This window comes from Sorghum bicolor, chromosome 10 (assembly GCF_000003195.3).
Source record: "Sorghum bicolor cultivar BTx623 chromosome 10, Sorghum_bicolor_NCBIv3, whole genome shotgun sequence".
NCBI classification, from domain to species: domain Eukaryota; kingdom Viridiplantae; phylum Streptophyta; class Magnoliopsida; order Poales; family Poaceae; genus Sorghum; species Sorghum bicolor.
The window spans coordinates 1,384,802-1,445,749 of NC_012879.2; the positions used below are offsets into that span (position 1 = coordinate 1,384,802).

A 60,948-nucleotide genomic window follows, 5' to 3' on the forward strand; every position below is an offset into this window, starting at 1 on the left:
AAACTCTCCCACCAATCCAATCTTTTTTTTTCAACACACCCAGGCAACGATGGCTCCGTTCATCTACTGTACGGCGCCGCTGCCCTCACGCTCCAGTAGCAAGTTTCGTCAATCACAGCGGGCACAGTGCCATGCACATCTCGGGATGCAAGCGGGCCTGTCTGCAGACGGCCTGCACGACGCCGTGTCACCTGCCTCAAAAATCTGCTTGCTCTGCAGGACCCGCCAGCTCCTGCTTTGCTAATCGCCAGATCCTGTTAAGCTTTGCAGTAATAAACAAGGAGACCTGCAGGAGCCCGCATGCCAGCCCGCAACGCGAGTATACACAAGCATTCCTAGACTATTTCTCCAAGCAACCTAGCTAGCGCATCTTTAGAATGCGGTTGGGGCAGGAAGAATCCAACATCGGCAAGGGGGCAGACATGGTTTTCAAAGAAGAGATCGGAATGATTAGTAGATTGGAAGAAAAAAACGGAGAAGAGAGGAAGAGACAGATGGATGGTTGTCACCGGAGGAATGCCAGGGTCGCTGTCCTCGCTCTGAAGACCGGTGCTTCCCTAGTGCTAGTACGCCATGGCGGCAGATACGGCACTCGAGCTACTTAAGCGGATGCGGCGCTAGCACCACGGAGTCCCCGCTCGTGCGGTGGATGCGGTGCCAGTGCTTCGCACACGTACGTAGGTTCTGCAGGTCAAAGCAGGCCGATGCAGGAGCCTTGTTCTAAGGTCTTGTTTAGTTCCCAAAAAATTTTGCAAAATTTTTCAGATTTCCCGTCACATCGAATCTTTAGACGCATGCATGGAGTATTAAATATAGACGAAAATAAAAACTAATTGTATAGTTTGGTCGAAATTGATGAGATGAATCTTTTAAGCCTAGTTAGTCCATGATTGGACAATATTTGTCACAAACAAACGAAAGTGCTACAGTTTCTGTTTTGTAAAATTTTTTGGAACTAAACAAGGCCTAACCCATTAGGCATTGCAGGCTTCACTGCTTAAGCCCGCATCAACTCAAGCAGGCGCCCGCAGTGTCCACAAGATCAGTTTTTGCAGGCGGGCCAGGCAGGCGGGCAGGTCGGCCTGCACCTGCTTGCATCCCGATGCACATCAGTCCCATGGAGACCACGACTTGAGGAGTTGTGACCGGAAAAAAAGAAAGTCACCAAATGTGATGGAAACCAGATGTGCTTGTGACCGGATGCCGCTGTGTAGTTGCCGTGCTAGGTCATGACCGTTGTCCGCTTGCTATGGCTGTCCGCTAGCTGTTGTGCGATGCTGCTGCATGCCTATGTGTTGAAGGTCACGACTGCATATATATGTTTGCTTGTGTTGGCAAATTAGAACTAGTTGATACATGGGACTGATGTGCATGGCACTGTGCCGGCTGTGATTGACGAAACTTGCTGCTGGGGCGTGAGGGTGGCGGCGCCGTATAGGAGGTGAACAGAGTGATCGCTGCCTGGGTGAGTTAAAAAAAGATTGAATTGGTGGGAGGGTTTAAGGGGTTAATTGTCCCACCTCCACCAGAAGCTATCGGATTAGAATCGTGTGTGCTTAATTAGAATCTGTATAATTTACATAACTAGTTGGTTTTCATAACATACGCTCCCTCCTTCTCTAGTCTAACTTATAATGAACTAAATAGACTAGAGAAAAACAGCAAATACCCAGTTGAAGCACCATCGCCCATCCTTACAAATGACCTTGAAATCCAATGTTCCATACTTCCATTCCATACAAAGCCTTAACCTAGCAAGATCAATTCTTTGAGTTTGTTTCCTTTTTGTTGAGGGATGTGCAACATTTGAGGCCCAGCAGCGAAGGCCCGAATTCCGCGAGGCATCAGCAGTACCAATCGTGGCCCGTTGGCGTGATCCACCCACCTCCCTCCCTCGTCGTCGCAAAAGCAGTGGCAGTGGCACGCGATTCCTTCTCGGCTGCTTCTGCTTGCTCCCCCAACACGTCATTCCCCCTCCGTCCGCCGCGGCTCCCACCACCTCCACTCCACCGCGCCCCGCTCCCGCTCCCGGACGGATCTCGAGCCTCCCGGGGACTGAGCGCCAGCCGCGACCGCGATGGCCGACGCGTACTGGAGGTACGCTGCCGCCGACCCGCGCCAGCAGCAGCAGCAGCAGCCGCAGCCGCCCTCCGCCGGCGGGGGCATCGGGCACCCCGGCATGGGCGGCGGCGCACCGCAGATGGCCCCCGCCGTGGGGCAGCAGCAGCAGCAGCAGCCCATGAAGCGACCCCGCCCCGCCGACTTCTCAGGTCCGTCCGCCCGCCCTCGATTCGATCTGATGATGATCCGCGCGCTGCTGGCCTGCCTCCCCTCCCCGCTCGATCTGCCCGTTCCCGCCGAGCGCTTAGGGTTTTAGCGGCTCGCAAGCCGCGCCCGCGCCTCACCGAGTCACGGCAATGGCGCCGGTTCCGTTTAATTGTTTGTCCCCGCCCCCCCGCCCTGTACTACTACTGGAGACCTTGATGCGGTCTCGTTGTTTTCGCTCCCCCTGCACCTGCCTCTGTCAACGATGCGTCGAGGTGATGCCGTCTGTGTTGACTCTCTGCCGGAAGTAGGGGCTAGGGAAACGTCAGCCTTGTCTTGAAATTCGTTGCCACGGAGCTGCGGGAGCGGATCCAAAATGGTTACTTGCAGGATCTGTCGCGATCGCTTCCTGGGGTTTTGTCAGATTTAGGATGCACCTAAAACCCACTCGTAGATTTAGGATGCACCTAAACCCACTCGCAGATTCACATGTGCAGTTTGCAAGTTTCGTGAGCAAACTATGTGGACACTTACAGCTTGTTTGGTTTGCACACCAAACCATTCCATGCCCATATATATGTGCTGTTGTTTGCTTTATGGTGCGGAATCATTTGTCCTTTGAGGAGTTGTTCCACGTAGAGACTCCCCTTGGCTATTCCCAAGGAAGAGACACATTCCTCAAAAAAAGTCAGATGAGTCCATGCCTCACTGACCCACAAGTGGTTGGGGATGGGTATCCAAACCAAACAGGCTGTTAGATTAGATTGTAAATTTATGCTTAAGTAGGTCAAATCATACTCCAACATGAAGGCATGTACAGACCAAAACAGCAGTACCGTGGGACAAAAATTCTTTCTGTCACACTGGCTTTACTACCTCTGGAGTCTGGAGCTAATGTAGTCTCCTAAGACTCTGACTCACCTTGTAACTGAGAAAAAGCATGAGCTAATGTCTGAGACTGTGAGACAACTTGTAATCGAGGAAAGTGATTGCAACATGAACAACTCTAGACCGTACTACCGTTAACAACTTAGCTGTATATAGGCGTTCCACAAAATCTGGACAGCATTTTGGCTTGAACTCTATATTTACTGCTATGTTTTCTTTTTTTCCGTTGCATAGATGTACCCGGTGCACCTGACATGACTGGCTATTATCCACGTGATGAAGAAAGGGCAGGATATCGTCCTGCTAGAGATACTGAGGCTCTTAACGCGTCCTACGAACGTTTTCTGCGTACTGGGGTATCAACTGTTGGATTGTTGCATAATTGTCTTTCAAACATAGTCTGCTAATACTTATGTTGAACTTCAGCAAATTCAATCCTTTGGTGGTGGACCTGCTGGAGAACCTATTAGGCCTGCTGTTGGTGGCAATGCTGGCTACCCAGTTGATGACCGTTCGATGATGGCTGCTAGGGGTATGGATAGCAGAAATATTGGTTTCGGTGGTGGAATGCCAGAGCCACCCCTTCCACCTGATGCCTCAAACACCTTATATATTGAAGGCATTCCAACTGGCTGTACACGTCGAGAAGTTTCACGTATCCTTAGATATATATATCTTTTCCGTCACTCTCTTTTTCTAAACATCTATTTGCATAAACTGCGATCAAGCATAGCTAGTCCTTCACTCCCCCCCCAGACATCTTCCGACCATTTGTTGGCTTTCGTGAGGTTAGGCTTGTAAACAAAGAACCGAAACATGTAAGCGAACTACTTTTTTTTTGTAGCCTTTGTCTTTTTATTTTATTTTATTGTCATTCATTCTTCTGACTACTTCGCTATTGGCAGCCTGGTGGTGACCCTATTGTCCTGTGTTTTGTTGATTTCGCGGAACCTACACAATCTGCTATTGCCATGGAGGCTTTGCAAGGTGAAACTGATGAACTTGACATGCATAGATCTTTCTGAACTATGTTAAGTTGACATTAAGCCATTGATTAAATTTATTTACTAAAGTTTGGTTGCATTAAGTCATACTCCAATTGCCCTTTTTCTTCTATGTTGAAACCATGAATACAATGTTCAGGTATTGGTCTAATCAGGATCCTTTTTCCATGAATGCGTCAAGTTTTGTCATGCATAATTTCAAGCTGAAACCTACCTTCTCTGTCTTCCTAGAAAGCATGTAGTGAACCTTGAAAACCTTGAACACCACTGTACATACAAATATTTATAGTTTTTACATGGAAATGATACTATTACTACATTCATCAACTCATTTTTTCATGGGATTAAATTTGATTATTTTTCCTACTGTATGATGTGAAAAACTACTGCTCAAAGGTGTGTATCGCCAATTGTCAATGTCTTAATGATTGTCCAAATGACAAGTAACATAGAATGGAGGCAATAGCTATTTCTTTCTTGATTTGTTTGTTCTATCTGTATTTTCTATCCCGAGTGCTACTTTTTTCCTTCAGGATCCACATCCACATAGACATATGTTGGGGTGGTAGTTGTGCCTTAGGCCAAGAGCTTCTTATTGGGACACAGTAATTTCAAGTAATTATCCTTTATTTTGCTATAGAAGTCATAGCCAACCAAAGCTATCTGAAAGCAAGATATGTAAATCTTGTCAGTGTAGTACTACTCTAAAGTTCAGGAAAAATTCTGCCACATGATCACTCTATCGGTTATTGATGCTTTTGCCATCTGATAAGAGTGATGTTCATTTGATAAAGCTTATTGTGCTGACCAGGGACTTGACATTTTTCTACAAGACTTTACAAGACAACAGCAGAAATAATGGGGACACCCTTTGGCGTCACTGACACTTCACTGGCACCATTGCTAGTTAAGTAGTTAGGGCAGACCCAACCATGAAACTATGGGATAGTTTCCATACCTACCAAATAATATAGACACTACCCATAGAAACTGTACTCCCAATGGATAGTTTCTACAAATAACATTTTAATCCAATCATCTATCTTATCTCTCCTATCATCTACCTATCACAGTTCTTCCTATCTTGGTTCCTGTGTAGACATGATTTCCTTATCTATCCTCCTTAACTGCAATGTCACATCAGCGTTTTGCCTACTTAGCACCTTAATCAATGCCATGTAAACCATCCATTGAGACTGCCCATATCTGTCCTTTGTCTGACCACCAGATTTTAGTATCTGGTATATTACCGTGAGGGTGGGGGTGGGGGCAGTCCATTTTGTGTTGTTTGCTAAGAGAGGTGTTTGATTGGAGCCACTTAGGCCATGTAAAAGGGACCAATGCCCAGATTTCTCCTATCATTCATTTGCATCCTTTGTAGCAAGATTGTTAATGCGGAGTTTGCCGTGCTGTTTTCCAAAAATATGTTGAATAGAGTGTTGTTCCTATCTGGTGTGTGCTGTTTGTTAATTCACTTTGCATCCATAGTCGTCTATAGGCGCAATATCGACACGATGCTAATCACAAGGCTCCATGGTTGATTTTGCAGGCTATAAGTTTGATGAGCATGATCGCAATTCACCCAATTTGCGGCTGCAATTTGCTCGATTTACGGGTCCAAGGGGGAATTCAGGACCTGGTGGCGGTCGTGGTAGGCGATAAGTTCTTGGCGTTCCTTTTGCCAGGTGATTCACGGATTTTCTCATTCAACATATTCTCTCAAAGGACTGAAGTCAGTTTTCATGTGGTGATAACATTAATCAATTGCTTGTAACTGTTTTGTAGGCCTGTTCACAGCGAACACCCATGTGGGATCTTGTTAGTTTGATCACCGTTCCAGAGATATTACTCTATACTTCCATAGGAATAGGATTGGTAGCTTGGACCTTGCGGTTCCAGCTTTGAGACCCTGGTCTCGCCAGATGTTTTCTAGGCAGAATGCACTAGCTGAACATATTAGGTCCAAACATTTGTACCATCCCGCAGGCGTAATGCCTAATATTGCTGAAGTTGTTTGTAATATGCTGATTTCTATCTTGAGGCAGTTTGGCTGTTTAATCCGTGGACTTGATGAATATGATTGAATTGGCTGCTGTTACATTTGAGAGGTTATCGCTGAAGTTGTTTGGTATTGTATGCATCTCGTGTGCGTATTTATACACGCCCAAGCGTTTATTTTCACTCGCACAGCAGTCTCAGAGCTGCTGTATATGTGCTAGTAAGTTGCAAGCTAGTTTATATTTTGGGATGGCAGTCTAAGAGTTATTTGCCCCATTTGCTTCCTGAAAGTAGTTTTGGTTGCATTAAGTCACATTCCAATTTCCGTTTTCCTTCTATGTTGAGACCATAGCTGCAGTGTTCAGGTATTGGTCTTAAATTTTCCATGGATGTCTACACCACCAGGTCAATTTTGTGCCCACCCCTACTCAATACACACAATGCGGAGTTTTTACACCACCAAGTCATTATCACACATTTTCTTTTCCAGATATGTAAGCTGCAGAATTTCTATTATCATGATATGCGTTGTGTGCTGTTGGGTAAAATAGCCCATCTTTTCCCATCGCAAGATATAATAGACCAGTGGCTTGCGTATATTATGCTGTAGTGGGGGAAAGGGGCCCATCCAGCACAAAATGCCTTTGCCGGAGCAGACACCTATGACCTACCACAGCTGCCACTGGCACCGGCAGCCATCTCTCCCTCCCAAGTATCAAACCCAAGCATGGCGTCGTCCATCCACCAACTAGAGGAGCACGGCGACGAGGAGGGAGAGGACGACGACCGCCATGGCAGCCAGATCACCTCTCCGCTGCGTATTCTCACTTCTTTGTTTCCTTGCAGTGGCAAAGTGGGGACAGCTACTGCTCCGTTCGCTTCATTTCCGTCTTGTGTCCTTGTCATGCAGTGCAACCGTCGCCGCGTCGCCGGCATGGCTCACCGGAGGAAGAGGAGCGTGAGGCGGGGGACGACGACGACGACGACGACTCCTCGCCGATCGAGCAGGTGGCGCTGACGGTGCCGGTTGGGGACGACCCGGCGACGCCGGTGCTGACGTTCCGGATGTGGATGCTGGGCACAGCGTCCTGCGCCGGACTTTCCTTCCTCAACGCTTTCTTCGGGTATCGCAAGGAGCCGCTCACCATCACCGCCGTCTCGGCGCAGATCGCCGTGCTTCCGTTGGGCCGCCTCATGGCGGCAGCACTGCCGGAGGGCGCCTTCTTCCGGGGCCGGCCGTGGGCGTTCACCCTCAATCCGGGGCCATTCAACATGAAGGAGCATGTCCTGATCACCATCTTCGCCAACGCCGGCGCTGGCGCAGTGTTCGGCATGAATCTCGTGACCTCTGTACGCGTCTTCTACGGCCAGCACATGTCCTTCTTCGTCGCCCTCCTCCTCATCCTCACCAGCCAGGTAAGCGAAGTAAACGTGATTTACTCCAAACAAGCTGGAGCTTGCATGAACTGGGTTTGTGTACCTCATCGTGCATTAGGTGCTGGGGTTTGGTTGGGCGGGAATATTCCGGCGGTATCTGGTGGAGCCGGCGGCGATGTGGTGGCCCTCCAACCTCGTGCAGGTCTCCCTCTTCAGGTATATAGCACAAATCTGCAAAAGTAAGACGCCTTTGATTAGTTATTACACACTGTATAATCATCTAAAAGCCTCTCAAGCAGTAATCATCTCAAAAGAAAAGAAAAGAAAAGAAAAGAAAAAAAAGAAAAGAAAAGGAAAATCTACACTGGACATAGTAGTATCCACGATCAATGTTATGGTAAGTTAAGAGTAGTCTTAAACAAGTAAAAAGTAAAGCGGAAGTGTGGGACATTGGCTCGACCATTTTTTAGCAAGAGATTTCCAAAGCATCAAACGTTGTGGTGCATTATAATTTAATATTAGTACTATATTGCATGGATATAGTTGCTGATATCATATCATGGTGCACCAACCACTATATTAGTATCTTATCATTATGCTGAATCATTTCAATAATCAATAGAAAGCGGCTGGCCAGTGCAAGTCGCAAACAGCCAAGTATGCATCTCAATAGACAATAGCAAGGTTTGTTTAGGGTATAATTAAAGATTGCGGACACATGATTTGTGCTTGCTTTGATGCGTAGTAAGTATATATCAATACTGACAAGACATTGTCTTGTAAAGAACTTCAGCACTGAAATATAACGTGAACAGAAAGTGCGTACCAATTCAAAGCTTCAAAGGCACAACGACTAATTCATCGTCAGATGCAGTCTCTGCAAGCAACAATGGATGATTGATAACAATTAAATTACAAGCTGCAAAAACCAACACCTGAAAGCTCGTGACAATGGCAATATCCTGACTGCCGAGTCCTGAGTACTGCTAGTCAATACACATATACCCAAGAAGAAGAAAACTGGAAAAATACTCAATCCCTTACCACTTCCATGGTTCTCTCTTAGCATCAAAACAAGGACAAGGGGACAATATATAGTCGTGGACTAAGATAAGTACACAGTGTGCAGGTGTAGCCATTTATTTCAGGGATAAAGTACTGAATTCCTGAACCAGAAACTATGCCCATCAAAACAGCAATCATATCCTATCTTATATGCATTTAAGATAACCAGTGTACAGCCTCAGAAGATGTAATAATTTGTCAACAAAAAAAGAGAAATCATGCAAGCAATCTATCTTCATAAGTCAACACTATGTGAAAACACACGTCATACGACTATAAAGCTAGTGCAGCCATGCCAATTCACACATTCATCTAGAGGGCACTTCATGAGAAGTTGAAATAACAGATTTATAAGTTGAAATAACAGATTCAGAAGTTGAAATAACGGATTTCCTGATGTATTATACTCACCAGGGCACTTCATGAGAAGGAGCGAAGGAGAAAAGGTAGAATGACACGCAACCAGTTCTTTCTGGTGGCATTCATCTGCAGTTTTGCCTACTACATCTTCCCAGGCTATCTGTTCCAGATGCTTACCTCCCTGTCCTGGATCTGTTGGGTATTTCCCATCTCCGTGATTGCCCAACAGCTTGGCTCAGGCCTCCATGGTCTTGGCATTGGTGCAATTGGACTCGACTGGTCATCCATCTCCTCCTACCTTGGAAGCCCCCTTGCTAGCCCCTGGTTTGCCACAGCCAACATTGCAGCTGGCTTCTTCATAGTCATGTACATAATCACACCGATCAACTACTGGTTTAATGTTTACAAGGCACGCAACTTCCCCATCTACTCAGATGGTCTCTACACAGAGTCTGGACAAAAGTACAACGTCTCCAGCATTATGGACTCCCAATTCTATTTTGATACAGATGCCTATGAGAAGAATGGACCATTATACATCAGCACATTCTTCGCTTCCAGCTATGGCCTTGGTTTTGCATGCCTTACCGCAACGGTTTCCCACGTTCTCCTTTTCCATGGAAGGTAGGTTTTGTTACCAATTGGCCCTCTTGGTCCGCTCTGCAAAAGTACATATGAAGCTAAAATTGCAGGTTTTTTTCACAGTGAAATCTGTCAGTTAAGCAAATCAGCTTTCGAGGATAAGAAGATGGATATACATACAAAGCTTATGAGGAGATACAGGCAGGTCCCTGAGTGGTGGTTCATATGCATCCTTGTGGCCAGTGTTGCAGTCACCATGCTTACCTGTGAGTACTACATTGAGCAACTGCAGTTACCTTGGTGGGGAGTACTGCTTGCATGTGCCCTTGCCATTTTCTACACCCTTCCGATTGGAATTATCAAAGCAACAACTAACCAGGTATGGAATCCAAACATGAATGCAGATGCATGATACATATTACAACATATACGGCCCAGGAGCAGAAACACAGCTAACTATACAAATGTAACAGGCTCCAGGCTTGAATATCATCACAGAGTACATCATGGGGTACCTATATCCTGGACGACCCATTGCCAACATGTGCTTCAAAGTATATGGCTACGTTGGCCCACGTCAAGCACTAGAATTTTTGCAAGACTTTAAGTTGGGACACTACATGAAGATTCCCCCAAGGACCATGTTCATGGCTCAGGTCAGTTCAACTAGCCACAAGAATAATAGGTGTTACATTAAAAAAAGATCGATGACCACATGCTCCAGCTATATCTAAAATGACCATTGAAAAATAACAGGTCGTGGGCACTTTGATTGCGGGTTCTGTATACCTTGGAACGACATGGTGGCTCATGGACACAATACCTAATGTGTGCAACAGGGAGTTTCTCCCAGCAGACAGCCCTTGGACATGCCCTTATGATCATTTGTTTTATGATGCATCAGTATTATGGGGCCTTATTGGCCCACGCAGAATATTTGGTGATTTAGGCACTTACTCTGCTGTGAACTGGTTCTTCCTAGGCGGCGCCATTGCTCCCTTCCTTGTCTGGTGTACACAGAAAGCATTCCCGGCTCAGAAATGGATCCGACATGTCAATGTGCCTGTATTGATTGGTGCAACCAGCTTGATGCCGCCTGGCACTGCAGTCAACTATACCACATGGATACTCATTGCATTTTTGTCAGGTTACGTGGTCTATAGGTACCGACGTAATTGGTGGGAGCGACACAATTACCTGCTCTCAGGTGCCCTTGACGCTGGTTTGGCATTCATGGCTGTATTGCTATATCTATGCCTGGGACTGGAGAACAAAAGTTTGAACTGGTGGGGCAATGATTTGGATGGATGCCCTCTTGCTTCATGCCCCACTGCAAAGGGCATAACTGTGGATGGATGCCCAGCACATAATTGAGAGAAGCCATCATTCAGTATCTAGGGGTAAAATTACATTTTATCCCTAAAGGGGCATGTACCTATCAATGGACCATATAGATAATTGAGACTTGAGAGGTTCTCTTATTGCTATATCCATGCATAGGAACGGAGAACTACAAAAGTTTGAACTGGTGGGACAAAATAAAGCATGCTTGCTTCATGCCAATCTGCAAAGGGCATATAACTGCAGATCGATGTCCAGTGCACAATTGAGAGTATTCTAATCATTGCCGTGGTAGTGGAGGATAAAACTAGATTATCTCTTGAGGACCATCACAGATCAATGTAGTCTTTGTCAAATTTAAAAAGAATTTCAACATAATGATAGAGACACAATCAGAACTGTGAGTGTATTTCTGACAAGAACTAAACTGCAAGAATAGCAGTCATCAAACCACGAAGACCCTGTGAATACAACTGACTGAAGTCTGACAGGAGTAGCACCACCTGCTGGTAGAAAACACAATCAGGGTGTTCATTGCCTGTGAAAAAAAAAAATCTAAGCGTGTCCTGGTAGAATCACGAGAAGTTGAGGTCACGAGCGTGTTGTACATACCAATTGGGAATTGCCGCGCGCAGATTGACACACACACACCCCTCAGCTGATCTTTGCCGGCACACGTCGATCATCTGCTGAACACTGACGCTCCCAAGGCACTTTCATGAGTCCACCTCGTGCAAAGCACAGATGGCGCGGCCATGCCTGCGTCCCCTGGTCCCGAGCGATCACTGCTCGTGGGGCTACACTACACACCCGGGACAGTTCCCCGCGTCCAGGCATTTCGTCGAGCACGCCGGGGTCAACGGTCACGAGCACCGGCTCGAGCGAGGCGCCGCGGGGGGGCGACGTCAGGGGGGGAGGTGACGATGCGGACTTTGCAGCCCCGTGGAGCGAGCACTGGAGTGGAATGCGGCGGCGGCAAGCACGCTGCACCCCGCGTTGAGACTTGACTAGTTGAGACAGGCGGCGGCGGCAAGCACGCTGCTCACGGCCTCACGGGTGGCGAAAGGACATGCGGGGCGAGCGGGTGATTTGGCAGACGGCGGGGTGGGCCACGTGGCCGGCTGACCGGCCATGGCCACGCGACGGCGGTGTGGCCAGCGTGGAGCACTTTAGGATGCTGGGAGCCGGGACTAACCTGCACGGTGGCCCGTGTGCGTCAGGGAATGCTTCAACCTCCTGGCGCCCTACGCCGTGTCCATCAACGGCAGCAACACCAGGGCCGTCCGCAGCGGAGTCACCGTCGTGGTTGCCGAGCTCCAGGCCTTGGCCAAGAGTGCCATCGACTTCAACAAAACCAATGGCCAGGACTACGAGCTGGGTCCGTGCATCCAGGTGATCCAGGAGGCCGCCAAAGGGGGCGAGGCTGAGCTCCAGCTCAATGCCGCCGACGATCAGCATTTTTCCAAATGGTACCAGGACGCCAAGAACAAGATCCAAAAATGCGACTATGACATCGCCGATGTGCCCAGGAGCCAGGTGGTGCTCAACGCTTTTGCTGCCTTGGCCGGTATCGTTAGCGGCGGCGGCGCCGCCGGCACACCCAAATAATCCATCCATCCATCCATCGCCATTATATTATATTATATTATGTTATATTCCTCAAGAAGCACCATGCATCTCTCTGATCGATCCCATCCCATCTATATATTTTTGGACATGGAGTTTTTATTTTTGTTGGGTACACACTACTGCGACAAATCTCAAAGAAAAATTATTTGCTTAATTAGCTTTTTTCTGTAAAGTGAATAATATGCAAGAATATATAGAATGTCTTGCCAAAAACGTACGATGTAACCCATCTTCGAGCAACTGGTACTCATAAAATATCTGCACCGTATGTACGTGTAAAATTCAAAATTACATACAGAAGAAAGTTGCATATATTGAGATCCACAACAGTAAATATAGAATTTGCATGGACGTTTGTAATATGTATATATATGCGTACAATGCAATACGCATGTATCTGCAGTGATTGAGATTGCGGAATTAAAGAATGCAGAGAATTCGTTTGCTTCACGCCAATTACACAAGGGACTGAACATAAGCATGACCATGCATAACATGTCATTTTTTTTATGCAACGTCATGCCTCTCTTGTCCTCAGTCTCAACGAGGAGAGGATCGGAAGAAACAGATCATGTTTCAAACAAAATCATGTATCCATTTGCACGTTCACAATATGTCCGGCCTTCCTGCTTAGAGTATTTCTAGCAGTCCCACAATACAACTCTCCTAATAAGATAGTATTAGGCTAACCCAATATCACTTTCTAGATTTAATGGGGACGATGCTGCAGCAATACCCAAATATATATCTCCCAAAACTCATATGAAGGGTGGATCCCACAGAAGTGTAAGAGAAATTATGACTGAAAAGTAGTAGTTTGGATGCTTCTATGGTATTGGAAGAGTTGTATCTCCTCCTTTCTTTGAAAGAAGATGAAAGAAATATTGGCGGCCCCCCAAAAAAGAAAGAGGTGGTATTGGGAGACTACTAGAGGAGAAAAAGTAGCACATCTCCTATAATATGAGAGTTTTATAGGAATGAGATGTAGTATTGGGAAACTGCTGGTGATACTGACCTAGGGTTACCCGCTATAGATGCCTCCAGTGCTCTCGTTAATGAATGACATCTTGTTAATGAATGAGACGAATCTTTTGAGCCTAGTTAGTCCATGGCTGGACAATAATTGTCAAATAAAAACAAAAGTGCTACAGTGTGCAAAAACTTTCCACCTCCTCAACTAAACAAGGCCTAAGAGGAGGTTCAATTCATATATGGCTCAAATTCATGATTTCAAACATGTCCTCAACGCCCAAGGCTGCATTTTTATTGCGCCGTCTCAGTCAAAGTTGTTTCTTTTCACCAAGTTAAGTTTGAATTAATTAGCTCTGCATTCAAACTCAACTTAGTGGGGGCATTTGTTTGAGGAGATTTGATACAAACTTTCTCTAATTTTGCATATATTTTTTGTATGCGCTATATTGAGAAACTAGAAGAAATTAAAAGATAAGAAGCCACCAAAATCATATTGGAGCTCTAGACTTCCCATGGGTGTGTACTCGAGTACTGGTTCATAATTGGATTGGGTTAGCTTATTTATTTTAAAGAAAAAAGTTTATTCTTCCTCACTCATTTTTTTTTGCGAAAGTCTGTTTTTCCTTCCTAAACTCAAAAATCGGGTAAACCATCTTCCTCAACTTTTAAAACAATACGTTTTACCTCCCAGGCCCGGTTATAAGCAGATTTTAAAGGCGATTTTGTCTTTTTTTTTAATTTATTTTGGCTGAATCTTTAAAAAATTATAGTATATCATCAAATAGAAAATCTAATTTTGTTGACCTCCACATGAGTAGATCTACATAGTGAACATATAATATGGTATGCTTTAGTATAAAGTTTTTGCTATAGATTTTGATCTATTCTTTTCTGTAATTAATTGAAATAATTCATAACCACAGTTTCTATGGTCCAATTGTGGTAAATTTTTTATGGTGGCCTAATTATTATATTATTAAACTGTATTAAAATTTTCATACTCATTGGATAATGTACAACTTAGTTATAGATTTATGTAGATTTAATAAGCATAAACCCTAAATAATTCTATAACTAAGTTATACATGATCGTATGAAATTTTTTCTATAGTTCAACCACACAATAACTAGGCCAATATAGAAATTACCATAATTGGACTATAGAAACTGTAGTTATGAATTATTTTAATTAATTACAAAAAAGAATAGATTAAAATCTATAGCAAAAATATTATATTATATTATATTATATTATATTATATTATATTATATTATATTATATTATATTATATTACATTATATTATATTATATTATATTATATTATATTATATTATATTATATTATATTATATTATATTATATTATATTATATTATATTATATTATATTATATTATATTATATTATATTATATTATATTATATTATATTATATTATATTATATTATATTATATTATATTATATTATATTATATTATATTATATATTTATTGTTAGATCTACTTATGTAGAGTCCAACAAAATTAGTCTTTTTTTATTTTATGATTTTATTTATAATTTACTATGATTTTTTAAGATTCAGTCAAAATAAATAAAAAGAAAAAGACAAAACCACCTTCGAACCCGCTTATAACCGGACTAGGGAGATAAGACGCACGGTTTCAAAAGTTGAGGGAGGTGATTTCTCGGCTTTAGAGTTAAGAGAGGAAAAGCTGACTTTCGCAAAAGTTAAGGGAGAAAAGTGACGATGTTTATCCTTCATTTGTACAATTTTTCAAGAAGCATATTTGTACACAACTATTCCAAACAGGACCTATGTCACCATAGAAACCAGCATGGAGGATAATAGATAGTGGCTGATTTTGAAGGTTGGACACAGCCAGACATGAAGACGGCATAAGTGCAGGACAAGGATGAGAGATCCGGTAGCCAGGAGATTTTCTCTGCTTTTCACAATTCCTTTTTCTCTGCTAATTGATTTTCACAATTTTGTAGTAGTTGGTTAACTGCTGACTTATGGGTTTTCAATTTTTTCAAGTGGTTTGGATCTGTGTACTAATTTTTGTCACTTCTCTTCAGTGCAACGTACTGGTTCATAGTGGCGGAATTCATGACACTATTATGTCTTTAATTGTTTGAAGTTGTTTACAAATTGAAACTTTAAGTATAGGTTTGAATATGAACATTTTAGCCGATCAGGTTGATTATGTCTTTATTTGTTTGATTATGTTTTCCACTTGCAAGTTATAATGATGGACTCACCAACTTAGTGAAAGTGTTGTATTTCTTAAATATATTTCATGACACTAATGTGATTTTCACAATTCCATAGTACCTGGTTAACTACACACTTAAGGGTTTCAATTTTTCCGAGTAATTTGAATCTTTGTAGTAATATTTGTAGCTTCTCTTCAGTGCAGATGTATTGGATTATAGTGGTGGAGTTCATGGAGGACATTATCATGTCTTTATTTCCTCATGGCTATTTGCAAAATGAAAAATTTAGGTGCAAGTTTGAAGATGAACAAGTGACAAATGATGACATGAAGATGGCATTGGAGGAGCAATATGGTGAGGAGGTGCAGACATTAAGAATTATTCAATTAACTCCAGTACGTGAGCTTTCTCTGATAATTCTTTGTTGTAGCCCCCGCCTCCAAGTCTGATAATTCTTTGTTAAGCTTTGTTTATTCATGGCTTATTTTGTTTTTTATTATTATTTATTATTAGGGATAAGCATGAGCGTTGCCCTTCTTTCAATAATTGAATGCACACAACACCCAAACACATCACACCACACATCACACACAACAGCCCACACACTCCACACTCGCACCACACACGCAGACGCATAGATGCGAGCGTGTCCGTACACACGCAAAGAAGAGATTGAGAGATGTCTTTATCTCTAGTGCTTGGGGAAAACACATAGTACCACGTGTGTATGCTCTAAAATTTCTAGAAAAATTCCTGAAAAAAGATGCGATCATCAGGGTTTTAACCGTAGTGAGTAACGTACCATCTTGCAACGTAAGCGAAATACAAACTTGGTTTTTTATGAATATAGTTTGTGAGTTTAGAAGGGATTGAATTGATGTAACGTGGTTGGTGGTCAGTCGGGTCTTGTGTAATTGGCAATAAAAAAAGTGTAGTGGTTGAACTTTAGACAAGAGACATGTATACTTGTTGGTTTTAAATTTAGATCATTTCCCTCTCTCCTCTCAAAACAAAATGAATGATCAGATTAATTTGAATGAACTGTACATACAATGCTCGAGTCTCTTGTGCGCATACGAGAGCAATACACATGCATTCCACTTACATGGGCTCACCTCCGAGGCCCATCTTCAGTCTCCCGCGCTTCGTCAGAAGCAACTGAAGAGCCCAGTTACATGTTGGTTGGTTCCAATTTGCGATAACAATGTCAGTTGAAGCTAATAATGCTCGCAAAAAATAGTTGAAGCTAATAAAATCTACTTTGGTGCCGCACAGCAGTCTGGAATGCGACACCGCCGCATACAATTTTTTCCCCCTCCGGCAAAAGCTCCTACGTGTAAAGAAGGGCCTTTCAGATCGGAATCTAATTAAGTATGAGATGAGAAGCTGTTGGTAATCTACAGAAGTTATTCGAGACATCATAGTAGTTATATGGCTTTTGCATTAGTAAAGGCCACACACGAACAGTGGAACACAAGTCTGCTGTCCAGATTATATTACACACAAAGAGTATTATAAGGCACAATGATACAAATTGAAGCAGTCCTCAGGGCAGGAGACACATATATAATTGAACAGAGTGATGATTACGAAGAAGGGAGGCTCCTGCTGCTGATGATGTGCAGGAGCTTGGACTGTGCAGACGTGAAGGCAGATCAAGAGTACAAATTCTGTCCTGGATCAAAAGCGGAGCCCGGAATTATTTGCAGCACAGGGTGATTCGTGTGATTCTCCACTTCCTCTTGTAACATGCTACTTTGCTTCCCCAAATCATTGTTGTTAATACAAATCTTCTTGAATTTTGGAAGGTGTTTGATACCATTGATCCCTGCTTCCAAATGGCAATGGAAGATGCCTATTGTTTCTATGTTGGGCGAGGAGCTCTACTCAAAGGTCACCTCCTTCAGTGCCATTACATAATGATCCTTTATGATTAAGATCCTGAGCTTTGGGAATCCATGCTCGTGGAACACTAAATTCTCTGCATCGAATGCATCTTTTTTAAGACGAAGCTGTACCAGGTTGCGCAGTTCAGCCAAGGCCACCAATTCCTTGAGCTGACAATATTTTAAGTCAACCTTCACCAAGTTCTCACATTCACCAACCCAAGCAGGTATCTTCTGAAGAAGCCCCTTCAATTTGAGACGCTCAAGAGAAGGGACAGGGGATGTAAAAGAAACCACCACATCCAGCGCCTCAGCTGCCTTTTTACTCTCCATGGTACTCACATTGAGGGAACGGAGGGAGCACAGTTTTGGCGCAGCCTCACAGAATGCCTTGCAGTTTTTCTTGGAGGCTCCTCTCCCTCTCACAATTATCTTCCTCAGCTGAGTTAGTTCCCCTAGCTCCTTGATTGCTTTCCGACTTGTTCGCTTGATATCCACTTTCTCTAGTATTTGTAGCTCTTTTAATCTTCCCACTCCTTTGGGCAACTTAATGCCGGATGAATTAGACCAACAACTAGACAAGGCCATGTGCAGGTCAGCAGTTGCACCACTCTCACTCGTTAAACATTCTATGGCATCCGTGAACCACTCCGTCGCAGGTTGCGCTGGATTGAAATAAACATAATTAGGTACCTTGCTACATCGAAGGCTGCGAAGGTTATGCAGCTTAGTGATTTCTATTGGTAGGGTCGAAACACTTGATCTTTGTAGGTCTAGAGTCTGTAAGCCAAGCAGATTGCCTATAGACTTTGGAAGTGCATAAACACTACTATTTATACGCTTTGGAAAGTGCAAGTACTTCAAGTGTAGCAACAACCCTATGTATTTTATATCTTGTTGGATTGCCGTAAATCCAGCATGTTTTAAATCCAGAATCCTCAACATCTTGAACTTGGATGACCAAACTAAGGATTTTAGCTCTAGAGGCTTACTGAACGCAGTTAAAGACCGGACACAGCTTAAATCCATAGCAGTGTTCAGTTTCCTGCTAGCAACACATGATAGATGTCGGATGCCTACTCTTGTTGATATGTTGGAGGTGTGTTCTCCATGTATGAATGCATAGTTCTCCTGCCTAGAGATTGACACCGCAATATCATGCACAATGTCATGAACTCTGCATGTTTTCACGTTTCCCAGTATATCTAACTTAGATGGTTGAATCAGGCTCCGGCTGATGAGCTCATAGAAGTAATTTTCAGCAACTTCTTCAAGTGTTATTGTTGTTGTGTCATCTGCTACCAACCCTTCGGCTACCCACCTATTCACTAGGTGTTTCTTTTCAATCTCAAAATCTTCAGGAAAGATACTGAGATGCAAAAAGCAAGGCTTGAGACGCGAAGGCAAGTGGTTGTAACTAAGGCTAACCACTCGCCTTAGCGCATCAAGGCTTGGATTGTTTGCAAGATCCCAGGGGAGTTGCATGTATATATTCTCCCACTCCTCAGTGTCCTTATTGGCAAGTACGGCTCCAATTGTCAAAATGGCAAGTGGTAGTCCACCACATTTATTCAATATTTTTTCAACAATTCCTTTGGTTTTGTCACCTTTCTCCAGTTCATCAAGACTTCTGTTTGTCTTTTTCAGAAACAAGGTTCTAGCCTCTTCTTTCCCTAGGAAGTCAGGTTGGTGGATGTGTGATGGGGGACTACAGTATTTAGCTAATGTTTGATTCCTTGTAGTCACTACCACACAACTATCATCCTTACCACTATCTTGAAAAGTAACCTTAATTCGATTCCATGCATCAATGGTCCAAACATCATCCAAAACAATAAGGTACTTGTTTCCTTTAGTCGTTTGGATAGGTAGTCAGCAAGATGTACTTCCAATACCTGTTGCCCTTGATGATCTTCTAAGAGCTTATGCAATAACTCAGCTCCAAAGAGGTGCTTCACCATCTCCTTAAAAATCTCCTTTTGCTCGAATGACTGTGACACTGTGATCCAAGCACGAGTGCCAAACTTGTCACTAAGATCGTTGCTATCAAACACCTTCTTCGTGAGAGTTGTCTTGCCAATGCCACCCATCCCAACAAGGGATACCACTCTTGGACCAGTATTGGAGGATTCATGTTCCTTGGGTTCATCCAATATGCCTATTAATTCCATCAGTTTCTTCTTTGGCTCATCCAAACCAACAAGCTGGGCTTCCTCAACATTTAGAGCTGTGAAATTCCGGGTGAACTCTGTGTCACCTATCACATTAGTGGAGGTGGATGGTGTGAGCTTGATTGCATTGTACCTTGTGTTCCTTTGGCTCACCTCCTGGACTCTTAGTTTGAGAGTGCGTATCTGGACAGCAATGCGATGACGCTCACGTAAGCTGAGAAGTTGTTTCACAAGGCTCTTGTTCTTGATAAACACCATGAACTCCTCTAGGCTATCTTCAATGTCATAGGCCAAATCACGGATCAGCTCCGAATACGCCTTCAACACCCCAATGTTCTCACGTGCTCCATCAGCTGCTCTGAGGAAGGCTTGCATCATCTTTAGCTCATCGCTGATGAACCTGACAATAAAAAGGATAAATAAATAATATAGTCCAGAGCCAATACGTTTCTAGGAGTCTGAATAGTATGCTGGCAATTCCAAAAAAGTATTTTATATTTGGGCATAAAAATTTAACAACTAGCGTATAAGTACTAACCACGAGTTCACTAATATGCTGTGATTGTATACTTGTAAGGCTAAAGCTAGACTTACACTCTGGAGCACTACATCAGCAGTACTTTTCAGCGAACAAACAGTGGTTTTCCCTCACAACAAATCAGCATAAGCATCGGCATAAGCCGGTGAAATCAACAGGTCAAAAACCAGTTCCAAAGAGTGTGCAATGCAGGTGTGTGAATCTAATTAAAGTCTCCTTTTGCAGCTTCCACGTTAATCCTCACGAAATTTCCTAGAGGAAAAAGATATTATTAACAATAGTAGCCATTGAACCTTTTTAAAAAAACATTATCTATCCCTACCTTTACAAAAGTAAACATTAAATCAGCCCTTTAAATCTCCATCAAAATGACACCTTTGCCATTATATATATAATTTTGTTATCTAAAGTACTTGTCTATGTACCTATATAAAAATACCAAATAACCTATAAAATTGCATCTAAACTACTCGCCTCCTCCACAGTAGTTAAATAATAACTTGAAAAGAACCCTCTAGATTTTTATTCTAGATTACTCATCTCTACCATTATGAAAAATAACACAAAGTATACACAATTTACATAAATAAAGATGGCAATATATATTTCAATCATGAAGGACCGCTTTACTACAAGGGGGAATCATGCAATAAAAACCTACAGATTACCTATAAAAATCATCATGTAAAATGAATCTAAAACGAGTAAAAACAACGTTGTAAGTATTCCATTCATTTCAAAAAAAAAATTGAATTACTTAAATTGATGCAGCGTAATATGAAATTAATGATTTTTCTTATGTCCCATGACAGTAAAACAATACTATCCCCATCCTAAAATATAAGTGACTTTGAATTGTACTAAATATAACTATTCTAAGTTTGATCAAATTTAGAGAATAGAACAATAATATTGATAATACCAAAATGCATTTTCATAATCTACCTCTTTGATGTGGTAGGTGCTAGCATCTTTCTCTACAAAATTTGTCAAATTCATGATAGTGTGCTTAGCACAAATTGAGATGCTATGCTAGTAACAAAAAATATTTTAAATAGTCTAGTAGAACCGCTGAAGTTTTATCCTAACTTTTACAGATTATTGATCATATTTTTTTGTCAAAAGTCGTGAAGTTTGAACACAACTACAAAAAATATTTTTAGAGACGGCTAGAAACCATTTGTAGAAATTCGCTTCCACCGTTGCGTCTCTAAAACAAACAATTTCTAGAGATGTGTATCCGGCCTCTAGAGGCAGGGCAAATACTAGCAACCTTTAGACATCGGTTTTTATAGGTGAGACAAATTCTAGCCATCCCTAGAAATCGTTTTTGCAGAATTTGTGGCTTAAATGGTTTCAAATGAAATATAGAATTTATTTTCATCCTATTAATTAATTTGAAACTATGCTACAATGCTACATGTGTATTTTTAGAGATGGGCTAAATTGCCATTTAGAGGCCTCTAAAGTAAATATGCGGGCCGGCCGGCCGGCCGGCTCAGAACCTTTTAAATTGAGCCATCTCTTCTGTAAGAAAAACTTGTGTTGACGAGGCGACGACAGTAGAGGAAGGAAGTACAGTACCAGATGTGGTCGTGCACCCCAAGCAGCAGGCTCATCCTCCTCCTTTGCTGCTGATGAGGCGACGCGGAGCGCGCTGCCCACCAGTGTGGTGGCCATGCCCAGCGCCGTCTCCGCCATGGCGCCCGGTGCTTCTCTCCCTGCAGCTGCTGCTTCAGTGTCTTCACCAGTACTCTCTCCTCCTGATCAGCAGGTATACAACGAACATACGCTTATTATATGTGAGATAATCAATGGCCGAGTAGTACGGTTTTGGATCAAGCTAGAGCTGTAGGGGCAGGCAGTGGTCTAGCTGTGGCTGTGCAAAGGTGAGAGATCGAGTTCTTGCTCCCCTCTCCTTTTGCCTTTGCACGCCTCGGGAGAACACGATTGGGCGAGATCCCGCGCAGATCGGGGCGCGGACGCTCGGGACGGCCTCGAATCCCGGCCTCCAAAGAACAGATAGATAGGCTAGGAAGACACTCACCCACGTCGCTGCTGCCGCCTCCGCAGAGTCGGCGGCGGCTAAGCAGGGTCAGATCCAAGAGCGAGAGGAGGAGGAGGAGGAGGAGGAGGGGTCAACGATACTGGTCTGAGAATGGAGTAGGTCTGGACTGGGGAGAGTGGTGCTCTGAACATGTGCTCGTGCTCGTGCAGTCGTGCTCTGCAACTTGTGCGTGCAACATGGGCCATGCGGGAAGAAACTTTCTGTTACAACTTACAGCTGTGCAGGCTCATGGTTGGGTTGTGTCCGCCGGAACATTTCCCAGTCCCTTACAAATTATTCACGGTAGTATTTGACAAATATTATTCAATCATTCACTAATTAGGTTTAAAAGATTTGTCTCGCAAATTATAAAAAAATATAATTAGTTATTATTTTTATCTATATTTAATATTTTATATATGCGCTGCAAGATTTAATGTGACAGAAAATATAATTTTTTTTGTAAATTTTTTGTGAACTAAACAAGGCCTACAAAGATGAGGAAGATTGTCGGCCCCCTTGCTCTTGCTGCTGTAATGCCAGTGCTAGCCTATATGCACTTCGAACTGAGGCCTTGATTAGTTCGCAAAAATTTTTGATTCAGGGTAATGTAATATTTTTGTTTTTATTTGATAAATATTGTCTAATCATGGACTAATTAGGCTTAAAAGATTCATCTCGTAATTTTACAGGTAAACTGTGCAATTAGTTTTTGTTTTCATTTATATTTAATACTGTATGCATATGCCGCAAGATTCGATGTGATAAAGAATTTTAAAAAAAATTAGTTTTTACGTAAACTAAACAAGGCCCGAATATATATACCCATATGTCTGCCCTCCAGAACTGGGGCCTCTTCTTGATATTAAATTAAAGCTCTCTCCTTTCTTCATGTTTCCACACTCCGACCAAGGCTTTGTTTACTTTCACCCAAAATCTCAAAAATTTTCAAGATTTTCCGTCACATCGAATCTTTAGGCGCATGCATAGAGTATTAAATATAGACGAAAACAAAAACTAATTGCACAGTTTGGTCGAAATTTACGAGACGAATCTTTTGAGCCTAGTTAGGCCATGACTGAACAATAATTACCACAAACAAACGAAAGTGCTACAGTGTCGCGAATTTTTTTCGTTCACGAACTAAACACGGCCCAAGCTCAGACTTTGTTTCCATTAGTCGTTAGTGACACAATTCATGAGCATGCAGCTGATCTAGCATGATCAGGAATTCAGGAGCATGGAAATATTTGGGGCCTTGGGAGGGTTGATATTTGGTGAAACATGGACCAGATTTTCAGTTCAGGTTGATACAAGTGTGGTACGTACTCAGTGGTATTGTCTTGCACCACTGCATCCATTTACCACGGTAGCAACTAGCACAAGCGGTGCTCAGCCTCCCAAAATAGCTATAATCTATATTAAGTACATTAGCAAAACAACATTATACGTTAGGAGAAGCCTGTCTCAGCTTTATTTGTGTTTTGTTACAAATTGGTACTGTCTTGCACAAAAAGCGTTTATTTGATAAGTTGCACAAATGAATCAAAAGTGAGACCAAAATAATCTGATCTGACTCGGCTTTATTTGTGTTTTAGTACAAATTGGTGCTGTTAGGAGAAGCATCGTCAGAATACAGTTTGGCTTTTAGTTTTAGCTTTTTTTTTTTTTTTTGCCACAAGCAACTTATAAGATGTACCAAACGGGTCCATTTCAACCTAAACTAAAGCTATAAATAGAAGTTACCAACTCAATCACTCAAAATCTTTAGAAAGAAAGACATCCAATCCGTCACATGAAACAAAGCATGTCTAAGGTTCCATTTGAATTGAAATATTTTGCATGTGCACCATGAATTTCAAAGTGGTGTATGGTTACCAAGATGCATGCCTTCACAGCAAGTTTCCTCATCCTTGGTACATTAGAGTAAGGTGGTGATGATCTTCTCATGGATCATGCAGCAAAGTACCCAATATTTTAAGGCCTTGTTTAGTTTGAGAAAAAATTTGGATTTCGCTACTGTAGCACTTTCGTTTGTTTGTGGTAAATATTATCCAATCATAGACTAACTAGGATCAAAAGATTCGTCTCGCGATTTACAGATAAACTGCGGAATTAGTTTTTGTTTTCGTCTATATTTAGTGCTTCATGCATGTGCCGCAAGATTCGATGTGACGGGGAATCTTGGAAAATTTTGGGAACTAAACAAGGCCTAAGACAAAAACAATGAGACCTCATGGCATCCTCCAAATCAAATAGGCAACACCAATTTTCAGTTTTCTCTAAAATCTCAGCTCAACTTTGTTTCGAGAACATACAAAAATAATGAATTATAGCTAATAGAGGTGACTATGTATGGTGTTTCATCTAATCTCACGTTCTGATGGAAGGTAGCAAGAGATATCAAACATGCACAAAGGGCCATGCAATCTTGAGAGGCCAAAATGTTCGGTTAAATAAACAGTTTGTAGTGACTGTCTTTCTTTGGAAGTGTTGTAGTAAGTACCACTTATGGAGTGATATGATGCTTGAGCAATATGGTTGATTAGCATGACAATGTAATACCTTAGCTCATTTTTGCTCTGGTTTCATTTCATTATGACTTATATCATTATATGTCTACTGCGATGGAATTAGTCCCAATTTAATTGTTTAAATATGTTTGGGTCAACTCATAATCCTTATCGTTCTGAGCACTTTTACACAAAGCGAGAAGCGGAGTGTAAGAGGTAAGTATACTATACATACGTAAGATTCTTCCTCAGGAGAAGCTAGACCATAAGTGGAATTTAGATGAAGTGTTACTCCTATTTCTTATGAAATTTATTGTGTTACATCAATTTTTAGAGATGACTCTAGATGCAGCTACCTCTAAGATATTTTTAGAGGCGGCCGAAGATATCATCCACCTCTAAAAATAGACTTTTAGAGATGACTAATTTCGGAAACCATTTTTGAAACCGATTTTAGATAAACCTGTCTCTACTCGACAATGTGGAGGTGCTGCTACAAATCAAATTGTGTAATAGTGATAAACTCGGCAACTGGAAAAGCAAAAGTTTACGAGGCTTTTACGGCTGATAGTCCACGGCGCGCAAGGAACAACTCGTCCGGATCCTAAGGCACCCAAAACTTTACAAGATTCTCCGTCACATCGAATCTTACGGCACATGCATGAAGTATTAAATATAGATAAAAAGAATAACTAATTGCACAGTTTGCCTATAAATCACGAGACGAATCTTTTAAGCCTAGTTACTCCATAATTAGACAATGTTTGTCACATAAAAACGAAAATGCTACAGTGTCAAAATCCAAAAACTTTTTACATCTAAACAAGGCCTAAGCCATGCCCTCTATACACCAACCGTCGTCTCCTTTTTTTCCTTTTTTTTGAAACAACAGTCCACTTCTTTGTTCACGGGTACGTTTGTCAAAAGGGCTCCACCAGGGTTTAGGGTTTTTCCAGGAACCGAACGGTACCGGCTTCCTCTGGTACCGAATTAGAGAAGGTACCGAAATACCGAACCGATCGGTTCGGTAGTACCGAACGCCCAGGGTGAGCCACGAGCCACACCGCCTCTATGTTGTGGCCTTGCATGCTGCAGATGCTAGCTTCTCGTCCCACGCCTTATTTAGTTTTCAAAACTTTTTAAAATTTCTTCTCACATTGAAATCTTGAGATATATACATAGAACATTAAATATAGATATAAAAATAACTAATTACATAATTTATCTATAATTTGTGAGATGAATCTTTTGAAACTAGTTAATCTATGGTTGGACAATAATTGTCAAATACAAACGAAAATGCTACAGTAGCCAAAGCCAAATTTTCGAGAACTAAATAAGGCCTTAATTATTGCTAGTGACACAATAGCACAAGCTACAAGCTAACTACACACCATTGTGGTCATTTAGCACAGTGGCAACTAGAATAAGCAGTGCTCCCACTCCCATAATTCAGCTAGCTAAAATTTTAAAGTAAAACTTTAGCCAACTAAAAATTTCTCCGCTAAATTTTAGTTGGGATGTTTAGATGCTCCGGCTAGTAGACTCAACTAAATTTTAGGTGACTTTATCTGAGTTGAAATAGCTAAACTTTAGCTAATCTTTTAGCTGGTTATTTGATGGCTAGCAGCTAAATTTAGCTAGCTAAAGTTTAGCTGGTGTATCCAAACGTGACCACCTAAACTTAAGTTATAAATAGATGGTATTGACTCAATGACTCAAAATCTATAGAAACAAAGATATAAATTGTCACATGAAACAAAACATGTCTAAGGTTCCCATTTCCTATGATTGCTTAAATTTACTTCACCATGCTTCGCTTGCTTAGTTGTTAAGATCACATCTTTCATTCATGTATACAAAGCTTTTATGCAAAAACAAATGCAATCTTTGCTAACAATCTAGATGTATTATCCTTGTATTTAGATTGAGTAAGTCTTGTTGAGTATATTTGAGTACTCACCCTATAATTGTTGAGCTTTGCAGGTATCCATGCTCTAGCATTTTTATACGTCCCTGAGTCCTCTAAAGACTAGGATTGGTAGAAACTACCGTGTTGACCTAGAATGAATGGAAAATGGCACTACCGTGTGTTGTATTAAAAAAAACCTTATGTTGTTTTTGCTAAAAGCCTTTCACTCATACTATGTGATGTTGGTGTAATGAACTAAGTGTGGAACAACTTGTTGTAACCTTGAGTACTTCTTTTTAATGTGATGTGAACCTGTTGTGAGTTATCATAATAATCCTTTCCATCCACGTGATCCTGGATGAAGATTGGGTTTAGTGCACTGGGATAACCAATTAGGTTCACTATCTAACTAATGATAGTCAATGGAAGACTATCTAGTTAGGAAATCAACTTAAGAGGGAGGAGATATAGACAGACGTGCAATGAACAATTTAAGAAGATTGGACACTCGTGTATATTTATACTTTTAGAGTTGATAGACCTAGGTGACAACACCTCCTAAGAGCGTCTTGAAGAGTTTGTAAAATCCACTCCTAATCTTGATTTTTTTTTCTAGCAAGGAAACAGTGTTCGCCTGTTGGGTTTTGGGGCTAGTTGTGATTAGCAAGGCAGAGTTGTACTACCAAAGCCTTGTTTAGTCCACCCTAAAAACCAAAATCTTTTCGAGATTCTTCGTCACATCGAATCTTGCGGCACATGCATGAAGCATTAAATATAGATAAAAACAAAAACTAATTACACAGTTTGACTATAAATCACGAGACGAATTTTTTAAACCTAGTTATTCTATAATTGAATAATATTTGTCAATTAAAAACAAAAGTATTATAACATCAAATCAAAATTAAAAAAAATCGGATGCCTAAACCGACCGCATAAACTGGCTTCCCTAAATGCAAACTCCAGGCATAAACCGACCGCATAAACTGCATTCAAGACACCACAGGCACGGGACACGCGTGCATCCCGCCACGTCAGCATCCCACGTGGACAACGGCCCATTGAGTGCTGCTGTCTCGTCGTTCTCCCAGGCGACAACGGCCGCATCCTACCCACCCCCGTCCGTGTGGCGTGGCCCGCACGCGGCCCACCTGACCCCACCGCCAGTCCCTGACAGATCACGTGGGCCCCGCGCTGCGGTCCACGTGGACGGCGTGTGGGGGTGGATGGAGCCCCCAACGGTAACAAGGAACCGGGGAGGGGATCGTCACGTGCCGCGCACCTGACTGAGTCACGCCGGCCACGGGGCACGGGCACACGGCGTCAGAGGCAACGGTCACATTGACCACAGGCACCTTCCCCGCAACGGTCACATCCCGGACCACCACGCACGCACCCGCCAGCCGTCCCGTCCAGATCCGACGGCGCAGGCAGCGTCTCGGGATTCGCCACCAGCCAGAACGGCCGTTTCGCTGCCCCTGGCCCGGGGCTTTCTTCTCCCATCCCACCCTCCCCCTCCCTTCCACCAGAGAGCGAGAGAGGTGGGAGAGGAAGAGAGCCAGCCAGCCACAGAATAGTGAGAGTGAGGGAGTGGGAGAGTGCTGCTCATGGTGAGGCAAGAGGATCAGTAGCTGTAGGAGGAGGAAGGATCATCCATTAGGAATAGGAACACCACACATTGCATTTGCATCCCCATCTCCATCGCCATCGCCATTGCATCCATCCCGATGTTGCATTGTTAGTTAGATCATCGTCGTCCCCTCATTCCTGGTTTCTTGGAAAAGATTTCTTCTTCTTCTTCTTCTTCTTCTTTTCTTCTGTTCTTTTCGTTTGGGCAATGGAGGTGTTGCTGGGGTTCGCCGCTCGCCGTTGCCTGGGTGGACGTTCCGCCGCCGCGCGGGCTCTGCTGCAGAGGGTGAGCCGCCCCGGCATTGCCGCCGCCCGGTCTTAGTTTCTAGTAGATGTTTTAGGGCAGTTTCTTCTTCCTATATACTACATTCTTTGATTCTTTTGTACTACTACTATAATCCCCATTCTTTCCTGCATATACAAGCATTAACATACACATACCCCATCACTCATAGTCATAGACATTGATTTCTTCTTCTTTTTTTTTTACCCCAAAAACAAAGTAACTGACCAAATTCTTTCTTCCGATAAACAAGATCGATCCTCTGGTTTTACAACGAGCTCTCCTCTTTCTTTTGTACATCGATTCGTTCATTCATTCATATACAGCAGCAACTCACCTCACAAAGACATAGGGAAAGAAAGATCCTCTAGCAGTAGCCAGATAGCACAGAGAGGAGAGACAGTGAGGAGATCGGTGAAAGGGAGTGAGGAGTGAATCGTCAGAGAGGAGAAGGCCAAGAAGACGAAGACGAAGCCACAGAGGAGGGCCGAGCAGAGCAGAGCAGAGCAGAGCAGAGGAGGAGAGTAGGTCTCTTCTTGCCACACCGCGTCTGGCCGCGTCTCCGGGATGTTGGCTGGTTGCTCCTTCTCGTCGTCGAGGCATCAGATGAGCACCGCGCAGCGATTCGACATCCTCCCTTACGGCTTCTCCAAGCGGGCGACCAACCGCGGCGACGGCCCGGGCGCCAGCGCCGCGCCGCGCGTCGCGGCGGCCGATGCCAGGACCGGCGGCGGCGGTACCTGCTCCTTCCGCGCCCACCCAGCGCCGCCGGTCACGCAGGCCGTGTCCTGGGGCGCCAAGCCGGAGCCCGGCGGCAATGGCGCCGGCGCTGTCTGGGAGAGGAGCAGGGCCGTTAAGCGGGCCCATGAGGAGGACACGGGCGAGGAGTACAGCGGCCCCGTCGTTCGCGCCAAGCGGACGAGGAGGGGCGGGGACGGAGATGAGGTATGGTTACATCGATCCATTGCAGGGACAGTGCAAGCGGCTGGGTCCGGCGATGGAGAGGAAGCCGAGGAAGAGAAGGTCTTCCTGGTGCCGAGCGCCGCGGCGTTCCCCCACGGCATGTCCGCCGCGGCGGGCCCGTCGCTGGCCGCGGCCAAGAAGGAGGAGTTCAGCAAGTCGCCGTCCAACTCGCCGGCCTCGTCGGGCGGCACGGACGGCGGCTCGTCGGCAGCGGTCCCGCGGCCGGAGCAGCTCCACGCGCATAACGGCGCCCCGGCGCAGCGGGTGGAGGCCATGGAGCTCGTCGTCGCGCTCACCGCCTGCGCCGACTCCCTCGCCGCCTGCAACCACGACGCCGCCAACTACTACCTGGCGCGGCTGGGCGAGATGGCTTCCCCCGCGGGGCCCACGCCGATGCACCGCGTGGCCGCCTACTTCGCCGAGGCGCTCGCGCTGCGCGTGGTGCGCATGTGGCCGCACGTGTTCGACGTCGCCCCTCCGCGGGAGCTCACCGACGGCGCCGTCGCCGACGACGACGACGCCACGGCGCTGCGGGTGCTCAACGCCGTCACCCCGATCCCGCGCTTCCTGCACTTCACCCTCAACGAGCGGGTGCTCCGCGCGTTCGACGGCCACGACCGCGTCCACGTGATCGACTTCGACATCAAGCAGGGGCTGCAGTGGCCGGGCCTCCTCCAGAGCCTCGCCACGCGCGCGTCTGGACCCCCGGCGCACGTCCGGATCACCGGCGTCGGCGAGTCGAGGCAGGAGCTGCAGGAGACCGGCGCGCGGCTGGGGCGCGTGGCCGCCGCGCTCGGGCTCGCGTTCGAGTTCCACGCCGTGGTGGACCGCCTCGAAGACGTCCGCCTGTGGATGCTCCACGTGAAGCGCGGCGAGTGCGTCGCCGTGAACTGCGTTCTCGCCGCGCACCGTCTGCTCCGCGACGAGACGGGTGCCGCGATCGCCGACTTCCTCGGGCTCGCGCGCAGCACGGGCGCCGCCATCCTCCTCCTGGGCGAGCACGAGGACGCACTCAACTCCGGGCGCTGGGAGGCGCGGTTCGCGCGCGCGCTGCGATACTACGCCGCGGCGTTCGACGCCGTGGACGCGGCGGGGCTGGCGGACACGAGCCCCGCAAGGGCCAAGGCGGAGGAGATGTTCGCGCGGGAGATCCGCAACGCGGTGGCGTTCGAGGCCGGGGACCGCTTCGAGCGGCACGAGACCTTCGCCGGGTGGCGGCGGCGCATGCAGGAAGGCGGGTTCCAGAACGCCGGCATCGGCGAACGGGAGGCGATGCAGGGGCGCATGATCGCGAGGATGTTCGCGCCGGGCAACTACAGCGTGCAGGCGCAGGGCGACGGCGAGGGGCTCACGCTCCGGTGGATGGACCAGGCCATGTACACCGTGTCCGCGTGGACGCCGATCAGCGACGGCGGCGGCGGAGGCAGCACGGTGTCTGCGTCCGTGTCCACCACAGCATCCCATTCTCAGCAAAGCTGAATACAAGGTGAAGTGATAGAAGAAAAAGAACAGGGTTTTTCAGTGGTTCTTTTGCTGTTAGTGATCATTCCTTAGTTCATTATACAGTCTGACAATTCTTTTATACATTCAGAAGAACAGAAAAAAAAAAGAACAAAAGAGAGAAAGATTTGTAGCTTTGTTTTTACATTTATAGGTGATAGGATGAAATATTCAATTGTTAGCAGTTGTAATTCTTTATTCTTTTGGCTGCTGAGAGTCTCCTGCAAAAATTAGCTCAATAATGTAGAAGAAGCAAAGAAGTTGTAGATGTTGGCAGGGAAGCTCACAGCGTATATGGATGTCTCCAATTACAATACATCACATTATTATTTACTTGTCATTCTTTCACCAAATCTGTTTAGATATTTGTAACTTGTAATCTCTGTTCCGTGTTAGAAGGAGATGGAATCAAACAACTATGGTTTTCATTCATCTGAACATTTGTCAGGTGGGAAAATGGTTGCTCCTACTCTGTTGTTGTTGATGAATGTTATTGCTCTTGATAAATGGTATTATGGTGTTGGATATAATTGGAATGCATTATGGTCTGGGTCTTGAATCGTGCTGCCGTCTCTATTAGTGATCTTACTGTGATATAGTGAGATTGCAATCACCATTGTCCGGGTCTGAAAATGCAATGAAACTATGGGAATTATTGAGCATAACCAGTCACATTTCTCACTGAATTCTCTGCCAAACAACATTGGAGGCCTGTCAACGAAACCGGCCGAAAGGTCGCTGCTCCCAAAGCCCAAAGCCCAAAGCAAACACCATACTTAACTAGAAACCTAAATTTTAACCTTCGTGGAAACCATAACCTTCGTGAAAACCCGTGCAAACCATGACAAAAAAAGTCGTCTAAATTCACCAAAAAAGCATACATGTAGATGATATAAACCTTGTAAAATATCTTCTCCAAACTCAAATTCATTTGTGAGATTATAAAAATAACAAATTTCAAACCAGAAAGGTGTCTAGAGGATTTGTTAATTATACTGCAACATATGCACGAACCGCACATCTACCATATTAAAGCAATCTTATACAACACATGGGTGAAATCTTTCCTTCAATAGATCTTATGGCTGCTCTACGAATTGAAGCCACTTGATCTCCTTCATTTTTACTGTCTTCCGACCGCCTTTGCTTCACCATTATATCCAACCTATCTATAGTTAAAATCTCCAATGCAGGAGCATTTTCCACCATGTACAAAAGGAATTCAAGCTGACCACTGGATCCTTCAAATCCAGTAATGAATAGGTCTTTCAGATAATTGTACGGACGCTGCGGAAATCTCGTGATCGTTCCATCTCCCACATAGAGAGGAGAAAATATGCTAAACTGCAAGTTGAAATAACAAAGTTAAGACCTTTTGGAAGATTAACAAGAGCTCTATGTACTCAAAAATCAAAGGCAATAGTTTAACAGGGAAAACAATAAATAAGAGGACGTGATGGAGAGAAATAAAATAGAATAGCAACACCAGATGTACTATCGTACAAAAAATAAGAGTTGGCAGTAGGAGAGAAGGCACCATTTTATCCTGATCTCTGAATCAACAAAGCAGATATGTTCACCCAATCAAATTTCACAATACAGTCTGAGCAACCAAGCCAATGAATGCTGATATAGACCTCCCTTGCCGGTCTGTGTTCGAATCCTGGTACAGCTTCTTATTGCAATGCCCCTTCCCCCCTGTGGTCGAGTTTTTTTATTAATGATTTTACTCAATTATAATTTTAGCCACTGAAAACTTCTTTTGAACAAACCAATAGAATAGTTTTCTGTCTCTCTTTCTCTTTCAAGACACAATAATTAATTGCAAGCAAGGATGGTGCACTTAAACCCCAAGAAGAGTAAACAAATCTACAGTCTGCATCAATCCTGCAAATACTTGGTATTAGCTGTAACCTTTCTGTTGATATTATTGACAGATTATATACCACTAGTAATTCATCCCCATCGCACAAAAACATTGACTGATCACTATTTGGCGTTGGCACATCCAGATCCAGAGAAATATATGTCGTATCAAGCATAGATGGAGAGAATGCTCACTGAAGACATGTGTCTGCTATAGGAAAGTCTCTAAAAATACCTGTCAGTTTTTATTGACTATTTGAAAGTAGGATATGGGAAAGGGACAAGAGATGAATCTTTAATGGTTGAGGCTTAAAATAGCTACTTTAGTAATATGATGAAATCGTAGTATAGTACCACATGCTATGGCAGTGCCATGAAATAGTAGTCACATCTATATTAGAGGAAACCATAGTACTTACATGCATCTCAAGCTTTTCAATGAAAGGAACAGACCTTAGGAAGGAGACCAAAGAACGGGTGTCAACATCTTCACGAAAGAACAACATCAATTTTAAGAACTTCAGGTGAGAAAACTTGCACCAGTGATCTATTAGACAGGGTAGCTGCAAGACAGTAAATCAAACATCATGGGGAAAAGGGGAAACCTCTGGTGGTTTACAGGAAGTATCAAGGGTCAGATTCTCCACATTTATAAGCACATTAGCAAGTTCGGTGAAAACTTGTTCAAAAGGTACTATATAGAAAGACAAGTCTGCATTTTCCAGTTTTGAAGATTTATTGAGGTAGGCACTGGACATCCATCGTACACAAAATGTGTGAGTTTCGCAGCATGTATTGCTATGCTTATTATCTCACAACATGCAATGTTCAAGTATAGCAGGTGTGGAAGTGGACCATTAACCTTTAGTTCATCGCTGAGATGGCATCTAATAATACTCAACCACTCCAGGTTACGACACTTTGACAAGAAGATTCAAGATCTTGTCCACTAACATGCACCAGGTGCAGATCAATGTTGCACCTGTGCACTTATGTTTTCTCTTCAGGCGTAAGAGAACCAACAACCTATATGGAGCTAGCGTATGATTCATAACCTATGCATCTGTTCAAATAGCATAACAATAGGCAATGATAGGAGCCCACACAGTAATTCCCCATTGAACCGGGAATAAAGTTGCTATTCACTGAGCTACTGAAGCCAATGTACATGTGTGAGGTATTCACTGAGTCTATGAATAATGTCCAGAAAGTTAAAACGTACTACTAGGATAGCGCTAGAGCACCAACTAGTGTGAGCAGAGCATCAAACAGAGCAAGAGCAAAGGCACTGTGAAGAAACTAGCAGAGCTGCGAGCAAGAATACTGAGGAGAGCGAGGGGGGTGTACTTAACATCGGAGGCAGGGGACGGGAATACGGGAGGGCCGGAGCCCGGAGGCGCAGCCGCGCGGAGGTAAGCCGACGCCGGCTTTGAGTTACGGACCCGCTGGACCGTGGCAAAAGTACTTATAGGAAAGAAAAACACGGTTAAATGGGAACATATCTAGTAGAAACATATCTATAGAATTATTTAGGGTTTATGCTTATAAAATCTACATAAATTCATAACTAAGTTGTACATTATCCAATGAGTATGAATTTTTTTAATACAGTTTAATAATATAATAATTAGGCCACCATAAAAAATTTACCACAATTGGACCATAGAAACTGTAGTTATGAATTATTTCAATTAATTACAGAAAAGAATAGATCAAAATCTATAGCAAAAACTTTATACTAAAGCATACCATATTATATGTTCACTATGTAGATCTACTCATGTGGAGGTCAACAAAATTAGATTTTCTATTTGATGATATACTATAATTTCTTAAAGATTCAGCCAAAATAAATTAAAAAAAGACAAAATCGCCTTTAAAATCTGCTTATAACCGGGCCAGGGAGGTAAAACGTATTGTTTTAAAAGTTGAGGAAGATGGTTTACCCGATTTTTGAGTTTAGGAAGGAAAAACAGACTTTCGCAAAAAAAAAAATGAGTGAGGAAGAATAAACTTTTTTCCTTAAAATAAATAAGCTGACCCAATCCAATTATGAACCAGTACTCGCCGATGGGAAGTCTGGAGCTCCAATATGATTTTGGTAGCTTCTTATCTTTTAGTTTCTTCTAGTTTCTCAATATAGCGCATACAAAAAATATATGCAAAATTAGAGAAAGTTTGTATAAAATCTCCTCAAACAAATGCCCCCACTAAGTTGAGTTTGAATGCAGAGCTAATTAATTCAAACTTAACTTGGTGAAAAGAAACAACTTTGACTGAGACGGCGCAATAAAAATGCAGCCTTGGGCGTTGAGGACATGTTTGAAATCATGAATTTGAGCCATATATGAATTGAACCTCCTCTTAGGCCTTGTTTAGTTGAGGAGGTGGAAAGTTTTTGCACACTGTAGCACTTTTGTTTTTATTTGACAATTATTGTCCAGCCATGGACTAACTAGGCTCAAAAGATTCGTCTCATTCATTAACAAGATGTCATTCATTAACGAGAGCAATGGAGGCATCTGTAGCGGGTAACCCTAGGTCAGTATCACCAGCAGTTTCCTAATACTACCTCTCATTCCTATAAAACTCTCATATTATAGGAGATGTGCTACTTTTTCTCCTCTAGTAGTAGTCTCCCAATAACACCTCTTTCTTTTTTGGGAGGCCACCAATATTGTCTTTCATCTTCTTTCAAAGAAAGGAGGAGATACAACTCTTTCAATACCATAGAAGCATCTCAACTACTACTTTTCAGTCATAATTTCTCTTACACTTATGTGGAATCCACCCTTCATATGGGTATTGAGAGATATATATTTGGATATTGCTGCAGCATCGCCCCCAATAAATCTAGAGAGTGATATTGGGCTACCCTAATACTATCTTATTGGGAGAGTAGTTGTATTGTGGGACTGTTAGAAATTCTCTAAGCAGGAAGGCCGGACATATTGTGAACGTGCAAATGGATACATGATTTTGTTTGAAACATGATCTGTTTCTCCGATCCTCGCTCTCCTCGTTGATCGAGACTGAGGACAAGAGAGGCATGACGTTGCATAAAAAAAAAAGACATGTTATGCATGGTCATGCTTATGTTCCGTCCCTTGTGTAATTGGCGTGAAGCAAACGAATTCTCTGCATTCTTTAATTAATTCGGCAATATCTCAATCACTGCAGATACGTACGTACGTATTGCATTGTACGCATATATATACATATTACAATCATTCATGCAAATTCTATATATACTATGATATGATGATCGAAATTCACTGTTGTGCATCTCAATATATGCAACTTTCTTCTGTATGTAATTTTGAATTTTACACGTACGTACATACGGCCGGTGCAGATATTTTATGAGTACAGTTGCTCGAAGATGGGTTACATCGTACGTTTTTGGCAAGACATTCTATATATATTCTTGCATATTATTCACATTACAGAAAAAAGCTAATTAAAGCAAATAATTTTTCTTTGAGATTTGTCCCAGTAGTGTGTACCCAACAAAAATAAAAACTCCATGTCCGAAAATATATAGATGGGATGGGATCGATCAGAGAGATGGTGCTTCTTGAGGAATATATAATGATAGATGGATTATTTGGGTGTGCCGGCGGCGCCGCCGCTAACGATACCGGCCAAGGCAGCAAAAGCGTTGAGCACCACCTGGCTCCTGGGCACATCGGCGATGTCATAGTCGCATTTTTGGATCTTGTTCTTGGCGTCCTGGTACCATTTGGAAAAATGCTGATCGTCGGCGGCATTGAGCTGGAGCTCAGCCTCGCCCCCTTTGGCGGCCTCCTGGATCACCTGGATGCACGGACCCAGCTCGTAGTCCTGGCCATTGGTTTTGTTGAAGTCGATGGCACTCTTGGCCAAGGCCTGGAGCTCGGCAACCACGACGGTGACTCCGCTGCGGACGGCCCTGGTGTTGCTGCCGTTGATGGACACGGCGTAGGGCGCCAGGAGGTTGAAGCATTCCCTGACGCACACGGGCACGGGACATGTCGCATTGCAGAGGGAGTGGATGAAATCCCGCGCTGCCGCCGCATCCGCAGGTTGTTGTTGTTGTTGGTGCTGGGCTTGGGCGGCCATTGTAATGTCATTCACGAGAGCACTGGAGGCGTCTATGGAGCTGGACACCATTCCTTGCCTGGGCATGTCCACGCCAACCTGACCCACACCATATGAATCGAACAGACGGCACTGCGAGGACTTGGCGATTATGTTGCCAAGCCATTTCTTCACGTCAGCCACATCCTGATCCTGCTGGGTCACCACCTTCTTCTCCTCCTCCTCAAGGCGAGCGAGCTTGGCCAGCGGCTCCTTGCACCCGTCAGTGCCCTCCTGGGCTACCTGCATGCAGCTACTCAGGTCGTACTGGGGACTGACGGTGCCGCCGACCTTGCGCAGATCCGCCGCGTAGGCCCCGAGCTCGGAAACCATGGCGGTGATGGCGGCGCGGGCCGCCCTGATGGCGCTGCCGTTGATGGACGCCGCGTACGGGAGCAGGAGCGAGTAGCATCCCGCCGCCGACTCGGGGCGCTGCACCGTCTCGCAGCGGGAGTGGATGAAGTCCCGCATCACGGGGGAGCTAGGCAGGTTGGCCACCAGCGGACTGGGCTCGCCGGCCGCCGTCGTCGATTGCAACCACAAGCAGCTGCCGGCAACGACGACGACGACTAATAACAACTGATGCTGCTTCATCTTTAATTTGCGCTCTAGCTGATGCCTAGTGGTACGGCACGGTGTGTACTCTCTATTTATATTTATATATGATGAATATTTCCATCCATCGAGGCTGCTGTTTCTATTTTTAACCACACGTATATATATACATCCATAAACGGTGTTCCTTCCTTGCAGATAGAGAGATGTTCATTAAATATGGACCGACCCATTATTGTAAGTAGGAGCAGTTTTTGTGCTACAATCGCGTATGTGGCGAACCATAGTTTTCGCTTTGCCGCAAAATGCGTCCATTACATGCATGTGTATATACTAGCTCCCTCCGTCCGCCGGTAACAAAGTACATTCAAAAAAATATCCTTAAAGATAATGTATTCTAAGGACATAACCTAATTTTATATTAAATACTCTTTATTTAACAACCAATCATCACTACTCACATTGATGATCATGTCTGATTAGGAAATAAAATATAAAGTTACATGTGTTTTATGTTCTCTCTTAATATATTTATCTTAAAATTTCTAGAATGCACATGACAGAGGGAGTAGGTTCTTTTATTTATTATAATGGTCTAAAAACAACGCTAGAATATATATATATATATATATATATATATATATATATATATATATAATTGTCATTGTTATTATAATACTAGTATAGCAGAGATGTACTATTATACGAATCCTTGTACAACGAACCGGCTGCTCACACATGTCCTGCCACATATGCATGCATGCTCTAAATTATGGTAACCGGATTCTTGCACCGGCACACATGGTGGTTGAATTTGTAAAGCACAATGGATCAGGTCCTAAATAATGTCATCATCAATCAATATGTACGTGTAAACTTTAATTTATTTGATTTGACCACCGATGTGATCTCTTCTTTGAACTGTTTTACATTTGATAATTGCATAAAGATAACTGTCGACATATTTGAACTGCTGCTGCTGCTCGAAAAGTCCAAACCGCTACGGCTTGCGGAAGCACGCACTGTCTCGCCGGCTGCGCTGCAAGATTTGTGCTGGTCAACACCGCATTCCCTCATCCCACTCGGTGTCCTGTCTGCCAGCTCCAGTCCGAGCTACGACATTTATTTTCTTGAAGATGTTAAAAATCTTACCACTGATTTATTTTCTTGACGGTTTAACTCTCAAGGAATTGATTTGTGACGGCCGGCACTCAAGAAAATAGTATTTCCTTGTGTCTCTATTCTTGGCGGCCATTCCTTGAGTGCTAGCCGCCAACATTAATTTTCTTGGCGGTTTTAGGGGTTTTCTTGAGGGATTTTGACCCTCAAAGGTATTCAGTTTTGTGGTAGTGGATTACTGTAATGAGAGAAAAAAAATCTAAATAAATATTTCTTGTCGGTTTGTTGTCTAAAAAAAATCTAAAAAAAATCTATTCTTGGCGGTTTTAGTGGATTACCGACAGGAGAAAATATTCCGCATAATTTTTTCCTGTCATCATATTCCAACAAAGATAAATCTCTAGACCTGGAGACGAATAATTTTCTTGTCCGCACCTTACCGACAAGAAAAACGGCATACCGACAGAGAAAACCCACACCCGACACGACTGTCGCTTTAGCTCTATCGAAATTTTCATGTCGGTGAACCGATAGAAAATTTAGTTTCCTATTTTCCTTGTTGGTTTTTTGTGTTTTACTGTCGGTTGAAATTTTCCATTTCCAGTAGTGAGGGAGGACAAACTTGTTCAATGGTTGAAGTCTGAGCTTACCCAATACCTATTTACTAAGGTTTGTCGAATATAATAATGCTTTGAGGACATGAACTTGTAGTTTGTAGATGATTCTAGCTCAATGTTAATTTCTCTTCTTTTGCTACTGATTAATCTTGTTGCGTGGTGGAGGCTCATGTTTCTTCCATTTGAGGAATCCGCTGTGGATTTAATGTGAGGTTGAGAATTTTAGTTCAACGAGCTATTGCATATTTTTATTGAAAAGAAATATGGGCCAAAGGTATTCAAACCCCTGATTTTATCGAGCTATATATATAGTTGCTTTTCTATGTAGGAGCATAATCTCATACCTTAAAAAGTTTGGGAAACATCTGGTAACAGGAGCACAACTCAAGAAGCAAGATCTAATCCTTCTCACATTCCACAAGAATTTAGATTGTGAGTTAAATCTAGGCTATGAGAATACCAATGCAAACAACAGCTATGCCTCGACAGGTTCGTCAATGGCCCCGGCCTCGAGCCTTGGGGTTTACCAGAGCATCTCCCTGCGGTGTGTTCTCGCTGAGCATGACATGGGATCAGTGACAGTGTGACTTGATCTTTAATTATCAATTTGAAGGCTGATCTTGATGTACTCAAATTGAGGGGAAATCTGTTGGTCTCGTTGCGTCACTTCTCAGGCATTGTACACACGCTATATTTGATCCATGTTGGTATAGGATCATGTGGAAGCCTAGCCATAGGCTAGGGCTGCTAATGTTAGCTTAATGTAATACCCGATTTTAAGGACAAAACCAGATATACACCATTGTGAGTTTTAGAAGTTAAATCTCACATATAGCTACAAATAAGAGGTAATATCAAAAGACAATGCATAAATTATATAATGTACATAATAAATTAGAGATAACCTTAAGCAGCAAGCAACGGAAGATAACTCCAACTTCGGGTATTAACTCCACTCTACAGGATCCAACTGACTGGTTGATCACAAGCCTAAACTCCTCTTGAGGTGTGGGGGAAATAGCAAGAGTGAGTCCATGCTGAACTCAACAAGTATAGCAACTAGATTGTATAGCTCCCACAATCTCATGATCAATGTGACATAAATAATGTAAAGCATTAAACAATAAATAATGAGTATTTTAACACAACAAGAATCATCACCTTTCGCTGGTATACCAGTTTTAAACACTCTGCAGAGGTTGTACATCTTTACCCATGAGTCATGATTTACCCTTTCGCCCAAGGTGATCAGCCTCTTAACCCACTACCAAGGAAGGTCGGCAGGGATCACTATAAAGTCTTTCAAAGGTTCGTCTAACAAGTCCGTGTGATCCACCCGCGGGAATCCATGGTCTGCTATTCCCCAATTGCGCCACACGGGTAACCGCTAATGAGCTAGAAAATTTACTCATACTTAACTAAAGCCAGAGCCATTATAGCCCTTATGGTTGCACTGTTGTCCCGGTTATCACTTACAGATAAATCATCAAGTGGCTAAAAAGTCATTTTTATCGTTTATTACTTAACATTAATCTAGTCACAAGATCATGGTCACAGAATTAAAACCCAAATGCTATACTTGCCTTAATCCAAATGCTCTTGTTGATCCTGCTGGTCTTACTAGTTGTCCAAGGCTCTGATCTTGATCACCAAAAACTGCTCTCCGACTAAGCTCGATCATCGATCATCACACACAAATAATCGGAGACAAACATACACGGAGCAAACAAGGCTACAATTAGAACAGTACACTAATCATATAAAAATAGTATGAAAAATTTATAAAATGATTCTACGCATCGCTACGATCTCACAAACGTAAAGGACACGAAAATCGGAGCTAAAACGTAAAAGATATGAATTTTCTAAGATTTTATATAGAAAAGAAATTAATTAATTAAGGTCACAAAATTAAAAAGTTTCAAACTGAGTAAACAATTTTACTAACATGTAGAGCTCATGATTATGAACCTAACGCAATTTGAATGGATCAAAACGGAATTAAAATGAGCATATTATAAGCAATTTAAATCTGATGGCAAAATTGTAAATACTAGAAAGCGTATTTTCACCTAAGCCGATCCAGAATACGTCTTTAGAATTTGAAAACGTAAATGGGGAATACGTAAATGACCGCGGGTTATATTATTGAAAATTGCGGGGTCTCTGTAGGAAATTGTCCAGCCGAAGGGGTACGATTCAAATAGGAGCCGTTGATCTTGGATCGGATGGCTCAGATTAGAAGCTGGGAAGGAGGGAGGGGGCGCTCGGCCGGCTACAGTAATTCCGGCGGTGGCGTCATGGTTGGAGAGATGAATGGCTCACCGGAGTTGGTGGAGAAGGCGCTAGGAAGCTCGGTTTTTTACATGAAAAGTTCTGGGAGTAAGAGAGGGCCATCGCAAACTTACCTAGGGTGTTATCGGAGCTCGAGGAGGTCTTAGGGATGGTGTGCGGCATACTCGGGCGGAGCTCGGCGTCCTGCAACGTTCGGCGTTGATGTGAGAGCACTATAGTGCGATAGCGAGTAAGGGGGAAAGCTAGGCAACTTCGTAACCTCAATCCGAAGCCCGATGTCCTATTCTTGGTGGCCCTGGGGCAACGCTGAGCTCAAACAGCGGCGGCGGTTTTCCTCTCCTCGCGATGAGATCTAATCGCGCGGCCGAGACAATGCTTGACGGCTTCTTGGTGCTTGCGGACACGAAAGGGGGATTTCAGGGGGTCGAAAAGGATTTATAGGGGTCCAATTGGGGCTCCCTGCATCAAATCCCGTGGATACCGGGGTTGGGGATCGGTTGCGTTCGGTGGGGAGTCCGGTTTGGTCACGACGAGGAAGAAGAAGGGGAAAGGAGACTGACCGGTGGGGCCGAGCTGGCAGCGAGTCAGTAGCGCGGGGCCAGAGCGTCAGCGAGAGCAAAAGGGAGAGGAGGCACGCTGCTGGCTGGGCTGTAACACCCAAAAATTTGTTTTCTTTTAAATAGATGAATTTGAATTTATTAAGTAATTTTGGTGAAGCATTGCAATTTAGGAAAATAATAAATTTTGAGAAATTAAAACCTAATCTAAGTTTAGGAAATATTTTGTTGCATACATGCTGGTGTTTTTTTTATTGTGATGATGGTTTTAAAAAAAAAGTGTCAATTTGCTCAACAATTCAATTTGGAAATGTATTTGAAAATTTGGTTTGAAAATGAAAAAAAAACCTTTCTCCCCTATCCCCCCCGCTCGCTTTCGGCCTGCAGGCCCAGTCGGCCCAGCCGGCCACCATCCTTCCCCCCCCCTCTCTCTCACCCGCTGACAGGCCGGGCCCGCCTGTCAGCATCATCCCCTCCAAACCGCTTCTCTCCTCCTCTCTCTCAGTTCAGCAACCGCAGCCGCCCGAGTCGCTCCCACGTTCCCCACTCCTCTCCCCCGCGCCTCGGCTTCTTGTGGAGATCGTCCGCGCCTGAGCCGCCCTCCCCCTCCCCTCATTTCGCTTCCCTCGCCCCTGCTACACTCGCCGCGCACAGAAAACCATCGCCGGCGACCTCCGCGCGCGCAATCCGAGAATTGGACCGTCCTCGCCGTTTTCGTTGCGTTGGTGAGCTTCCCCCCCTCTTCTCCGCAATCTTCTCGGCCATTTCCCAGGTGCTCGCGTGCTCCCTAGCCCCCTGGCCATGCTCGCCGGAGAACTCCATGGCCGGCGGCCATGGAGCGCGCCGCTCGGCCCCTTCCTCGACCGCGTTTTGGCCCGGGGTGGACTCGCCTGCGTCTGCTCTCCCTCTAGGTGTTCTCAGATTTGAGATTGGGGCACCATAGCGTCCGAACGGCCTTCGCCGGTGAGCTCCGCGCGGCGGCAATGGCTGCGCCGCCGCCTCCCTCCTCCCCTCCGGCGACCGGCGCCCCTCCTCTTCCCCTAGATCAATTTCCAACCGTCGGATTGCAGATCAACGGTCAAGAATACAAGATACCCCTTCGCAGGGAGTTTTGCTAAAGAGTCCCTAGGTTTTCTTGAAAACAACCCGCAGTCCAAAGCGTGTTTATAGAATACGTTTTCTGTTTTCGAAAACGTAAAGCATCTCTGTTGTTTCCAAAATACGTTTTCACAAAATTACAGAATTGCCACTGATTTTGTTTAGGCCATAAAATATTCGTTTTAGCTCCGATATGACCCATTCAAATTGCGTTAGATTCGTATTTAAATTCTCTACGTGTTAGACCCTCTACTACTGCAGTTTGAAACATTTTAATTTTGTGACCCTATTTAATTAATTACTTTTCTAAAGAAAATCTTAGAAAATTCATATCTTCTCCGTTTTAGCTCCGACTCGATCCGTTCAAGTTGCGTTAGTTTTATAATTTCATAAGCTTCGCGTTGGTACCTTTGTTGGCTAGATTCACCACTGTTAGATTCCCTAGTTAATTACAAGTTCGTAAACTGCTGTTGAAATCCCGTTAAAAGCGTAACTTTCACGTCGTAACTCCGTTTTCCGTGAATTTCCCGTTGACGTGATCGTAGCAGCGTGTAGATGATTTTGGAAAACTTTTATTTAAATTTATTTACTGCTGGTGTACTGTTCTAATTGTAATCTTGTTTGCTTCGTGTATGTCTGTCTCCGATTGCTTGTGTGATGATGTTTGGTGATCGAGAATAGACAGTGGGCATTACTTCGGTGGTCAGGATCAGAGCCGTGGAAGCAAGTAAGATCAGCAGGACCAGCAGGAGCAATTGGATCAAGGCAAGTATAGCATTTGGGTTTTAATTCTATGACCATGATCTTGTGACTAGATTGATATAAAGCAACAAATGATAATAATAACTTTTTAGCAACTTGAGGATTTATTCGTAAGTGATAACCGGGATGAAAGTGCAACCATGAGGGCTATAATGGCTCTGGCTTTAGTCAAGTATGAGTAATTTTTCTAGCTTGTTAGAGGTTACCCGTGTGGCGCAAATGGGGGATAGCAGACCGTGGATTCCCTGCGAGTGGTAGAATCACACGGACTGACTACCGAAACCAAGCGGCCCTAACTTGTTAGACGAACCTTTGAAAGACTTCATAGTGATCCCTGCCGACCTACCTTGGTAGTGGGTTACGAGGCTGATCACCTCAGGCGAAAGGGTAAATCATGACTCATGGGTAAAGATGTACAACCTCTGCAGAGTGTTAAAAACTGGTATACTAGCCGTGCTCACGGTCACGAGCGGCCTTGGGAAGTCTTAAATTAAGGGTGATGAATCTTGTGTTAAGAAACTCATTGATTATTGTTTAATGCTCTATATTATTTATGTCACATTGATCATGAGATTGTGGGATCTATACAATCTAGTTGTTATACTTGCGGAGTTCATCTTGAACTCACTCTTGCTATCTCCCCCACACCTTAGAAGAAGTTTTGGGCTTGTGATCAACCAGTCAGTTGGATCCTGTAGAGTGAGGTTAACACCCGAAGTTTGGAGTTCTCTTCCGTGTTTGCTGCCCAAGGTTGTTTCTAATTTATTATCTACGCTATATAATTTATGTGTTGTCCTTTGATATTACCCCTTATTTGTAGCTATATATGAGGCTTGTCTTCTAAAACTCACATATGGTGCATATCTGATTTTATTCTTAAAATCGGGTGTTACATGGGCCGAAGAATTGGGCCGCGACTCGGGAAGAGAAAGGGAAAGGGGTTTTCCACTCGGGCCAGCGCAAGAAGAGGAGATGGCGCGCTGGGCCTGGCGCTGGCCATCTTGGGCCGAGGCCGAGGGGAGTTGGGAGGGGCGCGCTGGCTCCTTGGGTCGGAGAGGAGAGTGGGCCGGGGGGAGGGGGGGAAGGAGGAGCCAGGCCTTCAGGCCAATAGAGAGAGAGGGGAGAGGTTTTGCTTCCTTTTTCTTTTGCTTGTTTTCGTTTTGTTTCTTTTTATTTCAAAGTTTTTTCAAAGCAGTTTCAAAACAATTTGAAAAAATATTTTGACTTTGCTCAAAATCACACAACACAATGAAAATAAATGCTCCGAAATGAATGCACAACAAGTTGCTAAATCCTATGATAAATTTTATTTTGATGAAGAATATTATTTCCTATATATGTTTCATGAGCACAAAAGTTCATAATTAAATCATTATAGCTCTATTTCGTAGAAAACAATTTTTAGGGTGTTACACTTAAATATCATATCATGTATTGAGAGCAAGAGTAAAGGACATATAGCATTGTAAGAATATGCAGTTGTGTCTTCTTTGGTTCATCATGGGTCGTACATATAATAATAAATTTATCATATCAATTAATTGAAGCACTTCTTGTACTCTCTATCAAGAGTAATTGTTATTATGTCTTGCCAATTACCATATACACACCTGCTGATGATGATAAGTACACACAGATATCGTATATATGGGCGCAATTAATGCACACCTCGTACACACGGATAGGTAGCTAGACAGACGCACTAGTACATAGACAGCCGTACTTATTACTACGTGCCACCACTCACACAAGTTCTGATCTTGCTTGTTTATTCAGGGACCGGACCGGCGCCGCCCGGCCGGCCCTAGCTAGCTATACACACATCATACATGCAATGCCTAGAGACAAGTAATACGTAGTACGTACACAGCTAATAATTAAAGCCGCTTTGATGTTGTTTATTCAGGGACGACGACCCGGCCGGTGCCTTGCTGCCTGCTGATGATATATGATGATTGAGTACGAGATAGATAGATACGTCGTACCAGCCAGCTTGCAGGTACGGTTGGACACACACGTGACTAGCTAGTAGTATGGCACGTTGTTGAAGCGATCGAGGAATCCATTCGTGCCCTTGGATGAAGGCGCTCACGGTGAAGTTCGCGGCCTCGGCGGCGTTTAGGAGGTGGAAGGCGGGCCAGCGTACGCGGCCGGTGGTGTCGGCGCCGGGACCCCGGTTGTGGAATTCCCCGTAAAACACCGTGTGCGGGACCTTGCTGGTGATATTCCACTGTTCCCAGCCTTGGGAGTTGACGACGTTGTCCAAGTAGGAGTCCACGAACACGACGTGGCTGTGGTCCCGCCACGGCCTCCCGAGGAAGGTGGTGGCCGCTCCTGCCGCGTCTTGTGCGGCGGCGGCGGCGGCGGCCACGGAGCAGCCCTGGAATTAAAACAAAACCTGACCGGTGGTCAGGCCCGTCGCGTCCTTGGGCCGTGACGACGTTGTGGCCGTTACGACGCGCGAGGACCTTGGTGTCCTGGAACAAGCTAGGCGCGGGCGTTCCCAAAAATAAAGTCGACCGTCCCTGTGATGATGCAGCTCCGGTAGAACTGGTCCCCAGCGTCAGCCCACAGCGTGTCCTGCAGGGAATAATGGTAGGCAGGATGATCGAGAAATGGTACTAGTAGCTACCGCGGATCGTCCCAACAAGACAAGAGATTATACTCCTTATATATTGCTGACTCTAATACGTAGTATCAAATCCAACCCACCCCGGACGTATATATACCTGGAAACCCCGCAGCTCGCATCGGTAGCAAACCGATTTGTCAGACGACATCCGCAAAGCTACAGCTTGGCCCGCATCCACGCCGGCGGTATTTTCAATGGTCAGATCTCGCGCCATGAAGCCTTGGCCGAGCACGCCTGCATCCAAGTTAATAAGCCCCCATATCATATATATATATATGACTCACAGCTAACAAACGACAAATCATGGAAAATTATATTACTGAGAGAAATAATATGATATACTGATGAAGAGACACATAAATAACCACGGAAAAGCAAAGCTACTGAATAAAATGAGACCCCTGAATACACAAGAAAAAAAAAAGTAAAATACTGCTATGTAGTAGTAGCTAGCTAGCTTATAGTACTCTAAATATATAATCAAAACCACGGAGTAATAATAATAAATAAAGCTGTGGATTATTATATTTGATTTGATGGGAACGGAACCGAAGAAGGAACAAATAATTAACAAACAAATTAAATAAATGAAGACAGCAGACACACGTGATACATATATATAGATGAAGAATAATGCGTGTGACCAGCTTAAATTAGTAGGAGTACGCAGCACTTTCACTTACTGACTGTTGCAGAACTTGCGGTATCATATCCCGTTCGTTTGCATCGGTTTCCTGTGATGATCGTCCTGCCGATGCCTTCGCCGACGAGGCGCACGTTTGGCCTCGTGATGGTCAGGGTCTCTGGGTAGGTGCCCTTGCCGATGAAGACCACATGCTCGTACTCGTGCGTAGGCGCATGCTCCAGCGCCTGGGAAATGGTGGGGTAGCTGCCGGGCCTCCCGTCTTGAGCGACCTGCGCGTTAGTAGTGCTGCCGGCGCTCAAGCGGAGAGGAGCCCCCCCGGCGGCGGCGGCGGCGGCGGCGGCGTCCCCATCAGTCGTCGTCGCAGCGCTCGTCATCAGCATCAGGCCGACGACGACTAGGACAAGCCGTCCTCCCGCCTCGTGATTGCTCACCACCATGGCGGCCGGGTGGGTGTGTACTGGCGGTGGGGCGTTCGTTTTCTTCCTTGGCTATTTGCTAATGCTCTTCCGATCCCTTGCACTACTTGGGTCTTGGGACCGCGCGCCTCCGGGTGTATATTTATAGGGTTATAAAATGGCGTGGCGACCTTAATTACATGCAATATATCTCTATCTTTATTGGAACTATATAACGTGAGCTTTCTACAGGGTCCGCGATTCGGGCTATGTTTATTAGCGGATTTGTTTCTGTATTTAATTGATAAATACATCTTGTAAGCAAGAGTTAAAAGAGAGACAACTCTTTGTATTCCCTGCGTTCTTGTAAGGATTTTTTACATAAAAATTTGTATCTCGTACTCGATATTTATTCATATTATTTTCTAACAAGTGGTATCTAGTGCCAAACACAAAATTTAAAAAAAATAGGGGTTTTCGTGCTATCCAATCAGCGGCTCGGTGTTTACACGTCGAGTCCGATGCCTTGTTTACTTTCATTTTTTTTTCAAAACATGAATAGTAGCATTTTCGTTTGTATTTGACAAATATTGTCCAATCGTAAATTAATTAGACTCAAAAGATTCGTCTCCTAAATTACAGATAAACTGTGTGTAATTAGTTATTTATTTTATCTATATTTAGTGCTTATTAATATATGTACCGCAAGATTCGATATGACGGGGAATGTGAAAAATTTTATAAAATATCTCGAGGCGAGTTCAATCCGCCGGCTGCGCGATCGTGAGCTAGGCCTTGTCCTAAAAACCAAAAAAAAAAATTCAAAATTTTCCATTACATCGAATTTTTCGATACATGCATCAATCATTAAATATAGACAAAAAATAAAATTAATTGTACAGTTTACCTAAAAATCACGAGACAAATTTTTTTAATTCTAGTTAGTCTATGATTAGACAATATTTATCACAAACAAACAAAAATATTACAGTAGCGAAATAAAAAAAAATTACGTCTATACAAGGCCCTAGATGCAATTAATTTTCATCAACTCTAGGTCTTGTTTACTTCCACCCCAAAACCTAAAACTTTTCAAAATTTCCAGTCACATTGAATCTTTAGACGCATGCATGAAGTATTAAATATAAACAAAAATAAAAACTAATTACACACAGCTTGGTCAAAATTTATGAGACGAATCTTTTGAGCCTAGTTAGTCTATAGTTGGACAATAATTACTATAAACAAACGAAAGTGTTATAGTGTCAGCGAAATTTTTTCATTGCCAAAAAGGGCTAGGTTCCTCTGTATAGGTTCGTGCGTTCGTCTTGTACAAGCACAGATCCACTGTCTGCTGTGCACATGGACCAAGGATTGCAAAGTGCAGAACGAGCTGGTGACAAAGATTCTCATCCTTTTTCTGCTAGGTGCACACGGTAATTTGTACCAGAAGCTTCTTTCAGTTCAGTTATTGCTGATTGTACACGTACATAGCTGCAAATTTACTGTTTTGTACACATGAAGCGTACCAGATTTTCTGCAGATTATTTCTTCTGGTTATTGCTATTATTTTTCTTCGCCATGTCTTCGATGAAATATGATATTCCTCAACTGAAACACGACACAAGGTTCGGTCCATGGCAAATCAAGATGAAGGCTATTCTTACGCAGGCTGAAGTGGATGGGCTCTTGATAAATTTGGTAACAAGGATTCTGAATCTTGGACCGATGAGGAGAAGAGAAAAGATCGTAAGGCCTTGACTCAAATTCAGCTTCATCTTTCAAATAATATTTTGCAAAAATTATTTGTAGAAGAATATTGCAGCTGCTTTATGACTCAAGTTATAGTCAATTTGCATGCCTAAGAATTTGACAAGCAAGATGCATTTTAAGATGAAGTTATATGAGCACAAATTGCAAGAGGGTGGCTCTGTGCTTAACCATCTTTCAGTCTTCGAGGAGATCGTTTCTCATCTACAGGCTATGGAGGTAGATTATGATGATGAGGATTTGGATCTTATTCTTTTGTGCTCTTTGCCTAGTTCTTTTGCAAACTCTGTTATATAGTCATGATACTCTAACGCCTGATGAGGTTTCTGAGGCATTGCATGCCAAGGAAAGGATGTAACAGATGGTGTTTTTTGAAGGTTCTGCTCCTAATGAAGAAGCATTGTCTGTTCGCAGAAGGACAAAAAATAAATTTAATAGCAATAGAGGCAAAAGTTCCAATAACTATAAAGGTCGCCAAAAATCTGGTTCTAAGAGAGATAAATTTTGCAAGTATTACAAGAAGGACAAACACTTTATCGGTGAGTGTTATAAAATGTAGAATAAAGAGAAGAGAGATGGCACATATAGAGAGAAAGATAATTCCAATGATAAAGGTAATGCTTCTGTTGTTGCTTCTAAGGTAGATAAGTCTAATAGTGATCTGCTTGTTGCTTTTGCTGGATGTGCAAATAGTGCTAATGAATGAATTCTTGATTCCGCTTCTTGATTGGCAGTGCATTCATCATTTGTTACGGTCAAAACCTCCATGTCCTTATGAAAATATGTAGATAACTGTTCTTGTATGTTTCTGTTATTTGATTTGTCTGGTTAGGTGTTGCCGTGGCATTAGTACGGGCATTATAAAGATGTGTTCAACTAGTGATGAGTGGTAAGTATTTGGTTATGACTCCTCATGATATTACTTAGTGTGATTCTAAGCAACATTGGGGTTACAACAATTTCATAAAATCTATGAACTATAAGGGAATAGAAACTGGAGTGCTTGTTTGTGATGGCCTACCTTCTCACTTGCATATCTTTATCCTTGCATGAATTATAAACATTCCCTCCTGTCTTCTCCTAATAACACAACCTTATGGAACCCAACGAAAATCTCAAGAAGAATAATGATGCAATAATATATAAATGTCCAAAGCCCATACCTTTTTTTGAAAAAAAGTATTTAACACTTTTTCATATGGGATAATTAGCACATGTGCAATTACTGTCTTGTATGTGTAAGCTGATGGATTTGATTTTTATATCCTAGACAGTGATTTAGGTTACACTTAGCCTGAGATTTACCAAACCAATATTTTCCAAACATTTATACAACCATGAGAACTATCTCTATTTATGTTTTTTTTCCTTGCAGCAAAGAGTCATGTTACAAGTACCGAGTAACTCGTATAGATATTAGATTATTTTTTTGAACTCTGTTCGTGGTATCTAACTGACGGTTGATGTTATATGCAGGGATGACCTCTTGCTCTCTGCATATATATGCACATGATGATATGCCATAGGTTGCTAGCTATTTTACCTTTGCCTACATGATATAGGGTTTTAACAAACTTGTGAGGTACTCTTTTTGAACATGGATGGACCTATTAACTCTTTTATTTTGGTGCTCAATGACCTTGTTTTTGGATGATTCATTTATAAGAGTATGTTCTCAATATTTCTCTTGGCTGATAACAGAGCATAAAAATAACAGAATAATCAAATTATTATTATTATTATATATATATATATATTAATTGCAGCTAGCACTTCCTGTTTTCGTGCCTGAACTAGCAGCTAGCATGAATGCATCTATCAGAATTGATTTTGTGCAATACAAAATTTTGAAGCTAATCATTATTAAATACTTAGAGCAACTCTAAGAGGCTCTCTAAATCATTTCTAAATGCTAGGAATAGAGATTTTGGTGAAAAATTACCTTCCAATAGCTTGTCTAAATGGTTATGCAAATATAGCCATCTTCTGTTTCGATTTTTTCGCTAGCTAAAAATAGAAAACAAGAATGACTCTCTAGAGTGCGCAAGAGAGATAGAAAAGCTGTTGGAGAGTGAAGAAATATAGAAAGCGATTTTTTATGGAAATACTTCAAAGAGTGAGATTTGCAAAGACTCTTAGAAATGCTCTTATCCCTGTATATTTGTTTTTCAGTATGCAGACATCCATATCGATGCAGTTCTTTCTATGCTTCTTCTTGCTGTATTTTTTTAAATTTCCATGTCTACTTCTTCTCATATACTTTGATTGATGGATACATTCCTCCAAGAAGAGCAACTAATCATGTCTTCTCATTCTGCCCAGTGATATGATAGATGTTTTTGCAAAACACATCTCTAACCCATCCAAAAGAAAATCATCCTGAAAAAAAGAGAGAGAAGAAAGTATCCCTTTTGTATAAGATTTACTGAAATTAATAAATCTTTTAATATAATTGCTATGCTTAGTTTGTGACTCGTTACTTTTTTCTTTAGGGTCGAAGATTGAAAAAAAAAATTGTGTGAACCCTACTAAAATTGGGGGAAAAAACTTAGTAACGATGATAGAAAGCCTACAATGCAAATTAAACCAAACCTCTCTGTGGATGCGATGATATGGATCGGTCAGTACTATTTATTTGCGATGCCCAGCCTGCGGTCCTGCATCCATCAACATCGTCGACCCGGCCGGTGCATGCATAACTAATGGTAATTCGATCCATCTCTCTCTCTCTCTCTCTCTCTCTATATATATATATATATATATATATATATATATATATATATATATATATATATATATATATATATATATATATATATATATATATATACCATTGTGCATTATTGGCCTGTAAGTTGGGCACGCCCGTCACGTACTCTTTATGAAGTTGTGCATTATTGATAAGAACAAGTATATACTGTGTGACGTGATCCATTAAAGGCCCGAGAGGAAGGGTCTTAGATTAGAATAGACCGCGGGATGGTAATAAGCTTTCTCTGTCTCTCTCGGGCTGGTAATAAGCGATACCGAGTGATGTGATTTTACAGGATGGGTCTATGAAACAAATTAACGTTTGTAAACCGGACCTGATGTAATAAAACCATGGTGCTAATTACCAAACCAAACCGCACCTATATCCTATGCCCTATATGTATGGACGCATGTGGTGGATGGTGATATGTATCGATCTGTGACGTATACGCGGCGGGCCGGTTATATATAATCAGATAATTAATGTTATTCTTGGACACACTAGCAGATTGAGGGTATCCCAAATCTTTACATCCTAAAATTTTTGGTTGTAAACTTTACATTTCAAATAGGTATTTAGATGTTTTTCCAAATTTTTTGGTTTGCAACACACAAGACACGGCCTCTAAGCAAGTTTACACAGTTCTGGGGCTTCAAAGTCCCAAATTCTAAATCTTTACAGCCCAAGTTTTACAGGTTTTTATTTAGATCCATTCTTCCAAAAATGCTCATTTCTTTAAAAGTTTTGACTGTTTTGCTGCATCTATTTGAGAAGATCGAGCTAATATAATTAATGTGGAGTACGGTCCAAGTATATATAGGCCTTGTTTAGTTTCCAGCAAAAACCAAAAACTTTTCAAGATTCTCCGTCACAACGAATCTTACGATATATGCATGGAGCATTAAATATAGATAGAAACAAAAACTAATTATACAGTCTGTATGTAAATCACGAGACGAATCTTTTAAGTCTAGTTACTTCATAATTGGACAATATTTGTCAAATAAAAATAAAAGTATTACATTAGCGAAATCCAAAAAAATTTTACAACTAAACAAGGTGATGTACTATACCTACTCTACTCCTGCCAGCTGCATGCATGTCGATCTATTAATTCATGCGACGGTGCATGCATGTGTGGCCTACGCGCGCATCCAAAATTTGTTATTTTTTTATGGATTAATCTAGAATGATGTTGAATCTCAAGTTTTGCCACCAAGGCCTTGTTTAGTTCTGAAAAGTGAAAAGTTTTCGGTACTTTTATTTGTTTGTGACAAATATTATTCAATCATAAACTAACTAGGATCAAAAGATTCGTCTCGTGATTTACAGCTAAACTGTGTAATTAGTTTTTGTTTTTATCTATATTTAATATTTCATGCATGTGCCACAAGATTCGATATGACGGAGAATTTTAAAAACTTTTTGGTTTTCAGGATAAACTAAACAAGGCCCAAGTACATATTTATGGATGTGACAAAATTGGAATTCTTTTGAAACTTCAAAGTACACGGTTTCTTTAAGAAGAAATTTTCACTATTTTGAACATTATTTGTGCCAACTTTTATCCAATGTTCCGATGATACTAGATGGATCACGTACCATCTGTCACCATCTGTATATCTCGATCGCCCCGGCCATTTTGCGTTGGCAAGTTATTAGGCAGTGTCACTATATATCTATGTTGCGTACAACCACTAACCATTGATATATATGCATGCATTGTGCATGGAAATTTTCATCAAACACACACACACATGTCGTCGCACCCCATGAGCGCTTTTTGCACATGGAACTGATATATGTATCGACCGATCTCTAGCTGGTTTTTTTGTTAAGTTGAGCACTTGCAGGGATCTCAACATGATGATGATGTGTCGAACGAACGAAGCTGATAATAATAATGTCGTAGATAGTAGGTACGGTGGCGATCGAGATAATACAAACCAGACCTAGTAGTAGTAGCTAGCTTCTACAGCGCAGAGCGCATGATATGGCTAGCTAGCTAGCGTGAATGATCAGCATGCATCTCGACCATGGCATATGCAGTTGCATCGGTCGATATATATGATCGGCAAGTTCGGCGTACACGTTAATTAGCTTGCGAGTTGGGCGCACACACGCTATAGGTCACTCTCACGCACGCACGCATGTGATATAAAACAAAATTTGCATGCCAGTCAATATGCATGTGGGCAAAAAGCAGCTAGCTAGCCCACGATTAACGAACGTAACGTAACGAAACCAAAATTCACTGATGACGAGGACGTAAGTTCGTTTTTCTACCAGCTCCAATCCTGCATGCGGCTGGTGGCCGTGCGCCATCAGCTGGACCATGTTCTTCTACTCGATCTATATCTGTGTGCCAATGCACCCTGCCGAAGCTGCCCTGCCACGACGCGAAAAAACTATTTTCGCGCGCGGGCGTTTGAACAAAGATAGATATGGTACAGGCCGGCGGTCCTTGTTTTGGATCGTTAAATCAATGTCAACCTCTGGGGCAAAGTCGTCTAGGAACGAGTTGTTCGAGAACAAGACCCTAAAGGTCTCATGCTTCTGAAAGCATTTCAGTAAACATAGACTCATACTTGTGCATATCCGCAGAGTTGACAGGGTGTGCTCGATCCACAAGCCCCAACTTGACAATAAGAACTTGATGTGCCTGAATAGATGAGTTGATTGTCCGAGGTTTAGCTACTAAGTAAGTACTACTCCTCGGTGTTGGGTTTGGCCCAAGGCTAAGGGGGGGCACTACTACAGAATGAGGCATTGGTCGATGCCCCAAATCGCCAAAAGTCTCGGTCTTTTGCGGTCCGGGGCTAAAGACCTCTTTAGCACCGGTTTGTAACACGGGCCGATGCTAAAGGGGCCTGCCCAACGGCTACTAACCAGTGCTGTCGGAGCAGGGACCATTTAGCACTGATTCTTGTTACCAACCAGTGCTAAAGGGTCCCCTTTAGCACCGGTCAGTGCCACAGGCCAAGCCAAACTCTTTAGCACCGGTTCAAGACACAAACAGGTGCTAAAGGGTCACCTTTAGCACCCGTTTGTGCTTTGAACCGGTGCTAAAGGGTCCGGTTTATAGGCCACGGCTACCTCTCCTCCCTTCTGCCTGGCATTTGAAATCAGAGAGCTCCATTGTTGTTTTTAGAGCTTGCATTTTGTTCTTCAACTCTGGCACCCATCGTTGATCCTCTTCGACTCCGTCATCGTCTCTTCGTGCTCGGAGGTGACTATCTTCATCTCCTTCCTTGTCTTTTTCACGTTGTTTTTATCTTGTGATTTTCCCATCATTTTTAGCTCAAATCCACCTTGTTATTTTGAAACATTCACTTGAATTAGTATCCATATATATATATATATATATATATATATATATATATATATATATATATATATATATATATATATATCATAGTTCATGGTTGACCTAGTATTAATGTAGTTTGCAAGAATGAATTATAGTATCTTTTAAATCTTTTTTCTTTATATTAGAACATGAGAGGATTGGAATTTAGTAAATGTATATAGTTTACAATAATGATCCTAGAAAGTTGGATAGTTCAAATTAATTGGTTTGTTAATATCACTTGATAGGTTTTTATTACTACATAATATCCATTGTATAATTTAGAAATTTTGTTGAAGTAACTAGACAAATAAAGGATATTATTAGGTTCTTCTTTAATCATACATGTTTACTAGAAAATGTGGAGTTTGTAATTGTTTCAAAATTGAGTATGGATAGTAGATGGCAACCGTGACTGCGTCCTCGGTCTCTCAATAGGTTCAAAAGCAATAACGGCCGGAACTCCCTCTCATTACTTGCGGCAAGTGTGGGTAGAAGATTGTGATGAAGTACAAAGTGTCGAAAGAGGGAGTAAACAAGGGTCGTATATTCTACAAGTGTCTGGATCGTAATGTGAGTTATTTCCAAACATTTGCTTATATATATGCCTATTTTTTCAATGATGTTACTTAAACTTTTGATTCTCTCTTCTAATTTTAGTGGGACAGTACCAGCGGATGTATTGGTTGGTACTGGGAGGAAGAATACATTCAACACATCAAGAAACCTTTTGCACAGGCGCTTGAGGCTGAAGGTGATGAGGCAGTAAGCCGGCGAAAGGAGTCCATCGATGTTGATCAAGCAAATGATCTATCTATTATAGTTGGGATAGGATGTGAACTAATTATGTTGCTTAAGTGCAACTCTGGTTTCATACCAAACTATACTTATTGGACCAAGCATGGATAAAGCGGGATTATAATGAATGAAGGTGAAGAAGAAGAAGAAGAAGAATTGCACCACGCTGACATTATTGCTCAGTACGGTGGCTTCAATGATGTTGCAATGGGGGGAGATAATGAAGAAGAGGTAGCGGCAGAAGATGATCGGGGTGATGATGCTTTTGGTGATGCCATCCGTGATGCACAAAGAGAATGTGAAAGTGAGAAAGAGAAGGTCAAGTTCGAGCGCATGGTAGAGGACCACAGGAAATCGTTATATCCCACCGCTGAAGAGGGGCAAAAAAGGTGAGTACCACACTGGAATTGCTGCAATAGAAGACAAAGAATGGTACATCTAACAAGGCATTTGGGCAGTTATTGAAGATCATAAAAAAGATGCTTCTGAAAGGCAACGAATTGCCCACCACAAGGAGCCACACAAGACTTAGGGGGAGAATGATGGATAAGTCTCTGTTGGCTGATGGTTGTGGGCTGTAGTAGGCAGCACATGGTCCTTGTGTAGGACAGCATCCTTGACTGCTTTTAGGACAGCAGTTAGCATTTGTAGGACAGCATAGACTAGCATCTTGGCATATGCTGGCTGGTTAGCAGCCCTATAAATATGTATCCCCAACCCCTCAGGTTGGCATAGCATTGTGTGGGAAATAAACCCAGAAAATTGTCCCAACTCAGTGTGCTATCCTCTCAATGAGAGTAAGGATCCTGCTCGCACCTAGAGCAAGGATCCAGCGACTAACAGTTTGGTCATCCAAGTTCAAGATGTTGAGGATTCTGGATTTAAAACATGCTGGATTTACGGCAACCAACAAGATATAAAATACATAGGGTTGTTGCTACACTTGAAGTACTTGCACTTTCCAAAGTGTATAAATAGTAGTGTTTATGCACTTCCAAAGTCTATAGGCAATCTGCTTGGCTTACAGACTCTAGACCTACAAAGATCAAGTGTTTCGACCCTACCAATAGAAATCACTAAGCTACATAACCTTCGCAGCCTTCGATCCAGAGCAACCTACGACGGAGTGGTTCACGGATGCCATAGAATGTTTAATGAGTGAGAGTGGTGCAACTGCTGATCTGCACATGGCCTTGTCTAGTTGTTGATCTAATTCATCTGGCATTAAGTTGCCCAAAGGAGTGGGAAGATTAAAAGAGCTACAAATACTAGAGAAAGTGGATATCAAGCGAACAAGTCGGAAAGCAATCAAGGAGCTAGGGGAACTAACTCAGCTGAGGAAGATAATTGTGAGAGGGAGAGGAGCCTCCAAGAAAAACTGCAAGGCATTCTGTGAGGCTGCGCCAAAACTGTGTTCCCTCCGTTCCCTCAATGTGAGTACCATGGGGAGTAAGAAAGCAGCTGAGGCGCTGGATATGGTGGTTTCTTTTACATCCCCTGTCCCTTCTCTTGAGCGTCTCAAATTGAAGAGGCTTCTTCAGAAGATACCTGCTTGGGTTGGTGAATGTGAGAACTTGGTGAAGGTTGACTTAAAATATTGTCAGCTCAAGGAATTGGTGGCCTTGGCTGAACTGCGCAACCTGGTACAGCTTTGTCTTAAAAAAGATGCATTCGATGCAGAGAATTTAGTGTTCCACGAGCATGGATTCCCAAAGCTCAGGATCTTAATCATAAAGGATCATTATGCAATGGCACTGAAGGAGGCGACCTTTGAGCAGAGCTCCTCACCCAACATGGAAACAATTGGCATCTTCTATTGCCATTTGGAAGCAGGGATCAATGGTATCAAACACCTTCCAAAACTCAAGAAGATTTGTATTAACAACAATGATTTGGGGAAGCAAAGTAGCATGTTACAAGAGGAAGTGGAGAATCACACGAATCACCCTGTGCTGCAAAAGCTATATAACTACTATGATGTCTCGAATAACTTCTGTAGATTACCAACAGCTTCTCATCTCATACTTAATTAGATTCCGATCTGAAAGGCCCTTCTTTACACGTAGGAGCTTTTGCCGGAGGGGAAAAAAATTGTATGCGGCGGTGTCGCATTCCAGACTGCTGTGCAGCACCAAAGTAGATTTTATTAGCTTCAACTATTTTTTACGAGCATTATTAGCTTCAACTTACATTGTTATCGCAAATTGGAACCAACCAACATGTAACTGGGCTCTTCAGTTGCTTCTGACGAAGTGCGGGAGACTGAAGATGGGCCTCGGAGGAGGTCTCGTCAAGACGTATCTCGGGCTCAGGGTGAAGGTGAGCCCATGTAAGTGGAATGCATGTGTATTGCTCTCGTATGCGCACAAGAGACTCGAGCATTGCATGTACAGTTCATTCAAATTAATCCGATCATTCATTTTGTTTTGAGGAGAGAGGGAAATGATCTAAATTTAAAACCAACAAGTATACATGTCTCTTGTCTAAAGTTCAACCACTACACTTTTTATATTGCCAATTACACAAGACCCGACCGACCACCAAGCACGTTACATCAATTCAATCCCTTCTAAACTCACAAACTATATTCATAAAAAACCAAGTTTGTATTTCGCTTATGTTGCAAGATGGTACGTTACTCACTACGGTTAAAACCCTGATGATCGCACCTTTTTTCAGGAATTTTTCTAGAAATTTTAGAGCATACACACGTGGTACTATGTGTTTTCCCCACGCACTAGAGATAAAGACATCTCTCAATCTCTTCTTTGCGTGTGTACGGACACGCTCGCATCTATGCGTCTGCGTGTGTGGTGCGAGTGTGGAGTGTGTGGGCTGTTGTGTGTGATGTGTGGTGTGATGTGTTTGGGTGTTGTGTGCATTCAATTATTGAAAGAAGGGCAACACTCATGCTTATCCCTAATAATAAATAATAATAAAACAAAATAACACTCATGCTTATCCCTAATAATAAATAATAATAAAACAAAATAAGCCATGAATAAACAAAGCTTAACAAAGAATTATCAGACTTGGAGGCGGGGGCTACAACAAAGAATTATCAGAGAAAGCTCATGTACTGGAGTTAATTGAATAATTCTTAATGTCTGCACCTCCTCACCATATTGTTCCTCCAATGCCATCTTCATGTCATCATTTGTCACTTGTTCATCTTCAAACTTGCACCTAAATTTTTCATTTTGCAAATAGCCATGAGGAAATAATGACATGATAATGTCCTCCATGAACTCCACCACTATAATCCAATACGTCTGCACTGAAGAGAAGCTACAAATATTACTACAAAGATTCAAATTACTCGGAAAAATTGAAACCCTTAAGTGTGTAGTTAACTAGGTACTATGGAATTGTGAAAATCACATTAGTGTCATGAAATATATTTAAGAAATACAACACTTTCACTAAGTTGGTGAGTCCATCGTTATAACTTGCAAGTGGAAAACATAATCAAACAAATAAAGACATAATCAACCTGATCGGCTAAAATGTTCATATTCAAACGTATACTTAAATTTTCAATTTGTAAACAACTTCAAACAATTAAAGACATAATAGTGTCATGAATTCCGCCACTATGAACCAGTACGTTGCACTGAAGAGAAGTGACAAAAATTAGTACACAGATCCAAACCACTTGAAAAAATTGAAAACCCATAAGTCAGCAGTTAACCAACTACTACAAAATTGTGAAAATCAATTAGCAGAGAAAAAGGAATTGTGAAAAGCAGAGAAAATCTCCTGGCTACCGGATCTCTCATCCTTGTCCTGCACTTGTGCCGTCTTCATGTCTGGCTGTGTCCAACCTTCAAAATCAGCCACTATCTATTATCCTCCATGCTGGTTTCTATGGTGACATAGGTCCTGTTTGGAATAGTTGTGTACAAATATGCTTCTTGAAAAGTTGTACAAATGAAAGATAAACATCGTCACTTTTCTCCCTTAACTTTTGCGAAAGTCAGCTTTTCCTCTCTTGACTCTAAAGCTAAGAAATCACCTCCCTCAACTTTTGAAACCGTGCGTCTTATCTCCCTAGTCAGGTTATAAGCAGGTTCGAAGGTGGTTTTATCTTTTTCTTTTTATTTATTTTGGCTGAATCTTAAAAAATCATAGTAAATCATAAATAAAATCATAAAATAAAAAAAGTCTAATTTTGTTGGACTCTACGTGAGTAGATCTAACAATAAATATAATATAATATAATATAATATAATATAATATAATATAATATAATATAATATAATATAATATAATATAATATAATATAATATAATATAATATAATATAATATAATATAATATAATATAATATAATATAATATAATATAATATAATATAATATAATATAATATAATATAATATAATATAATATAATATAATATAATATAATATAATATAATATAATATAATATAATATAATATAATATAATATAATATAATATAATATAATATAATATAATATAA

General features: G+C 42.6%; 5 protein-coding genes across 7 annotated transcripts; 3 read left to right on the forward strand and 2 right to left on the reverse strand.

Moving 5' to 3' along the window:
* LOC8069038 (nuclear speckle RNA-binding protein A) lies at positions 1,913-6,257 on the forward strand. Its single transcript, XM_002436343.2, has 7 exons — positions 1,913-2,270; positions 3,388-3,509; positions 3,580-3,808; positions 3,910-3,971; positions 4,059-4,140; positions 5,707-5,842; positions 5,943-6,257. Exons 1-6 carry the CDS (start codon positions 2,078-2,080, stop codon positions 5,817-5,819), a joined length of 801 nt encoding a protein of 266 aa, XP_002436388.1. The 5' UTR covers positions 1,913-2,077; the 3' UTR covers positions 5,820-5,842; positions 5,943-6,257.
* LOC8069039 (oligopeptide transporter 7) lies at positions 6,260-11,120 on the forward strand. The gene is made up of 7 exons (XM_002436344.2): positions 6,260-6,973; positions 7,066-7,571; positions 7,651-7,748; positions 9,012-9,581; positions 9,663-9,918; positions 10,013-10,195; positions 10,296-11,120. The coding sequence occupies exons 1-7, from the start codon at positions 6,883-6,885 to the stop codon at positions 10,911-10,913; spliced, it is 2,322 nt and encodes a 773-aa protein (XP_002436389.1). The 5' UTR covers positions 6,260-6,882; the 3' UTR covers positions 10,914-11,120.
* Positions 17,163-22,515, reverse strand: LOC8069040 (putative disease resistance RPP13-like protein 3). 3 transcript variants are annotated; one of them, XM_021450196.1, is made up of 4 exons: positions 22,338-22,515; positions 21,875-22,053; positions 20,347-20,542; positions 17,163-20,152 (listed from the first exon to the last, which is right to left on the reverse strand). In XM_021450196.1, the coding sequence occupies exon 4, from the start codon at positions 19,064-19,066 to the stop codon at positions 17,579-17,581; it is 1,488 nt and encodes a 495-aa protein (XP_021305871.1). In that variant the 5' UTR covers positions 19,067-20,152; positions 20,347-20,542; positions 21,875-22,053; positions 22,338-22,515; the 3' UTR covers positions 17,163-17,578. The 3 variants fall into 3 exon arrangements, with proteins under 3 accessions (XP_021305871.1, XP_021305870.1, XP_021305872.1); XM_021450195.1 differs by lacking the exon at positions 20,347-20,542 and having other exon boundaries at positions 22,338-22,513; XM_021450197.1 differs by lacking the exon at positions 20,347-20,542 and having other exon boundaries at positions 17,165-20,152; positions 22,338-22,501.
* Positions 28,281-31,341, forward strand: LOC8068371 (protein DWARF AND LOW-TILLERING). The gene has a single exon (XM_002436345.2). The coding sequence runs from the start codon at positions 29,242-29,244 to the stop codon at positions 31,114-31,116; it is 1,875 nt and encodes a 624-aa protein (XP_002436390.1). The 5' UTR covers positions 28,281-29,241; the 3' UTR covers positions 31,117-31,341.
* On the reverse strand, positions 46,387-47,925 carry LOC8068372 (putative pectinesterase/pectinesterase inhibitor 22). The gene is made up of 3 exons (XM_021450485.1): positions 47,441-47,925; positions 46,855-46,991; positions 46,387-46,705 (listed from the first exon to the last, which is right to left on the reverse strand). The coding sequence occupies exons 1-3, from the start codon at positions 47,838-47,840 to the stop codon at positions 46,613-46,615; spliced, it is 630 nt and encodes a 209-aa protein (XP_021306160.1). The 5' UTR covers positions 47,841-47,925; the 3' UTR covers positions 46,387-46,612.

Excerpts from the sequence above, each read along its gene's own strand:
- LOC8069038 (XM_002436343.2), top strand. The coding sequence starts at position 2,078 with ATGGCCGACGCGTACTGGAGGTACGCTGCCGCCGACCCGCGCCAGCAG. Across the intron at positions 3,809-3,909 it reads TACACGTCGAGAAGTTTCAC|ACATCTTCCGACCATTTGTT; the intron begins GTATCCTTAGAT and ends CTCCCCCCCCAG. Across the intron at positions 3,972-4,058 it reads TAAACAAAGAACCGAAACAT|CCTGGTGGTGACCCTATTGT; the intron begins GTAAGCGAACTA and ends CGCTATTGGCAG.
- LOC8069039 (XM_002436344.2), top strand. The coding sequence starts at position 6,883 with ATGGCGTCGTCCATCCACCAACTAGAGGAGCACGGCGACGAGGAGGGA. Across the intron at positions 7,572-7,650 it reads TCCTCATCCTCACCAGCCAG|GTGCTGGGGTTTGGTTGGGC; the intron begins GTAAGCGAAGTA and ends ATCGTGCATTAG. Across the intron at positions 10,196-10,295 it reads GGACCATGTTCATGGCTCAG|GTCGTGGGCACTTTGATTGC; the intron begins GTCAGTTCAACT and ends GAAAAATAACAG.
- LOC8069040 (XM_021450196.1), bottom strand. The coding sequence starts at position 19,066 with ATGCAACTCCCCTGGGATCTTGCAAACAATCCAAGCCTTGATGCGCTA.
- LOC8068371 (XM_002436345.2), top strand. The coding sequence starts at position 29,242 with ATGTTGGCTGGTTGCTCCTTCTCGTCGTCGAGGCATCAGATGAGCACC.
- LOC8068372 (XM_021450485.1), bottom strand. The coding sequence starts at position 47,840 with ATGGTGGTGAGCAATCACGAGGCGGGAGGACGGCTTGTCCTAGTCGTC. Across the intron at positions 46,992-47,440 it reads CGCAAGTTCTGCAACAGTCA|GCGTGCTCGGCCAAGGCTTC; the intron begins GTAAGTGAAAGT and ends ACTTGGATGCAG. Across the intron at positions 46,706-46,854 it reads GCGAGCTGCGGGGTTTCCAG|GACACGCTGTGGGCTGACGC; the intron begins GTATATATACGT and ends TATTCCCTGCAG.